Source organism: Mustelus asterias, chromosome 15, assembly GCF_964213995.1.
Source record: "Mustelus asterias chromosome 15, sMusAst1.hap1.1, whole genome shotgun sequence".
NCBI lineage: Eukaryota > Metazoa > Chordata > Chondrichthyes > Carcharhiniformes > Triakidae > Mustelus > Mustelus asterias.
In genome coordinates, this window is record NC_135815.1 from 79,970,965 (window position 1) to 80,043,053 (window position 72,089).

General features: G+C 42.4%; 2 protein-coding genes across 2 annotated transcripts in view; one reads left to right on the forward strand and one right to left on the reverse strand.

Annotated features, from left to right (window-relative positions):
- Window positions 1-706: 706 nt before the first annotated feature.
- On the forward strand, window positions 707-53,684 carry apmap (adipocyte plasma membrane associated protein). Its single transcript, XM_078230229.1, has 9 exons — window positions 707-925; window positions 15,469-15,585; window positions 18,309-18,424; window positions 28,395-28,487; window positions 28,872-28,988; window positions 31,165-31,339; window positions 34,139-34,273; window positions 41,801-41,993; window positions 51,816-53,684. The coding sequence occupies exons 1-9, from the start codon at window positions 834-836 to the stop codon at window positions 52,023-52,025; spliced, it is 1,248 nt and encodes a 415-aa protein (XP_078086355.1). The 5' UTR covers window positions 707-833; the 3' UTR covers window positions 52,026-53,684.
- A 5,194-nt stretch (window positions 53,685-58,878) lies between these two features.
- Window positions 58,879-72,089, reverse strand: part of LOC144504613 (cystatin-F-like) — an 18,792-nt gene continuing 5,581 nt past the window's right edge. Inside the window, exons 2-4 of the mRNA XM_078230231.1 lie at window positions 68,499-68,668; window positions 67,593-67,709; window positions 58,879-61,264 (exon numbers count right to left, since the gene is read on the reverse strand). Coding sequence (XP_078086357.1) covers window positions 61,187-61,264; window positions 67,593-67,709; window positions 68,499-68,668 — 365 coding nt within the window. The 3' untranslated portion in view covers window positions 58,879-61,186. The remainder of the gene's footprint in view (window positions 61,265-67,592; window positions 67,710-68,498; window positions 68,669-72,089) is intronic.

The following is a 72,089-nucleotide window of genomic DNA, read 5'->3' on the forward strand; positions in this document are numbered from 1 at the left end:
AGTTATAGGTGAACCCACAGGTAAACCGCTCATCAATATGAGTCACAGGTGAACCCACAGGTAAACGTTCCATTAATATGACAGTTACAGGTGAACCCACAGGTAAACTTTCCATTAATAAGACAGTCACAGGTGAACCCACAGGTAAACTGCTAATCAATGAGACAGATACAGATGAACTCACAGGTAAACTCCTCATCAATATGACAGTTCCAGGTGAACCCACAGGGAAACTGCTCATCAATATGACAGTTACAGGTGAACCCACAGGTAAACTTTCCATTAATAAGACAGTTACAGGTGAACCCACAAGTAAACTGCTCATCAATATGACAGTTACAGATGAACCCTCAGGTAAACTTTCCATTAATATGTCAGTTACAGGTGAACCCACAGGTAAACTGCACAGCAATATGACAGTGAAAGGTGAACCCACGGGTAAAGTCTGCATTAACAAGATAGTCACAGGTGAACCCACAGGTAAACTCTGCAGGTGACCCCTCCCCCACACACCTGTTCAAACGTGACCGGGATGTGTGCCCGATTCGGCCGTTACTCTGAGTCTCGCGCTGCGACGAGGACGCTGGCAGTGGCGCGCTTGCGCGGTTGGGCCAGCCGACAACCGGTGCGCGCACGCGCGGTTGGGCCAGCCGACAACCGGTGCGCGCACGCGCGGTTGGAAACAGCCGGCGCGCGCACGCACGGTTGGGCCAACCGGCAGCCGGCGCGCGCACGCACGGTTGGGCCAACCGGCAGCCGGCGCGCGCATGCACGGCTCCCAGACTGGGCCGTTGGTCTCGGGCGGCGGGTGTCCGGAGCGGCGCTAGAGCATCATGAAGGAGGCGGAAGGTCTGCGGCACCGCCGGCTGCAGCCGCCGCAGGTCATTTCGGACGAGTCACGGGATGTCGAGACCAAGCACGTGAGGTAATGGCTTGAGCTTGGGGTCCGGCATTGTCCGGACCATGGTCAGAGGGTGAGGGTCATGCTAACTGGACCTTGGACAGTGACCGTGCTAATGCGTTTTATGTCCTGTGTATATACAATTCGGGGGTTTAATGTTAATAGGGTGCATGCAATGGTGTGTTCTGTTTGGGGGGGTTAATAGGTTCAATACAAGAGAGACTTGTGTTTAGTGAATGTCAATGAGATACATGCAGTGGGCAGGTTAACGTGTATGTTCATGGGTATCACTCAGTCATGCATGTTGTGTTGGGGTGGTGGAGTAGGTAGTTATCCCTTCGTGAGATGTGGGCAAAGTCGATTAGGCCAACATTGGTTGCTCATCCTCAATTGATCTTGAGAAGATGGTGGTGAGCTGTTCCTTCTTGAGCCACTTGCATTCCACCTGGTGTGGATACACCCACGGAGCTGTTAAGGAGCTCCAGGATTGTGACCCAACCTCAGTGAAGGAATGGTAATTTATATCCCAAGCTGGGATGTTGGTGTTCACATGCATCTTCTGCCTTTGTCCTTCTGGGTGATAGGGGTCAGAGCTTTACAAAGGGGTTGTGGAAGAAGGTGTAGTGGGCTCCTGCAGTGCGTCTTGTAGATATGATACTCAATTTTGCACTATCTGCCAGTGATGGATGAAATACCAATCAAGCAAGCTGCTTTGTTCTGGATTGTGTTGAGTTTCTCAAACTTTTTTGGAGTTGCACTCAATCAGGCAAGCAGAGAATATTCCATAACAGTCCTGACTTATGCCTGGTAGATGATAAACTTTGGGAAGTCAAGAGGGTAAATTACTTGCTGTTAGCACTGCTGGCTCACAGTGCCAGGGATCTGGGTTCGATTCCCAGCTCGGGTCACTGTCTGTGCGGATTCTCCCTGTGTCTGTGTGGATTTCCTTCCACGGTCTCAAAAACGTGCAGGTTAGGTACATTGGCCATGCTAAATTCTCCCTCAGTGTACCCGAACAGGTGCCAGAGTGTGGCGACTAGGGGATTTTCACAGGAACTTCATTGCAGTGTTCATATAAGCCTACTTGTGACACTAATAAATAAAACTCTAAAAGAATTCCCAGCTTCTGACAAGCTGTTGTAGTCACTGTATTTATGTAGCTGGTACTTCCTGAGATGCGAATGATGGTTAATATGGTTCATGTTGTTTGGGAATTTGTTAATCGGTTGTATGCAATACTACCTTAAGATCCCTCTTTCAGCCACATAATAATACCTTGCTCAGTGTAGAAACTGCATGTAGTTGAAATATATTCTCCTAAAATGGGACCCAATTTCTATAACAGAAAAAATCCTGGAAATATTTAGTTTGTGCAATATCTGTGGAGTGAGAAATAGAATTAATGCTTCAAGTTAGTCAGTGACCTTTCATCAGAACTGCAAATGGTTACATGTAACTGTTTTTAAGCAGTATAGTGGTGAGGGAAGATCAAAATGGAAGGTCTATGATAGGTTGAAAGACAGATTGAATGGCAAAAGGGAGTGTTAATGGGACAAGTTAAGAAACGAGAGATGGAGCTGTAAATAGCAACAGCAGAATTATTACTTAGCAAGTGCTGCCTGAAAAAAAAGGTGTGGCTTTTGCTACCAAATAAACCTGTTGGACTTTAACCTGGTGTTGTTAAACTTCTTAGTGTGAAAAAAAAGGAGCAGTTACTCTCGAAATTGTTGCACTCTTTGAGACTGACAAGCTCCGAAGAACCTAATTTGAAAGGTGCATTCTCCAAGTTTACACTGAGCCTCTTGAGTGGGGAATTGAAATGATAGGTGTTGGGAAGCTCGGAGCCAGTTTTGCAAACTGAATGGAAGTCTGAATGGAAACATTCAACAAAGCAGTCACCCAATCTACATTTGTAAATCTACAATCTAAGGAACTATTGATAAGGCTGCAGGATAGGCATGTGCCTGTAAAAAGGAAAGATAGGAAAGGTAGGATTCGAGAGCCGTGGATAACCAGGGAAATTGAGGATCTGATTAAAATGAAAAGGGAGGCGTACGTTAAGTCCAGGCAACTGAAAACAGATGGAGCTCTGGAGGAATACAGAGAGAGTAGGAAAGATCTCAAACGGGGAGTTAGAAGGGCAAAAAGAGGGCACGAGATGTTCTTGGCAGGCAGGATTAAGGAGAATCCTAAGGCATTCTATTCATACATTAGGAACAAAAGAGTTGTCAGGGAGAAAATCGGACCTCTCAGGGACAAAGGAGGGGAATTATGCTTAGAACCCAAGGGAATAGGGGAGATCCTAAATGAATACTTTGCATCGGTATTCATGAAGGAGAGGGGCGTGTTAACCGGGAGTGTCTCGGAGGGAGGTGTTGACCCGTTAGAGAAAATCTCCATTACGAGAGAGGAAGTGTTAGGTTTTTTAGGGAACATTAAAACTGACAAAGCCCCAGGGCCTGATGGCATCTATCCTCGACTGCTCAGGGAGACGAGAGAGGAAATTGCTGGGCCTCTGACGGAAATCTTTGTCGCTTCTTTGGACACGGGTGAGGTCCCTGAGGATTGGAGGATAGCGAATGTGGTCCCGTTGTTTAAGAAGGGTAGCAGGGATAACCCAGGAAATTATAGGCCGGTGAGCTTGACGTCCGTGGTAGGGAAGTTGTTGGAGAGGATTCTTAGAGACAGGATGTATGTGCATTTAGAACGGAACAATCTCATTAGTGACAGACAGCATGGTTTTGTAAGAGGGAGGTCGTGCCTTACAAATTTGGTGGAGTTTTTTGAGGAAGTGACAAAAACGGTTGATGAAGGAAGGGCCGTGGATGTCGTCTATATGGATTTCAGTAAGGCATTTGACAAAGTCCCACATGGCAGGTTGGTTAAGAAGGTTAAGGCTCATGGGATACAAGGAGAAGTGGCTCGATGGGTGGAGAACTGGCTTGGCCATAGGAGACAGAGGGTAGTGGTCGAAGGGTCTTTTTCCGGCTGGAGGTCTGTGACCAGTGGTGTTCCGCAGGGCTCTGTACTGGGACCTCTGCTATTTGTGATATATATAAATGATTTGGAAGAAGGTGTAACTGGTGTAATCAGCAAGTTTGCGGATGACACAAAGATGGCTGGAATTGCGGATAGCGAAGAGCATTGTCGGGCAATACAGCAGGATATAGATAGGCTGGAAAATTGGGCGGAGAGGTGGCAGATGGAATTTAATCCGGATAAATGCGAAGTGATGCATTTTGGAAGAAATAATGTAGGGAGGAGTTATGCAATAAATGGCAGAGTCATCAGGAGTATAGAAACACAGAGGGACCTAGGTGTGCAAGTCCACAAATCCTTGAAGGTGGCAACACAGGTGGAGAAGGTGGTGAAGAAGGCATATAAGAACATAAGAACATAAGAAATAGGAGCAGGAGTAGGCCATCTAGCCCCTCGAGCCTGCCCCGCCATTCAATAAGATCATGGCTGATCTGACGTGGATCAGTACCACTTACCCGCCTGATCCCCATAACCCTTAATTCCCTTACCGATCAGGAATCCATCCATCCGCGCTTTAAACATATTCAGCGAGGTAGCCTCCACCACCTCAGTGGGCAGAGAATTCCAGAGATTCACCACCCTCTGGGAGAAGAAGTTCCTCCTCAACTCTGTCTTAAACCGACCCCCCTTTATTTTGAGGCTGTGTCCTCTAGTTTTAACTTCCTTACTAAGTGGAAAGAATCTCTCCGCCTCCACCCTATCCAGCCCCCGCATTATCTTATAAGTCTCCATAAGATCCCCCCTCATCCTTCTAAACTCCAACGAGTACAAACCCAATCTCCTCAGCCTCTCCTCATAATCCAAACCCCTCATCTCCGGTATCAACCTGGTGAACCTTCTCTGCACTCCCTCCAATGCCAATATATCCTTCCTCATATAAGGGGACCAATACTGCACACAGTATTCCAGCTGCGGCCTCACCAATGCCCTGTACAGGTGCATCAAGACATCCCTGCTTTTATATTCTATCCCCTTCGCAATATAGGCCAACATCCCATTTGCCTTCTTGATCACCTGTTGTACCTGCAGACTGGGCTTTTGCGTCTCATGCACAAGGACCCCCAGGTCCCTTTGCACGGTAGCATGTTTTAATTTGTTTCCATTGAGATAGTAATCCCATTTGTTATTATTTCCTCCAAAGTGTATAACCTCGCATTTCTCAACGTTATACTCCATTTGCCATATCCTCGCCCACTCACTCAGCCTGTCCAAATCTCTCTGCAGATCTTCTCCGTCCTCCACACGATTCACTTTTCCACTTATCTTTGTGTCGTCTGCAAACTTCGTTACCCTACACTCCGTCCCCTCCTCCAGATCATCTATATAAATGGTAAATAGTTGCGGCCCGAGTACCGATCCCTGCGGCACGCCACTAGTTACCTTCCTCCAACCGGAAAAACACCCATTTATTCCGACTCTTTGCTTCCTGTCGGATAGCCAGTCCCCAATCCACTTTAACACACTACCCCCAACTCCGTGTGCCCTAATCTTCTTCAGCAGCCTTTTATGGGGCACCTTATCAAACGCCTTTTGGAAATCCAAAAACACCGCATCCACCGGTTCTCCTCCATCAACCGCCCTAGTCACATCTTCATAAAAATCCAACATGTTCGTCCAGCACGACTTTCCCCTCATGAATCCATGCTGCGTCTGATTGATCGAACCATTTCTATCCAGATGCCCTGCTATCTCCTCTTTAATAATGGATTCCAGCATTTTCCCTACTACAGACGTTAAGCTGACCGGCCTATAGTTACCCGCCTTTTGTCTCCTTCCTTTTTTAAACAGCGGCGTAACATTAGCCGTTTTCCAATCAACCGGCACTACCCCAGAATGCAACGAGTTTTGATAAATAATCACTAACGCATCCACTATTACCTCTGACATTTCTTTCAATACCCTGGGATGCATTCCATCCGGACCCGGGGACTTATCCACCTTCAGTCCCATTAGTCTACCCAGCACTGCCTCTCTGGTAACATTAATTGTATTAAGTATTTCTCCTGCTGCCAACCCTCTATCGTTAATATTTGGCAAACTATTTGTGTCCTCCACCGTGAAGACCGACACAAAAAACTTATTTAAAGACTCAGCCATATCCTCATTTCCCACTATTAACTCCCCCCTCTCATCCTCCAAGGGTCCAACATTCACTCTAGCCACTCTATTCCTTTTTATATATTTATAAAAACTTTTACTATCATTTTTTACATTAATTGCTAGCCTAGCTTCATAGTCTATCCTTCCTTTCTTTATCGCTTTCTTAGTCTCTCTTTGTTGTTTCTTAAATTTTTCCCAATCACTTGTTTCTCCACTATTTTTGGCCACTCTGTACGCAGCTGTTTTTATTTTAATACTCTCCTTTATTTCCTTCGTTATCCACGGCTGGTTCTCCCTTTTCTTACAATCCTTGTTTTTTGCTGGAATATATTTTTGCTGAGAACTGAAAAGGATCTCCTTAAAAATCCTCCACTGTTCCTCAGCTATCCTACCTGCCAGCCTGCTCTCCCAGTCTACCTTAGCCAATTCATCCCTCATCCTATCATATTTCCCTCTGTTCAAACAGAGGACACTGGTTTGGGACCAAACTTTCTCCTCTTCCATCTGAATCAGAAATTCGACCATATTGTGGTCACTAGACCCAAGAGGGTCCTTCACAATAAGATCCTTAATTCTACCTACCTCGTTACACAATACCAGATCCAAAATAGCTCGTTCCCTCGTCGGTTCCATAACATGCTGTTCAAGGAAACTATCCCGACAGCATTCTAAGAACTCTTCCTCCATTCCACCCTTACCGACTTGAGTCTGCCAGTCAATGTGCATGTTGAAGTCCCCCATGATTGTTGCCGTTCCGTTTTTACACGCATCCCTTATCTGCTTGTTTATAGCCCTCCCTACCTCAACATTATTATTTGGGGGCCTATATACCACACCTACTAGTGTCTTTCTCCCTCTACTATTCCTCATCTCTACCCATAACGATTCCACGTTTTGTTCCTCAGAGCCTATGTCATCCCTCAGTACTACCCTGATATTATCTCTTATTAATAGCGCGACCCCACCACCTTTTCCTTCCTGTCTATTCTTCCTAAACGCCTGATACCCCTGGATATTCATCTCCCAGTCCTGGTCACCTTTCAGCCACGTTTCTGTAATGGCCACTAGATCGTACCCACTCGTGCTGATTTGCACCATCAACTCATTTACCTTGTTCCGAATGCTTCGTGCATTCAGGCAAAGTGTCCTTATTCCAGCTTTTATCTGGACCCGCTTTGATGAGTCGCGAACACCCTCTCCCTCTACTCCCTTATCTAAATTATCGCCTTCATTCACTTGCACCCTCTCCTCTACCATTAATTTTGTAATTCCCCTTACCCCTGCATCCTCCACCCCATCAATTAGTTCCTTGATCCTAGTCAACTCTTCTAGCTCCCCTCCCCCCAACCTATCTAGTTTAAATTCTCCCCAGTAACCTTAGCCAACCTACCGGCCAGGATATTGGTCCCCGTGTGATTCAAGTTCCACCCGTTTTTTGTATACAGATCACCCCTGCCCCTAAAGAGGTCCCAATGGTCCAGGAACCTGAATCCCTGCCCCCTGCACCAGTCCCTCAGCCACACATTCATCTTCCACCTCACTCCATTCCTGCCCTCACCTTCCCGTGGCACAGGCAGTAATCCTGAGATTACTACCTTTGCTTTCCTCTTTCTCAGCTGTCTCCCTAATTCCCTGTACTCCCTTTTCATGACCCCTTCTCCCTTCCTACCCACATCAGCGGTACCAATATGTACCGCTACCTCAGGCTCCTCTCCCTCCCACCTCAGGATTTCCGGGACGCGACTAGCGACATCCTGGATCCCGGCCCCAGGGAGGCAGACCACCATGCGAGAATCCCGCCTACCTCCGCAGAAACGCCTGTCTGTCCCCTTCACCATCGAGTCCCCGATTAATACCGCCTTCCTCCTCTTTTCCTTAGCCCTCTGAGTTACAGGGCTGTACTCCACTGCGGAGACACGGCCACTGCTGCTTCCCCCAGGCGGGCTGTCCCCCCCAGCAGTACTCAAGCAGGAGTACTTGTTGTGCAGGGGCAAATCCACTGGGGTGCTCTCAACCACCCTAGCCTTACCCTTCCTGGCCATCACCCACTTGGCCTCCTCCCGTTGCCCTGGTGTGACCACCTGATGATAGCTCTTGTCTATCACCTCCTCATTCTCCCTCATCAGCCTAAGATCCTCGAGCTGCAGTTCCAGCTCCCTAACACGGTCCCTCAGGAACCGCAGCTCGACACACCCCTCACAGATGTGGATGTCCGGGAGGCCAGATGCCTCCAGGACCTCCCACATCCTACACTGGGAACAACACACTGGTTTCACACTCATACTGGACACTTTATGTCAAGTAAGACAGTGAAAAGTTAATAAGAGTGTAAGGAAACAAAAAAATAAATAATTAATTAAAGTCAGAAAACCCACTCTCTTACCCTCAGCCTGCTCCTGGGAACAAATCCCTGATATTAACAACTGATATTAAACCCAAACAACTGAGATTAAACCCAAACAACTGAGATTAAACCCAGAACAACTGAGATTAAACCCAGAACAACTGAGATTAAACCCAGAACAACTGATATTAAACCCAGAACAACTGATATTAAACCCAAACAACTGAGATTAAACCCAAAACAACTGAGATTAAACCTAAACAACTGATATTAAACCCAAACAACTGAGATTAAACCCAGAACAACTGATATTAAACCCAAACAACTGAGATTAAACCCAAACAACTGAGATTAAACCCAAACAACTGAGATTAAACCCAAACAACTGAGATTAAACCCAAACAACTGAGATTAAACCCAAACAACTGAGATTAAACCCAAACAACTGAGATTAAACCCAAACAACTGAGATTAAACCCAAACAACTGAGATTAAATCCAAACAACTGAGATTAAATCCACAACAACTGAGATTAAACCCAAACAACTGAGATTAAACCCAAACAACTGATACTGAATCCAAACAACTGAGATTAAACCCAAACAACTGATATTAAACCCAGAACAACTGAGATTAAACCCAGAACAACTGATATTAAACCCAAACAACTGAGATTAAACCCAAAACAACTGAGATTAAACCCAAAACAACTGAGATTAAACCCAAACAACTGAGATTAAACCCAAAACAACTGAGATTAAACCCAGAACAACTGATATTAAACCCAAACAACTGATATTAAACCCAAACAACTGAGATTAAATCCAAACAACTGAGATTAAACCCAAACAACTGAGATTAAACCCAAACAACTGAGATTAAACCCAAACAACTGAGATTAAACCCAAACAACTGAGATTAAACCCAAACAACTGAGATTAAATCCACAACAACTGAGATTAAACCCAAACAACTGAGATTAAACCCAAACAACTGATACTGAATCCAAACAACTGAGATTAAACCCAAACAACTGAGATTAAACCCAAACAACTGAGATTAAACCCAAACAACTGAGATTAAACCCAAACAACTGAGATTAAACCCAGAACAACTGAGATTAAACCCAGAACAACTGATATTAAACCCAAACAACTGAGATTAAACCCAAAACAACTGAGATTAAACCTAAACAACTGATATTAAACCCAAACAACTGAGATTAAACCCAGAACAACTGATATTAAACCCAAACAACTGATATTAAACCCAAACAACTGAGATTAAATCCAAACAACTGATATTAAATCCAAACAACTGATATTAAATCCAAACAACTGAGATTAAACCCAAACAACTGAGATTAAACCCAAACAACTGAGATTAAACCCAAACAACTGAGATTAAACCCAAACAACTGAGATTAAACCCAAACAACTGAGATTAAACCTAAACAACTGAGATTAAATCCAAACAACTGAGATTAAATCCAAACAACTGATATTAAACCCAAACCACTGAGATTAAACCCAAATAACGGAGAGTAAACCCAAACAACTGAGATTAAATCCAAACAACTGAGATTAAACCCACAACAACTGGGTTTAAACCCAAACAACTGAGATTAAATCCAAACAACTGAGATTAAATCCAAACAACTGAGATTAAACCCACAACAACTGGGATTAAACCCAAACAACTGAGATTCAATCCAAACAACTGAGATTAAACCCACAACAACTGAGATTAAACCCAAACAACTGATATTAAACCCAAACAACTGATATTAAACCCAAACAACTGATATTAAACCCAAACAACTGAGATTAAATCCAAACAACTGACATTAAACCCAAACAACTGAGATTAAAACCAAACAACTGAGATTAAACCCAAACAACTGAGATTAAATCCAAACAACTGACATTAAACCCAAACAACTGAGATTAAACCCAAACAACTGAGATTAAAACCAAACAACTGAGATTAAATCCGAACAACTGAGATTAAACCCAAACAACTGAGATTAAATCCAAACAACTGAGATTAAATCCAAACAACTGAGATTAAACCCACAACAACTGGGATTAAACCCAAATATGGTATGCTTGCCTTTATAGGACGGGGTATAGAGTATAAAAGCTGGAGTCTGATGATGCAGCTGTATAGAACGCTGGTTAGGCCGCATTTGGAGTACTGCGTCCAGTTCTGGTCGCCGCACTACCAGAAGGACGTGGAGGCATTGGAGAGAGTGCAGAGAAGGTTTACCAGGATGTTGCCTGGTATGGAGGGTCTTAGCTATGAGGAGAGATTGGGTAGACTGGGGTTGTTCTCCTTGGAAAGACGGAGAATGAGGGGAGATCTAATAGAGGTATACAAGATTATGAAGGGTATAGATAGGGTGAACAGTGGGAAGCTTTTTCCCAGGTCGGAGGTGACGATCACGAGGGGTCACGGGCTCAAGCTGAGAGGGGCGAAGTATAACTCAGACATCAGAGGGACGTTTTTTACACAGAGGGTGGTGGGGGCCTGGAATGCGCTGCCAAGTAGGGTGGTGGAGGCAGGCACGCTGACATCGTTTAAGACTTACCTGGATAGTCACATGAGCAGCCTGGGAATGGAGGGATACAAACGATTGGTCTAGTTGGACCAAGGAGCGGCACAGGCTTGGAGGGCCGAAGGCCTGTTTCCTGTGCTGTACTGTTCTTTGTTCTTTGTTCTTTGAAGGGGGGGAGGTTTAACACAGATATCAGAAGGACATATTTCACACAGAGGGTCGTGGGGGCCTGGAATGTGTTGCCGGGCAAGGTGGTGGAGGCGGACACACTGGGAACGTTTAAGACTTATCTAGACAGCTATATGACCGGAGTGGGAATGGAGGGATACAAAAGAGTGGTCTAGTTTGGACCAGGGAGCGGCGCGGGCTAATTGTTCCTTGTTTCTCGTTTCAAGGCTTCATTCTATGATCATCTTGCTGGTGCCAGTACAGAGCGAGACTGCGGATAGTTGGGAACCTGTCTCGGGGGCAGGGAATTCATATGGTGTTCATGGAAGTGGAAATGACTAGGGTTGGGAAGCATTTTCCGATCAGGGCCATTGTGATCTCCTGGACTCGTTTCGATCGCCTCAGGGGGTCGGAGAGGAATTTCCCAGATTTTTTTTTCCCCATATTGGCCCTGGGGTTTTTCACTCTGGGTTTTCGCCTCTCCCTGGGGATCACATGGTCTGGAATAGGGGGGTGGGGGTGAGTTAATAGGTTGTAATGAACAAAGCATCGTAGCTGTGAGGGACAGCTCGGTGGATAGGATATTGGTATGTAGATAGGCTGGAAAATTGGGCGGGGATCCTGGATTCAGGATTCAATCCTGGACCGGGGAGCGGCGCGGGCTTGGAGGGCCGAAGGGCCTGTTCCTGTGCTGTATTGTTCTTTGTTCTTTGTTCTCCCCGGTGTAGAGACCGCATTGCAAGCACTGAATTCAATAAAAATTAAAGTAGTACAATTTTTGGGGCCCTGGATGATGGGAAAGAAGTGAAAGGACAGGTGTCTCATCTCCACTGCTTGCCTGGAAAGGTGCCATGGGAAGGGAGTTGCTGTTGGATAGTGATAGAATAGTGGAATGCTGAAAAGACATGAATAATATATAATATATCTAGCTTCATTTTGCTATTTATTGTGCAAAGCTTAATAAATGAAATGTTTGTAATGGTCTTTAATTTAAAAAAATGTAAGAAATAGGAGCAGGAGTAGTCTTATGGCCCTTCAAGTTTGCTCCAGCAATTAGTAAGATCGTTACTAATCTACTCCATGGTTCTGCACTATTCCCTTATCTCCTTAATATCCAAAAAAAATATTGATTTCTATTCTTGGTATGTTTGACGATTGAGCATCCACAGTACTCTGGTCAGAATTCCAAAGAAACTCACCCCTTGAGTGAAGAAATTTCTTTGGATCTTGGCCTGAAATATCCAAACTCCTTATTCTGAGACTGTGTCTCTTCGTTTTAGCCTAAGCACAGGAAATATCCCTTCAGCAGCCCCAAGGATATCTTTGTAGGAGTTCTTCAGGACATTCCTGGTCAACCATTTTCAGCTGCTTTACCAATAACTTTCCCTCCATCATCAGGTCAGGAATGCTGCTGTTGACTGATGATTGCAGTGTTCAGTTCTATTTGCAATTCCTCAGATAACGAAGCAGTCCCTGCCTGCATGCAGGAAGATCAGGACAATATTCAAGCATGGACTGATAAATGGCAAGTAACAACTCACCCCTATCTGGCAGCCAATATTAAATTGATTATTGGGGCAGGGAGATGGGACAGTGGATTGCTTAAGAAAAAAACAATTCGCGCCATGCAATGACCATCTTCAAGAAAGAATGTAACCATCTCTGCATGGCATTCAGTGGCATTTCCATTGCTGAATCCTCCATCACCATCATGACATTGAGGGATCACCGTTGACCAGAAAACTGAAAATGGCCTGCCAGTTCTCTTTTGTCTCATCCTCAACCCATGCTAATGTGTTACTCCCAAACCTATCAACCCTACTTTTGTATAATCTCTTGCGTAGAACCTTAAAATCTCCATTCATTGCTTTGCCCCATCCACCCTACAACTTGTAGCCTCAAAAAACCTTTGTCCAACACAATTTCTCTTTCATAAATCAGTGTTGACTCTGCCTAATCGTATAATGATTCTCTAAGTAATGTTACCACATCATGCTAATAATAGATTGTGGCATTTTACCAACTATTGTTGACAGCCTTACTGGCCTATAATTCCCTGAACAGTGGGGTGTGTTTGTTACCTCTGAATCCGTGGGAAGCAATCTAGAAGCTGGGGAATTCTGGAAGATCAAAACCAATGCATCCACAATCTCTATAACTACTCTTTTAATATCTTAGGATGCCATCAGATCTAGGGGATTTGTTGACTTAAGTCACATCAATATCTCCAGTACTATTTATTTGCTAATAACTATCTTTAGATTCTTCATTTCTTTAGACCCATGGTTCACCATTATGCCTTGGATATTTTCTGTGCTTCTACATTGAAGACAGATGCAAGATATCCATTTAATGTCTCCTTAACCCTCATAATTTCTCCTGTCTCTGCCTCTGAGGAAGCTACATTTGTATTCTCTAATTGCTCTTTCTTGCATATCTATAGAAGTTTTTACAGTCTATATTTATGTCTCTGAATAGTTTACGCTCATTCTCTTTTCATCCTTAATTGCTTAGCCAACTTTTCATGAATTCTACAACTGCCCCAGAGCTCAAGATTACTGCACATTTTGGCAATGTCTTAAGTCTTTAATTACATCTTTACCTTTTCTGGTTAGTCGCATTTGGGTCACTTTTCCCATGGGTTTTTAAAGAAATATGTATACTAGTTTTAAATTTTTTAAAATGGATTTCAAATTCTCAAATGGCTATGATTGGATTTTAATTCTGCATTACTACTCCTGTAACTAAACTACTATGCTATTTATTGTACATGTGCATGGGTACATTTAGATTGAATGAAACCGAAATGGAGGCATTGACTGTGTGCATTTAAAATTGAGATTTCTGAAAGTTGAGTGTACTGTTTTCTTTAACAAAAAGGAAGCTATGCGTTTATATATCATGGTAAGGAGTCTAACAACACCAGGTTAAAGTCCAACAGGTTTATTTGGTAGCAAACGCCACTAGCTTTCGGAGCGATCCTTCTATATATCATGACCATAGGACATCCCAAACTGCTTTACAGCCAATGAAGTACTTTTGAAGAGTACTCATTGTTATAATGTAGGAAACGTGCAAAGCAAGCTGTCACAAACTACAATGTGATAGTGAGTAGGTAATCTCTTGTGCAGTTATTGGGGAGTAAATATTGGCCTGGACCCCATCTTTTTGAATATTATCATGGATCTTTTACACCTGTGTGGGAGGCCAGACAGGCCTGTGTGTAATGTTTCACCTGAATGCATCCCTTGGTAGTCACTTTAAAAAATTTTTTACTCCATTCCAAGTTACAAAGCCAGTGCTCAGCGTAGACCAGGAGACCCAAGTCCATTCCTTGCTTGCTCCAAAAATCAAATTCCAATTGAATCCAATTAATGGTCCCAACAAGAGAGACAAACAAGATCCAAGCTAACACGATAAGGCATCGCACCCCATCTTGGGCTTGACCTGACGCTTGGTCTTAGCCAAAAGGCCAAGCAGCTTTGATTTTTGTGCTCGACCTGGATTGAACCCCCAAACATCTGACTTGAGGTGAGAGTGTTACCAACTGAGTCATAGCTAGCAGTAATGGTCAGTGTAATTATTGGTAATTTAAAAGTAAAGGATTAAGACTGATTGTGTTATTTGTGTTCCTTGTCATGTCTTAACCGAATGGCATATCCTGTGTTAACGTTCTACCTCAGTTGGCCACCCAATTATTTGCATTTTTAACATGGCTTCACAGGAGCCTTATCAGACAAGCTTTGCACCAAGCTACATGAGAAATTAGGACAGGTGACCAAAAGCGTGGTCAAAGTTAGATTTTAATGAACATCTTAAAAGAGAGTTTTGGGAGGGAATTCTGTAGTTTAGAGCCTCAATAGATGAATTCATGGTTATCAATAGAGGGGGCACAGGGAATTGGGAATGCTCAAGAGGCCAGTATTGGAAGAACGCCATGTTCCCTTGAGATATGGAGGAAGAGATTGCAGACAGTGTGTGGAATGGGGGCCAAGGAAGGAATTGGACACACAGATGAGAATTTTAAAGTTGAGACATTGTTACATTTTGAGCCAATTGAGCACATTGAGTACCACAGCAAGATATACTTCAGCCTCCCTGAAGCCTACATTTTGAAAAAAACATTAGGTCAATAGTTCTTTTCATCTATGCACAACTTTTTCCTCCTCCTGTAGGGCTTGACTGCATTTGACACATTTTCCCAATAGACTTCATGACTATTGGGTTATTTTGTACAGAGCACATTCTTTCTATAACTGTCACTGGAAAGTTACTTTGAAAAGATGATGCAAAACAATTCTTCCTTCCAATATGATCTACAATAACCATTGCAAGTTCCTGAATATGTTTCTTTTCTAGTGCATACAGTGGAAAAGTCTTCCGGATAACCTTGACAACACTAATTGTTACACTTCTAGCCCCATTGCTGGTGGCAACACTGCTGCTGCAGTCTCCAATAAACCCTGAACCTTTCAGGTAAGAATGTATTTGCTGTGGATCAAATACGGATGTTGTAACCATTGAGCTCCAATTGTACATGACCAGCTGGAACAGATAATGACATTTGCTTTGATTTATTATTGTCACATGTATTAAGACACAGTGAAAAGTCTTGTTCCTTGTGCACTATACAGACAAAGCATACCATTCATAGAAAAAGAAACAAGAGCGTGCAGAATGTAGTGTTACAGTCATAGCTAGGGTGTAGAGAAAGATCAACTTAATGCAAGGTAAGTCCATTCAAAAGTCTGACAGCAGCAGGGAAGAAGCTGTTCTTGAGTCAGTTGGTACGTGACCTCAGACTTCTGTGTCTTTTTCCCGAAGGAAGAAGGTGGAAAAGAGAATGTCAGGGGTGCGTGGGGTCCTTAATTATGCTGGCTGCTTTGCCGACGTAGCGGGAAGTGTAGACAGAGTCAGTGGATGGGAGGCTGGTTTGCGTGATGGATTGGGCTACATTATGACCTTTTGTAGTTCCTTGCGGTCTTGGGCAGAGCAGGAGCCATACCAAGCTGTGATACAACCAGAAAGAATGCTTTCTATGGTGCATCTGTAAAAGTTGGTGACATGCCAAATTTCTTTAGTCTTCTGAGAAAGTAGAGGCGTTGGTGGGCTTTCTTAACTATCGTGTCAGCATTGCTTATGTTTATGTTTCATTCTCATAAATGTGTTCAAAGTACATCCCTGGAGTTCCCCAGTGTTTTATTGATACTGAGTTTTAATTGCTAGAAATGGTAGAATGTAAGTTGTGTCAGTGTCCCACAACTATGGAGGGGATAGTATCATTTGGATCTTACAACTTATCACTGTTCATAGACAAAGAAAATTACAGCACAGGAACAGGCCCTTCGGCCCTCCAAGCCTGCACCGACCAGGCTGCCTGACTGAACTAAAACCCCCTACTCTTCCGGGGACCTTAACTAGAAAGTGAGTGCATCACTGGTGGATGCATGGTTTGCCTGAGTGTCCTATGTGGTAGAATAGTCTACCAAATTTTGCTGCTTGGACTTGAATATAGAGAAATGGTTGCAGTGAAGTGTTATTGGGGAGTTGCTGGTCAATGGAACCATGAAGCAGTTCCTTCAGGAGAGTAGGTCTAAGGAGGAGAAATAAGCAAAATAGCATGTTTCACCTGGAGAAAACATCCAAGTGCAGTGAGAAAGCAGGGTGCACGAAGGGAAGTGCTCAAATGAATTTGATTTGATTTAGTGTCACATGTATTAGTGTATAATGAAAAGTATTGTTTCTTGCGCGCAATACAGACAAAGCGTACTGTTCATTGAGAAGGAAAGGAGAGAGTGCAGAAGGTTGTGTTACAGTCATAGGTGGGATGTAGGAAAAGATCAACTTAGTGCGAGGTAGGTCCATTCAAAAGTCTGAAGACAGGGAAGAAGCTGTTCTTGATTCGGTTTGTAACTTTTTCTGGACGGAAGAAGGTGGAAGAGAGTATGTTTGGGGTGTGTGGGGTTCTTAATTATATTGGCTGCTTTTCCGAAGCAGCGGGAAGTGTAGATAGAGTCAACGGATGGAAGGCTGGTTTGCATGATGGACTGGGCTACATTCATGACTCTTTTAGTTTCTTGCGGTCTTGGGCAGAGCAGGAGCCATACCAAGCTATGATACAACCAGAAAGAGTGCTTTTTATGGTACATCTGTAAAAGTTGGTGAGAGTAGCAAATTAAGATTTGCAGGACGTTAGCTGGGCTTAAAAAGAAGTAGTTGTCATTTAGTGTATAAAACAGAACGCACATGGTATCAAAAGAGCACAATGTTTGATATATTGAAAAATAAGGTAGAGCGAAGTCCAGTAGCTGTTAACTAGCAGAGAGCATTAGTTGCAAAAGCAAATGGTGTTGAAGTAGTGTGATCTACAGTGTTGGAGATTTATAGATGAATGGGATCATCATTGAAGGCCTACTTGGTGAAAATCTACTTGCAGCATAAAATTGAGGTTGGAACAGAGTGGAGAGGCAGAAAAATGATTTTGAAATTTTTTAGAGAAAATTATATATCTTTTGATAAAAGGAGGAAGAATTGGTGTGTTTATGATCCAAGTTTTTCAATATTGAAGAGAGTCAATTTTGACTTTCGCTTATACAAACCCAGAATAGGAGAATGAGAGAAGCTGTTTAGAAGTTAAAGAAATTATGAATTTCATAGCTGCTTTACTCCTGTTTGTCAACCTGTCAGCAATAGAATAGGCCATTGCCTAGGAAAATGAAAAGGGTTGATACATTTAAGATGTTGAAAAAGATTGAAAGACAGAATTAGATAAAAAATAAAGTATTTCATCTGGTGGGAATTCTAGAATGAGAAGACATGACCTTAAAACTAAAGCTAAAACATTCAAAGGTGATGTGAATAAGCACATCACATAAAGAGTAGTGGAAATATGTGTAAAACGCCATTTCCACGACTGCTTAAGTTTCAGTAGCAACCTAAATTTACAAAGGTGAGTTTCTAGCAATTACTGTCACAAATACAGATCAATATGGCAATGCCACTAATGCAATTCATATTTAAGAGCATTTGCTATTTATATATTGCTGTTTCTAAGCTATACCCCTTTTTTAACAGTTCTTTCCTCTGAAGTTTAAATCTTTCTAGTTGATTCAGTAACACAGTTGCATCAAGTTTGTTTGTCCTGCAAGTAATCCCTCGACTTCAGGCTATTAACCTTTACGTTGCTTTTTTGTTTGCAGTTACAAGGAACCTCCCCTGCTGACTGGTCCTTTGGAGCCTAACCTTAAGCTGAGACAGGCTGAGCACTTGTTTAAAGACCAACTGATTGGACCAGAATCTATTGCACACCTTGGAGGTATGGACCTACCTTGCATATTTTTATATTAAAACTGGTTATCGGGAGGAAAAATGTTACGTTCAAGAAGTCAACTCTCTTCATTATTGCTCTTCAGGTCAATGTGGTCCTGATTATTATTAATTTATATGGCACTCGGAGGTCATTCAGTGCATCATGCTTCTGCCAATGCTTAGCAAGAATTCTCCAGTTTGTTCCATTACTCTGTTCTTTCCCCATTGCCTTGCAGCTGTTTCCTTTTCAAGTATAAATTGAACTTCTTTTGAACGTTACTCTTAAATCTGATTTTGTCATTCTTTCACGCAATGCTTTCTACATGATAACTTGCTGCCTAAAAAAGAAATCCCCACCCCCAACTAACCCTGGCCATCCTAGTTCATTTTCCAAAAATAAATCTGTCCTTTGCTAGTGACCCTACTGCCAGCGAAAGCAATTTTTCCCGATCAAAACTCTTTCTAATTTTGAACCCCTCTATTGAATCTTTCTTAAAATTCTCCTTCCTATGGAGAACAATTCCAGCTTCACTAGCCTCTCTACATAGGTGTTTCCCTTGTGCCATTCCAGTAAATCTCCTCTGTACTGTCTCCAAGTCCATGTTGGACAAGACAGACTCAGATAATTTATTCTTGAATTATTTCTCCTTAATGATTTCTGTTGAAGGAGTGATGACAGCAGGATAGGTCTTTGAGATGTGATATGGAGCATTAAGCAGAATTTCACAACTGCTCAAACTGAGGGGAAGTGTTTTGTGTATAACTTTGGACATTTGGACATTTTATGTGAAAATGTCTTGAACTTTACAATATAGTTACATATGGCAGCTATAGGCAGCATTATAGCTTTGGAGTCAGAAGGCTCTAGGTTCGAGACCAGTCCAGAGACTTGAGCACAATCTAGTTAACACGCCAATGTAGTACTTGAGCAAGTGCTGCACTTAGCATGGATGTACAGCAGATAATAAAGAAAGTGAATGGAATGTTGGCATTTATAGCAAAAGAAATATAAAGGTAAGGAAGTATCGTTGCAAGTATACAAGGCATTGGTGAGGCCACACCTGGAGTATCGTGCAGAGTTTTGGTCCCCTTATTTGATGAACGATGTAGGAGCATTGAAGGCAGTTCAGAGGAGGTTCACTAGATTTTTCCAGAGATGAGAGGTTTGTTGTATGAAGAAAGATTGAACAGTTTAGGCCTATACTCTCTGGAATTTAGAAGAATGAGGGAGATCAAATTGAGGTATACAAGATGATAGAAGGTATGGATAAAGTGGACATGGAGCGGATGGTTCCTCTTGTGGGGCGTTCTAGGACAAGAAGTCATAGTCTTAGGATAAGGGGTAGCAAATTTAAAACAGAGTTGAGGAAAAACTACCTCACCCAAAGGGTTGTGAATCTGTGGAATTCGCTACCCCAAAGTGCGGTGGATGCTGGGGCAGTGAGTAAATTTAAGGAGGAGTTGGACAGATTTTTAATTGGTATTGGGTTGAAGGGTTATGGGGAGAAGGCAGGAAAATGGGGAAGAGGAGCATATCAGCCATGATCGAATGGTGGAGTGGACTCGATGGGCCGAAAGGCCTAATTTTGCTTCTATATCTAATGAACTTATGAGTTTATGGGCACTCACACCAAGGTTCATCTCGGGTGGATATAAAATATATAATGGCTCTATTCAAAGATGAGGGGGTGGTTTCTCTCTGGTGTCTTAGCTAATGTTTATCCCTCAGCCAACCTCGCAAACTATATTATCTGGGAATTATCGCACTAAAGAATATAAATGTGTTGGAAGCGGTTTGGGGAAGGTTTACCAGACTCATAGCTGGAATGTGTGGGTTGTCTGATGAGGAAAGAGTGGACAGACTAGGCTTGTATCTGCTGTAGTTTAGAAGAATAACAGGCAACCTGATTTAAGCATATAAGGTCCTGAGGGGGTCTTGACAGGGTGGATATGGAAAGGATGTTTCCTGTTGTGGAAGAATCTGGAGCTAGGGGGCCACTGTTTAAAAATAAGGTTTCACTCATTTAAAATGGAAATGAGGTGAATTTCTCTGCAGTGGAAGCAGATTCGTTGTATATTTTTAAGGCAGAGGTGGATAGATTCTTGGTAAGCAAGGGGGTGCTAGGTTATCGGGTAGGTGAGATGTAGATTAAGGTTAAAATCAGATCAGGCATGATCTTATTAAATGTTGGAGCAGGCTCAAGGGGCTTGAATGGCCTTCTCCTGCTCCTTGTTTGTGTGCTCTTGGAGAATGTATTTTGTGAAAATTGGCTGTCATGCCTCCCTGCATTAGGACAGTGATATCACTTCAAAATTATTTGATTGACTGTAAAGTGCTTGGGGACATTCTGAGGTTGTGAAAGTCACTACATAAATGCAAGTTTTTTTTAGTCCAAAGTACTTCTGGAGATTAAAGTTGAGAAGGAGGTCATTCAGCCTATCAAACCCGTGTTGGCTCCCTGTCACATAAATAAAGCAAAACATGGAATAGCACAGATTAAGGAAACTAGTACTAGGCCAGAATGTGTTTTGGAAATAGAAGGTTTTTTCTGTGGTATTAGAGAAATGCTCCCCCTTCAATTTTCTTGTTTTTTGCTGCTTTTACCAGAGAATCTCTTCTGTCATCTATTTAGGAGAGAGGAATGGCTGAACTGATGCTACAACATGACTAGCAGCTGCTGAGACGGGAGTAGATCCATTGGTTTAGAGTTCCCTACTAATTCTTGTTTTCAAGACTTCACTAGTTATAAATTTTAAAATAAGTGCTGCCTTTCATAATCTAATCTTGCTATTTGCATAGCCTGGATTTTATAGATCATTCCCCATTATGTTTTTTGTTAAAGAAAGCTTGCTTCTCAAAGGTATTGTTCCCGTATAGCCCTAGCTGATTAACTGCTATAAACGACCAAATATAAGGATTGGAGCGATTATTCCATTCGTCTTGGGTGAATAAATATAAAATATAATGTACATAACTTATTTACTGTTTATCTAATTATTATGTATTTTACACATTTAATCAAAACATGCAAAAGCACTGATCATCATATTTCTCAACTGTAGGATGCTAAGCCTATTTTTTGCATATTTCATTGAATCAAACAACATAGAAGGATGCCATTTAACCCATCATGTTGGTGCTGTTCTCTCTCTGAAAGAGCAATTAATCAATTCGCCTCTTCTCACCCTGCATTTTCAAGTATACTTTTCAGCATAGATTTACAAATGGAAAATCATGCTTGACGAATCTATTGGAATTCTTTGAGGATGTAACTAGTAGAGTTGACTGAGGAGAACCAGTGGATGTGGTTTATTTAGACTTTCAGAAGGCTTTCGACAAAGTCTTACATAACAGACTACTATATAAAGTTAAAGCAAATGGGATTGCAGGTACAGGCAGTCCCCGGGTTACGAACGAGTTCCGTTTTTAAGTCTAAGTCGAATTTGTATGTAAGTTGGAACAGTTACGTACGGTTCACATCTAGCGTTAATTAGTCAAATGTTTGTCTTAGTATATAGTATATATTTTACCTAAAACATCTTAAATATAATAATACAGTAATAATAATAAATGGAAATGACACAACTTGGAAAACGCGCAGTGTTTTGAACGTCGCGCAATGTAGTCCGCCCGTTCGTTAGTACGAACCATTGTATGTAACTCGATTTTAAAAAAAAAATAGGCGTTACAGAGATCGGTACGTAAGTATGGGCGTTCGTAAGTCGGGCATTCGTAACCCAGGGACTGCCTGTAATGTCTTGAGATGGATAGAAAGCTGGTTGCAGATAGGAAGCAAAGAGTTGGCATAATGGGTCTTTTTCTGATTGGCAGTCAATGACTAGTGGGGTTCCGCAGGGAACTGTGCTCGGACCCCAATTGTTCACATTATATATTAATGATTTCGAAGAGGGAACTGCATGTATTATCTCCAAATTTGCAGATGATGCAAAGTTAGGTGGGAGGTTGAGCTTTGAGGAGGGTGCAGAGATGCTTCAGCGTGATTTGGGCAGGCTGAGTATGTGGGATTCTGCGTAGCAGATGCAGTATAATGTGGATAAATATGAGGTTATCCACGTTGGTAACAATAATTGAAATTCAGATTCTTTCTTGAATGGTGTAAATTGAGAGATGTGGATACTCAGCGAGATCTTGGAGTCTTCGTGCATCAGTCATTGAAAGAAAGCACGCAGGTACAGCAGGCAGTAAAGAAGGCAAATGGTATGTTGACCTTCATAGCGAGATGATTTGAGTATCAGTATAGGGATGTTTTACTGCAATTATATAGGGCATTGGTGAGGCCACACTTGAAGTATTGTGTGCTGTTTTGGTGTCCTTGTCTGAGGAAGGATGTCCTTGCTATAGAGGGAGTGCAGTGAAGGTTTACTGATTCCTAGGATGACAGGTCTGTCATCTGAGGAGAGACTAAATCGGTTAGGATTATATTCACTGGAGTTTAGAAGAGTGAGAGGGGTTCTCATAGAAACTTATAAAATTCTAACAGGGTTACTCAGGGTAGATTCAGAAAGAATGTTTCCAATGTTGGAGGAGTCCAGAACTAGAGATCATAGTTTGAGGATAAGGGGTAAACCTTTTAGGACTGAAAGCATTTATCATGAAAGCATTTAAACTTTGCAATCTAGGTTGTCATCACAATTCTTCCTTCCAGCTGTTACTCTGAGGATTATGACCTAAATGAGAAGAGAGGGAGATGGAAAGCTAATTGAGCCATTAATGTGCATATTTCAAAACTTGCCGATGATACGAAGATTGGAAACTTTGTCAATTGTGATGAGGATAATCTTGAACTCCTTCAAAAGGGCATTGATTTTAAAGGTTTAAAGTTTATTTATTATTGTCACAAGTAGGCTTACATTAACACTGCAATGAAGTTACTGTGAAAATCCCCTAGATGCTACATTCTGGCACGTGTTTGGGTACACTGAGGGAGAGTTTAGCATAGCCAATGCACCTAACCAGCACATCTTTCAGACTGAGAGGAGACCAGAGCACCTGGAGGAAACCCACCCAGACCCAGGGAGAATGTGCAGACTGCGCATAGGCAGTGACCCAAGCGGGAATCGAACCCGGGTCCCTGGTGCTGAGAGGCCACTGTGCACATTGGTAGATTGGGCAGACAAGTAGCAGATGAAGTTCAATGCAGTGAAGGGTGAGGTGATTCATTTTTGCAGGAGGAATATGGAGAAACAGTATAAAATATAGGAAGAAACTCTAAAGGAGGTGCAGGAATAGAGGGACTGTGATATAAATGTACATAAATCAGTGAAGCTGGCAGGACGTGTTGAACGAGTAGTTAATAAAACATATAACATCTTGGGCTTTATTAATAAAGGCTTTGAGTACAACAGTAGGCAGGTCGGGTTGAATTGGTGCAGCAGGCAGTAAAGAAAGCAAATGGTATGTTGGCCTTCATTGCGAGAGGCAGTATTTAAAATATAATTTAAATGCTAGCCCCGCCTCTCCACCAATTTCTGGTGCTGGGAGACGCTAGCGGGGCAGAAACTCTCGTGTGAATCCTGCGCATCCCCCCCCCCCACAATTCTCCTGGCCCACTGCGCTAACAAATTAGCACAGCAGATGGGAGAATTGTGACCTATCCTATTGCCCTTGAGAAGGTGCTGATGAGTTGCCGCCTTGAACTGCTGCTGTCCATGTGGTGTAGGTGCACCCACAGTGCTATTAAGGAGGGTGTTCCAGGTTTTTGACCCAGCAATAGTGATATAGTTCCAAATCAGGATGGTGTGTGGCTTGGAGGGGAACTTGCAGTGGTGTTCCCCTGCATACGCTGCCCTTGTCCTTCTTTGTGGTTAAGGTTGTGGGTTTGGAAGGTGCTGTTGAAGGATCTTTGCTGCAGTGCATGGTACGCTACTACCACATGTCAGTGGTGGAGGAAATGAATGTTTAAGGTGGCAGATTGGGTGACAACAAAGTGGACTGCTTTGTCCTGGATAGTGTCAAGCTTCTTGAGTGTTGTTGGAGCTGCACTCATCCAGGCAAATGGAGAGTATTCCATCACACTTACGACTTTTGTGCCTTGTAGATGGTGGACAGGTTTTCGGAAGTCATTGGTTGAGTTGCCTCTAGTGTTGCTGCTCCCCACAAATGGGAATATTGTTTCCAATGTTAATGCCTCTATTAGGTCTTCCATTAGTCTTTTCTTTTCAAGAGTTGAGAGACCCAGCCTGTTCATCCTTCATAACCTCACATTCTGATACTTTCCTTGTAAATCTTTTTTGCACTCTCTCCAGTGACTTGCTATTCTTTCATAATATTGCCACAGGAGTAGTAAGCACTATAATTTAACCATGGCTCGATACACATTTAGTATTACTGTTCTGCTCAATCCTATCCCTCAAATAATAAACTGCAATGTTTGGTCTTTTTTAATGGCCGTATTAACCTGCTTAGCCACTTTTAGTGATCTGTGTACTCCCTTATCTCTTTGCTGTTCTACTCAGTTTAGTTTCTGTTTTCTAAACAGTGCTGTTAATTGATACAATTAACGTTAAGTACATACAGATAGAGGGCATTGATCAGATGGTTACTTGAGCGCATCTCAAGATAAGAGTTGAATCAGACGATACTTGTCACGATTCACTCTTGTGAACAAATCCGTTCTGAGTAAATACTGGCTCTGGTTTCTCCCTTGACTAACTATCAAGAGTATAATAAATGTATGATCCTATTCTTCTCCAAAATATAATACCTCACACTCCCCTATGTTGACATTTATTTTCCAATTATATGCCCATTCTCCAAGGTATTGATTTGCAGTCCTCTGTATTGACCATCCTGTCAAAAATTGGTTTCATCTGCAAATTTAGAAAATTGTATTTTTGATCCCAAAGTCTAGACCATAAAGAAATTGTGAGCAACAATAATCCCAGTAGCAATCCTTGTGGGATGCCATTTCTACCTTCTGTTGCTCTTAATAGCTGTCCTTTATGCCTTTGCTTTATACCCTCTGCTTTATAACCTGCAGTAAGAAGTTTAACAACACCAGGTTAAAGCTTGTGTGGCTTTTGCTACCAAATAAACCTGTTGGACTTTAACCTGGTGTTGTTAAACTTCTTACTGTGTTTACCCCAGTCCAACGCCGGCATCTCCACATCATTATAACCTGCAGCCAGTGAGCTATCCATTCTGCTCTTGTCCCCTGACTCTTCTCTTCTGACTTTGAGTTTCTATGTGGCACCTTATTGACAGTCTTCTGGAAATCTAGATATATTATGTATTGCCATTGTCAACTCTCTCTCCTACCTCATCAAAGAAGTTGGTCAAACAAGACTTTGTTTTGAAATTTATGCTGAGTAATGATTATTATATTTTGGTATTCTGGATCTTTAAAAATTCTCTTCAGTATGGATGCCATTATTTTTCCCACCACCAATGTTAACTGTTTTGCAGTTCTCTGGAACGTTCTATCTCCCTTTTTAATTATACATATAAAGTTAGCCATATCCCATTTATCTAGCACAATTTTCTCTTTTCCAACAATTTATTTAATATTTTGTGTAATGCCTCTGCAATATCCTCAAAACTATTTTCAAAATGCGTGGGTGAAATCTGCCTGGACCAGGGCTTTTATGCTGTTTTAGTGTAACTAGTTAATATTTCTCTTTATTTTATATACAGTTATATCACTTCTAATCTCTTCTTCCTGTGTCCTGTCCCCTTAATTAGGCAAAACAATTCTTTAATGTTTCTGTTGTTTCACTGTCACTGCCTTTGTTTTATCCTGACAATCTCTCAGTAACCCCATATCCATCCTGACTTTCCTTTATTAATTTGTATGCCTGTAGAGATTTTACCATTTTGTTTTATATTCCTTGATGAATTGTATGTAGCAGACCCCCAGAAGCAGTTATGACCAGACAATCTGCTTTAGTATTGTTAGTTGAGGGTTGAATGTTGATCGGGACACAGTGAGCACTATTCTGCCTTTGTAAGAAGTGTTACAACACCAGGTTAAAGTCCAACAGGTTCATTTGGAATCACGAGCTTTCGGAGCCACTGCTCCTTCATCAGGTGACTCACCTGATGAAGGAGCAGTGCTCCAAAAGTTTGTGATTCCAAATAAACCTGTTGGACTTTAACCTGGTGTTGTGAGAATTCTTACTGTGCCCACTCCAATCCAACGCTGGCATCTCCACCTCATATTCTGCCTTTATTTGAAATAGTATTATGAGATCCTTTCTGTCCTCCTGAGAGGGCAGACAGGGCTTTGATTTAATATCTCATCCAAAAGACAGCGCCTGTGTCAATGCAGCACTCCATCAGTATTGTATTGAAGTGATTTTATATTCTCGTCTTCTGTCTTCGAGACAAGGGTTACTAACACTGAGCCATGACTGACACCAGAAGGGTAAAGTTCTCCACTGTGTTTAAGCACTGGATTTTTAATCCCTTCCAACCTTATTAGCAATTTTCTTTAATCTTGTGTTTGCTACATCAGGAATTATGATGGCACTTCGTACGACATTAACAATTAATGTTGATTCAGAGTCAGTTTAGTGATGTACAGTGTGCCTAACAGAAGCTAAACTTTCACTACTTAAACTTATTACGGGCAGCACGGCACAGTGGTTAGTACTGCTGCCTCACAGCGCCAGGGACCCGGGTTCAGTTTCCAGTTTGGGTCACTGTCTGTGTGGAGTCTGCACCTTCTCCCTGTGTCTGTGTGGGTTTTCTCTGGGTGCTCTGGTTTCCTCCCACAGTCTGCAAGATGTGCTGGTTAGGTGCATTGGCCTTGCTAAATTCTCCCTCAGTGTAACGGAACAGGCACCGGAGTGTGGCGACTAGGGGATTTTCACAGTAACTTCATTGCAGTGTTAATGTAAGCCTACCTGTGACACTAATAAATAAACTTTAAACTTTAAAAAACAACTTTAGGTATAGGATCTTTTCAACTGATGTTGAGGAAAGGAGTCTTCATCCCACTTAGATTAGCCATGCCTGAGTTAGCAGCACTCTTGCCTCCGAGGCAGACGGTCATGGGCTGAAGTTCCACCCCAAGCGCTTAAGCAGAAAATCCATGTTGACATTTCAGTGCAGTGAGCAAGTATTACAGTGTCAGTACAGTCTGTTCAAAGAAATGCAAAAGATTTTCCTAGTTGCCACGATCATTATCCCTCAACCAATGTCTGTAAATACATTACATTTGGAATACTGCGTCCAGTTCTGGTCGCCACACTACCAGAAGGACGTGGAGGCTTTGGAGGGAGTGCAGAAAAGGTTTACCAGGATGTTGCCTGGTACGGAGGGTATTAGCTATGAGGTGAGATTGAGTAAACTAGGGTTGTTCTCCCTGGAAAGACGGAGGTTGAGGGGCGACCTAATAGAAATTTATAAAATTATGAAGGACATAGGGTGAACAGTTGGAAGCTTTTTCCCAGCTCACAAATGACAAACACAAGGGGTCGCAAGTTCAAGGTAAGGGGGGTAAGGTTCAATACAGATATGTGGGGGACATATTTTACACAGAGGGTGGTGGGGGCCTGGAATGCACTACCAAGCAAGGTGGTTGAGGCAGACATGCTAGGGTCATTTAAGACTTATCTAGGTAGCCACATGAATAGAGGGATACAAACGGATGGTCTAGTTAGGAACACATGATCGGTGCAGGCTTGGGGGGCCGAAAGGCCTGTTCCTGTGCTGTTTTGTTCTTTGTTCTATTATCTGGTCATTATCACATTGCTTTCTTTGGGAGCTTGTGCTCTAATTGGCTGCTGTCTTTCCCTGCATTACAACAGTGATGTGTTTTTAAAAATGCATCATAGCCTGTGAAGAATTTTAGGACTTCTTGAGGCCATGAGCCTCAAATCCAAGTCTTTCTTTTATTTCTAATTAGAACTAAAGCTGAGGATTTGAGTGATTAGATTTCTAGTTTTGCTTTTTTCTAGGATGTTCCTGAGTGAAGCTTGTTTGTAACTGAATTCTGTATGTGGGATCTCTGCAGAGGTGATATTCACTGGTACGGCTGATGGACAGATTCTGAAAATAAGTGATGGGCAAATACACACCCTGGCAAGGATAGGCAAACTTCCTTGTGGTAAGTCGCATGTAATAATTAGTGCTTTTCTTAATCCTGTTTAGGAGTAGCTGTTACACCAAGTTGTGCTAAGTCAGGTGGTCATACAACAAGAGTCCCGGTGAATAAAACTGATTTATTCAAATAGCTTTATTTTCTGTTCTCTTTAACCTCAACTTCTACTGAGTAGTTCAATTGTACTTCAATTTAACACAGTACAAATTGGTTTATTCCTGGACAAAATCAATAAATGTTTATTTTAAAATTATGGATTTGATCAAAGTTAGACATTATGATTTGAGGATGTTTCATTCATTCTCTCTCTTCCTTCACCTTCTCGCTCCCCCTGACCCCACCATATCCTTCCCATTCTTGAGGTTACTGAAAACTTTTTCTTACACCCAGGAACAAGAGAAGATGAACCAACCTGCGGAAGACCTTTGGGTATCCGTGTTGGACCTAATGGGACTCTGTTTGTGGCTGATGCTTACTATGGACTGTTTGAAATTAATCCGGTAACAGGTAGAATACTTTAATTACCTGGAAAGTATTTGACCACTAAGAATGTGCAAGATTTATAACCATCTGAGGTATGTTACTAATGAGCACAAGCACCATTCAACGCCCTAAAAGTTAGGCTGTGCAACCTGATGCTCAAGCGAATGGAACAAGCTGTCTATCCTTAGACTACAGATCAAAGACATGAGTTTCTGGAATGGGATTTGAACCCACGAGTGTGGGTTGCAGCAACTGAGCCATGGCTGACACTTTGGCACTGTTTCTGAATCAAATGCAGTTCGGAACACCTCTGTCTCTGTGCTCTTATGGCAGGATACCAGGGCAATCTCACAGACTAATCTGTCTCCGTTTCCTCTTCTGTTCTTCTAAGGAGCACAGAGTGAAGTCCCTTCAGTTGCACTGATTCCAGTTAATTTAATTTTACTGTTACCCGCCACCCCCCCCTCCACCTCCCTTCTTCTCATTTGCTAAGGTACTGCCCATAACCAGGTTCGAAAGAGGAAGAGAAGTGGAAGTTGAAAAGTAGTAAAAAGAACTTGTAAGATGTGTGAGCTGCTTCTATTGAACTGCCTTCTACTTTCACCATGGAGCTAAGTAACCACTTCATTCAGGAATCAATTCAAACTCGTGCAAATAAGGCTGGAATGAAGGAAAATGGGATGTCATTTATCGCCATTTTATTGCTGCCTCTTTACCATGATGCTATGCTATCCATAACTGGATGGTATTCCTGCTGAATGTAAAGAAATGGACAGATGGTGAATCTAACTTTCTAGATTCTCACCTGGTTTCCTATTGCTGTCCACCTGATTTGCAGCACAACATTGGGTGCACAGTTTCCGTAAGGTCCAGGCAAAATATAAAAGAGCAAAAGAGGAAATTGGAAGTTCCATCAAAGACTCCACAGGTATATAAATAATACAGTAAAGATTGAAATCTTATTGACCAAATAAAAACCCCACTTGTCAATTGTAAGTCGGATGAAAATTAAAAGTCCAGTCAGGAGGCACAAGTTTTGGTGGACAAGAATTAAAGACTGACATTGAGGTCAGTTTAGGTCCATGAGATTTTAAATAATAAGTGCAGTTCAAAGCATTTAACCTTTTCTGTAGGGCAATGGGATGAAGGGATGAGGATGGAATGGGTCAGGTGTTTGAGATGGAGTAGAGACACGAGGGTAAAACCAAGAATTCTATCGCCTGATAATAGATTCAGATTTGACTAGTGAACCTGAGCTGTAGTATCTGCAATTCCATTGCAGAGAAGCAAAGAACCGAATCACTGTCACTAGATCGTGTTGAATAGAAACAAAAGAATTGCAACTTCCTCTCAGATATTTGCTGTCTGCTGAAAGGGTAGGTCCCTGCTGGGTAGAGCAGGGTGTACACCGTGACCATTGCTGTGCCAGTCACTCCATGTTGTTTTTATACTTGCAACGGTGAGCGGTTTCCAAATTGTAAACCATTGTCTCATTAATTGTACTGGTTTATACTGAATATGCTGCATCATAGAATCCCTACAGTACAGAAGGAGGCTATTCAGCCCATCGAGTCTGTACTGACCACAATCCCACCCAGGCCTATTCCCCTACCCCACACATTTACCCTGCTAATCCCCCAGACACTAGCGTCAATTTAGCATGGCCAATAACCTAACCCACACACCTTTTGGAGTGTGGGAGGAAACTGGAGCACCCGGAGGAAACCCATGCAAACACGGGGAGAAAGTAACCCGAGGCTGGAATTGAACCTGGGTTCCTGGTGCTGAGAGACAGCAGTGCTGATCACTCTGCCACCCTTCTGAACTGTACAGATTCAAACAATGAACAGCACAGATGGGTCATTCAGCCCAGCGTATCTATTCTGAAGAGGTTTCCATTCTATTTATCTTATGTCGACATATCCTTCCATTCCATTCGCCCTCATATACTTACCTTTTATTTTTTAAACTGTTAATTCATAAAAGCTCAATATTCTAAAATATTTTCTTAAAAATGTGGGTTCATTTCGCTATGGGAGCTTGATGAAAGTGCCTGCTGAAAAATAGATATTTCGAATTTAAACATCCACTAAGTGGAGGGTGCAATCCTCTCTCTGAAATCTTTGAAAAACAGGCCTGCTTATACTTCATAGTTCCAATTGCGGGCAACATTTACCTTCCCTATGGTTAATAATTTCAGGTGAAATGGAAATGCTGGTCTCCGCTCAGAAAATTATCCAAGGCAGGAGAATGGCGTTTGTGAATGACCTCAGCATCACACAAGATGGTAGAAAGATCTACTTCACAGACTCCAGCAGCAAGTGGCAGAGGAGAGATAATCGATACCTGGTGATGGAGGGCACAGCTGATGGTCGGTAAGGATTTTGGATACAAATTGCAGTTTTTATTTTAATGTATTATTAACAAGCGGCAGGTTTTCATTTTGCTTAACGTGTTTTCCTTTTAGACCTCCTTCCTGGATGCACTGACTTGTGTTGAGTACATTCAGCAGGTGTTGACAATCCTCTACTACCTAGCCAAATGTACTTGTCAACTTAGTGTGCTTTTATAAACTAGTATATTAGGGAGACATCATAGCCAAATCTGACCTTTACAGAAGTGTCCTTTCTAATAGAGATCACTGAATAGCCGGAAGCTCTGCTAACTTTTTCTCCATTGTCCGTCTTTCAGGAATAATCAGACATAGTTGAAATGCACAGTCCAATAATTGAAACTTGGAGCCTTCTTTGTCAGTATGATTCTGTGCCATAGAGGACACTACTTATCAGCTAACTTGGTCATTCTCAAATTTCTACTATCCTCTCGTTAAATATAAAACACATTCCTTTTTCCTTCAGTAAGTAAGACTTTTCACTTACCTGCATTGAATTTTTGTTGTACTTGTGCCCACATGCAAATAGAATCACAATCATTAAAGTACAGAAAGGCCATTTGGCCCACCATGTCTGAACTGGTTCCCTGACTGAGCAGTTCACCAAGTGCCATTCTCCCATAGCTATGCACATTCCTTCCTTTCCAGATAAGTCTAATTCCCTTTTGAATGCCTTGATTGAACCTGCCTCTACCCTATTCTCAGGCAGTGCAATCTAGACCATAACCAGGTGCTCTGTGAAAATGTTTCTCCTCATGTCTCTTTTTTACTACTTTTATTTTAAACCTATGCCTTCTCATTCTTGATCCTTTCATGAGTGGAAACAGTTCCTCACTATCTACTCTGTCCAGACCCTTCATGATTTTGAATTCCTTTATCAGATCTCCTCTTGGACTGCTTTAAAAAATCTCAGCTTCTCCAATCTATCTCTATAACTGAAGTTCCTCACTCCTGGAACCATTTTTGTGAATCTATTCCGCACACTCTCCCATGCCTTCACATCCTTCCTGAAGTGCAATGCCCAGCACAGAACACAATAGTCCAGCTGAGGCCAAACGAGTATCTTATACAAGTTCAACATAATTTCCTTGCTCTTGTGCTTTACGCCCCTTCAGTAAAGTCTAGGATACCTTATGCTTTATTAACCATGCTCTCAACTTGTCCTGCCATCTTCAAGGATCTGCTCCTACACCTCCTTTAGAGTTGTACCCTTTATTTTATATTGTATGTCCATATCCTTCCTTGTCTATTTCCTCAGACTATTGTCTATAACTCTTGTTGAGTTATTATCAGTGAGCTTTACCAGTTTGTATTGTATTTCTGAACTTTATTTAGATCGTAAGCAGGGCCCCAATATTTGTCTCTGGAGTACTCCATGCAGGCAAGTCTGATCTTTCTGCCTCTGCTTCCATGGCTATGCTCATTTTTAGATCCCCTTAGGTTTTCTAACCACCTTTTACCATTTTCTTGATGGCTTCTATAGCCTAAGTGTTTTCTCTTATCTTTCTCCTTTTAAGCCTCTCAGACTTGTTTTTCCATTACATCAATGTCTTATTAATCTTTTTTGAAACTAATTTGGTGAACTTTAAAATATGTTTTCGTTTTGTCAAGGTTTCAACTTTTTTAATTAAGGACTGAAATCCCATACCAATAGTACAAAAGAAGAAACACTAACCACATCAGGTTTCAGCGCAGCCTGGAGAGGGATTGGTGATTGTTTTGATGTGATGTATTTGCTTACCTATTGTCAATCACAGCTGCATTGGTGTACAGGTCCCATTTCCTATAACTGACACCTTGATGCAAAAGTGAGGGCAGCACTCTCATAGAATCATATCCCTACAGTGCAGAAGGAGGCCATTTGGCACATAAGACCATAAGACATAGGAGCGGAAGTAAGGCCATTCGGCCCATCGAGTCCACTCCACCATTCAATCATGGTTGATTTCAACTCCATTTACCCGCTCTCTCCCCATAGCCCTTAATTCCTCGAGAAATCAAGAATTTATCAATTTCTGTCTTGAAGACGCTCAACGTCTCGGCCTCCACAGCCCTCTGTGGCAATGAATTCCACAGACCTACCACATCAAGCCTGCATTGACAACAATCCCAACCAGGCCCTATCCCTGTAACCCCGTGTATTTGCCATGTTAATCCCCCTGACACTAAGGGCCAATTTAGCATGGCCAATCCACCTAACCTGCACATTTTTGGATTATGGAGGAAACCAGAAAGCCGGAGGAAACCCAAGCAAACTTTCCATATTGCACTATGTCATACGATTGTTCCTTCTGTGGAGTGAACTTTTGCCCAATTGTTTCCAGAGCAGTTTTATTTATGCGCTTAGTGCAAACTGTAACCTCATCAGTTTGAGGGGGTTAGAAAGGCCTGTGAAAACAAAAGGGAACATATGTTTCCTCTTAGATTCAGTGCACCTTGATGAGGTGTGAACTGAAGAGTAAACACAGCTCTTTCTGCCTGAAATAAACAGCTGGAGGTGTTACAACTGCTAAACTTGAAATTTTTCTTAAGAGATATGAATCTCTTAAGAAGGGTTATTGATTTTTAGCCAATATAAACATTTTAAGTAGCGGTGACTGCATTAGTTTGCAAATCTTTCTGCTCTTCTGTTCTCCCTGTCTAACTTCTGGTTTGTGATGTGGGAAGAACAAAAATGCCAATGGACTGAAATTTGTAATTTGATAGTTGTCAGGTGTGTTTTTTCTCACCATTTTTAATCTCGGTTAATGATCTAGTGTTTAATGAACACCTCTTATTGCAGATTAATGGAATATGACACAGTGACAAAACAAGTGGAAGTACTAATGGATGACCTAAGGTTTGCAAATGGAGTCCAGCTTTCTCCTGCTGAGGACTACATACTAGTTTCGGAGACCACCATGGCTAGAATTAGAAGGTGGGAATAAATTGCTGTGCCAGGAGAGTGTGCGTGCATGCGCGTGCGTGTACTAGCCCATTGATAGGTTAAAGGTACAATTACAACTTGGTATTATGAAAAGAAAATTTATCTTACTTGCTTAAAATATTCCCTGCACATTATCTGCAACCCTTATAAAGTACACTGTCTTGTGGAAGAACTGATTACTGATTTAAACTCTTTTGCATTTGCCAGTTGACCAAGATTGGCTTCTTGACCTAGTAAAGAAAAAAATCTATAAAAATTACAGAAGCGGTGTAGTGACTACAAGATGATAATCTGGATCATAGGAGCAAGAGAAGGACGTTTCGCCCCTTGAATCTGTTCAGCTATTCAGTGATATGGCTGATCTGTGATCTCACCCCATATTCCTTAATACCTTTGGCTCAGATTTAAACTTAACAATTGATTTATTATCAATTGCCGTTTACAGAAGAGTTATAAACTTGTATCATTTGTATAATATTTGTCTAGAAGTGTTTTCTAACTTCGCTCCCAAAGTTTATTCTATACTCTCTTATCCTAGACTCCCAAACAGTGGAAATAGTTTCGCTGTTTTTCTTATTTGTTCCCCTTAATATCTTGAAAACTTCAATCTACATTGCTTATATTGAAATTCGCATGAGATAATTTTACCCATTGTAATTTTATGCCTCCATCTATACTGCCTGGAATGCTACCTACCTTTGTGCCATTGGCAAATTTTGAATATCTGGCTTCTTATCCCATTAAGTTGTTGATAAATATGGTGAATAGTTGAGGCCCCAACACAGATCCCTGTGGGATGTCACTTAGTGCATCTTGCTAATTAGTGTACTGGTCCATGATCCCTACTCTGCTGTAGGGAACTTCTGCTGTTCCACTAATTTTGTAAACCGATTGATAATTTGCTTTTGGTTCTTTAGCTTCAACTTTAGTTAATGGTCACTTCTGAGGGACTTTGCCAAAGACCCGGAAATTCATAGACATTCCCCTGTCACCCCATCAAAAAAAAACTTAGGTTTATCAGGCCTGACCTCCTCCTCAGAGCTCCATGTTGGCCTCCTCGGATCAGCTGAAAGTTTTCACTATGTTCTGTCACTTATTCTTAATGATACTCCAGTAATTTTTTTGACAAAAGCTGATAGGTTAACTGGCCTTTCATCCCTTGGTCTCACCTCTCTCACCTTTCTAAAATTGCAGGGTGATGTGCACAATATCCCTATCTAGAGAAACGGTTCCTGAATCATGAGAACTTTGGAAGATTCTGATAAGAGCACCTGTAATGTTCTCAACTATTTCCTTTAAAACCCTTGGGATGGAAATAATCTGATCTTGGGGATTTGTCACTCTTTGCTAATATTTATTTGCTACTGTTATTTAGTTTGTTTTATTTTTTTCCCTACTCCTGTTTCAATCTTAGTTTCCTTGGTATGTCCACCATACTAATCTCTTCCTCTACTGCAAACACTGATACATGTCCACCATTTCTTTATTTTCGTTGACAGCATTACCGCTATCAGTTTAAGAAGCTTGTATTGCTCCAGATCACCACCTTTTCCTAATGTAATTATAAACAAATGTTGGTGTTGATTTTGATATGCCTTGCAAGTTTCCATAACTCTTACCACCTGCTTTGTCCCCTTTGTTATTAGAACCATAGAATCCATACAGTGCAGATGGAAGCCATATGGCCCATCGAATCTGCACCGACTCTTCGACAGAGCATCTTACCCACACCCACCCTCCCGCCCTATCCCCATAACCCCACGCATTTACCATGGCCAATCCACCTAACCCATGTATCTTTTGATACTAGGGGGCAATTTTGCACAGCCCCCATTCACTGGTCCCATTGACATGTACGTTACTCTAGTGCCAACTCTGCATAGTCCTTTGGGATAAATAACCTCATCCTGCACTTCAGTGTCATTTTGTTCTTTATTTGCCATAATTTGGTTCTCACAATTGCCCAACATAGGTTTATGTGAAGTGCTTGGTGTCTCTTCATTTTCTGTTCAGATTATGTAAATGTATAATCAGTGCCCATTTTTTTTTACATATATCACATTTCTAATTGAAATCTTTAAGTTTAATATAATAAATCATCCATTACACCCTGCATTCTTTAGTAGGATGTTTAGGGCGGCACGGTAGCACAGTGGTTAGCACTGCTGCTTCACAGCTCCAGGGTCCCGGGTTCGATTCCCGGCTCGGGTCACTGTCTGTGTGGATTTTGCACATTCTCCTCGTGTCTGCGTGGGTTTCCTCCGGGTGCTCCGGTTTCCTCCCACAGTCCAAAGATGTGCGGGTTAGGTTGATTGGCCAGGTTAAAAATTGCCCCTTAGAGTCCTAAGATGCGTAAGTGAGAGGGATTAGCGGGTAAATATGTGGGGGTAGGGCCTGGGTGGGATTGTGGTCGGTGCAGACTCGATGGGCCGAATGGCCTCCTTCTGCACTGTAGGGTTTCTATGACTTTCTTTCTATGACTTAACCTATGACAAGGAAAACTACTGAAGTAGTTTTAGAACAATTTCCCTTTTTTCCTTTAAACTCCTACCCCCTGATATTATTAATACTTTAACATTGTGATTAGGAATGATGGATCTTAAGGAGATACAATAATGATCCAATTGTGCAAACTGTAAATCTATAGTTTTTGCAAAAACAATTGCCTTATCGTGCTCCATATCTAATTTCATTTGAGCCTTTTTCATAGACAACTTACTCAACAATAAGGATATTTCACTAGCTGTTATATCTGTGCTGATGAAATGTTTTACCCAATCTATTTTGCATGGAATCACTACTTGAGTGATTTATTGAAGATTTTTCTGATTTTTGTATTCTGAACTGCAACGCTAAGGTGACTCAAGTCAGGAGTAAGGGATGCTTCTCCCCTTCCCTATGCATCATAGTGTTTCCAGTTTGCACTCCAGCTCAGTGACTGAGCTGTAGTTTGTGATGATCTTGAGATTATCCCAAGATCTCTTTGGGGAAGCTCATTCTCAGCAACAGCACATAAAGTGGGATAGTTAGGGAAATAACCTTTTTTTGTGCTTAATGTTACATTTGAAATTGACGGAAGAAAGGCTAAGTTAGCCCATCAAGCCCACCTCATAGCATGATGGCTGAAGTATGTTAACTTAATATTTCCTACTAAGCCTTGTAATCTTCTAGCAAAGGTAAATATCCAGAGAAAATGGACCAATGTGGGGCAAATTACTGTGGAAACTCTGCCACCCCCAGCAATCCAAACTATTGTAGATTAGGGAGAAATACAAATCCAGTCCTGTTCCCATAAATGAAATGTTTGAAATGAACAGAATAGTGTGACTGGGTGAGGAGAGAAAGGGGAGGTTACCCTGAAAAATGCTTGAATAGACAGATGGGTTTGATAACTTTGTGAAGCTTGATAAATCACATTGCCAGAATTTGCCATGTTTGCTATATCTAATCTCTCCCATTAATCTGTGACAAAGATACATTGACTGTTTATATTTTCATTAAGTGGAACTTGTTTTAAGCAAATTATACATCTGGTTAAGGATCGGCTCCTTCCAGTAGAGAGCAGTGTGACACCTCAATTGGCAATTGTTGATATTTCTTCTGCTGTTGGATGTCATTGTAATAAGTAGATTGCTGTGTGATATCCTACTCTTCCCCATCACAGGACAATTCAGAAAGCCATTTACTTAAGAAAAAGCTATTTATGAAAACAGCAGATACTGCCATTAAGCATACAAAATCAGTAATCCCCTAAAATCGCTTGAGGTAAAATTTTGTAAAGCTGCCACGAACCAGATATAAAATGGAGACCTAAACTGGAGCAAATATTGGGAACTGCAGTTTGCTGTGTTCTCAGCTCTAGAATTGCCCTGGCAGGACTGCCAGCCTGTTTAACCACAAGAATAATTAGATATTAATTTGGCAAGCTGTTGGTTGTAGACTTGCATCATTAGTGAGCAGGAATCATTTTAAATACATTACATGTTTACATAACACTAGCAGCACTCCTAAAGTGCTTGTGGGTTGATGTGTTTCCTTTGCTGTTTTCATAATTTACGTTACGGGAACCTTGCGTTGTGTTGGTATTGATTTCATCATACTTTATGACATGGATACCCGAAATGCGACAAACACATGCATATTGCAGTGTGCCCATTTGAATTGACAGCACAGAAACAGACCATTTGGCCCTACAGGTCTCTGATGTGTTGATGCTCCACACAACATTAACTTAATGTCTGAATGCTTCTTTCCATCTGCTGCAGAGTAATCTCAGGTCAAGTATAGCGCAAAGCCATATGGCGAGTACTTGACGCTTTCCTAATTATGTCTTCTCTTCAACTTGAGAATTTTTATGCAGTGTTTTTTTTTTAAGTATGTGATTCCAACAGTTCTCTCATACTTTTCATGAAGGCTCATTAATAACAATCCTGTCAAGACTCACTCCAGAAACTTTGAGCACATTAATTTGGTCAAAGTGCTGCAGTTCCTCTTGTATCCTGGTCAATATTTATCCAACATAATCCAGCATTACGAAATCAGCATATCTCGTCATTATCTTATTGCTTGTATATGAGACCTTGCTTTCATGCAAATTTGATTATTACATTTCTCTGTTACAGTAGTGGCTACAATTTAAAAAAAAAATGTAATTGACTATAAAGTGCTTTGGACTTGTTTAAAAAGAACATCCCGAGCGATATATAGGCCAGTCATTTTAAATTCAGTGGTGGGCAAGCTTCTAGAAACAATTATTCGGGATAGAATTAGTAGTCATGTGGAAAAATGTGGGTTGATGAGGAAGAGCCGGCATGGATTTCTAAAGGAGAAATCGTGTTTAACTAACCTGCTGGAGGATTTTGAGGAGGTAACAGAAAAGAGATCGATGAGGGTAATGCTGTTGTGGCATACATGGACGTTCAGAAGGCATTTGATACAGTGCTGCACAACAGACCTGAGAAAAGTTATAGCTCACAAAATAAAAGGGACAGTAGCAATGTGGATGCAAAATTGGCTGAATAATAGGAAGCAGAGAGCAATGGTCAGTGGATATTTTTTTGGCCAGGGAAGGTTTGTAGTGGAGTTCCCAGGGATCGGTATTGGAATCCTTGCTTCTCCTGTTATATATTAATGATCTCGATCTTGGTGTGCAGGGGACAATGTCAAAGTCTGTGTGACACAAAACCTGGAAGTGTAAACTGAGAAGAGGACAGTGGAGAACTTCAAAAGGACATAAACAAGGTGGTGCAGTGGGCAGATAAGTGGCATATGAAATTTAAATGCGGAGAAGTATGAGGTGCTGCATTTTGGTAGGAAGAAGATGGAGAGACAATATAAAATAAGGGGTAAAATTCTTAAAGGGGTGCAGGAGCAGAGGAACCTGGGTGATAGGGACATATAGTATAAGCGCAAGGAGGTTATGCTGAACTTGTATAAGACACTAGTTAGGAATATTGTGTACAGTTCCGGGCATCACTCTATAGGAAGGCTGTGTGTGCATTGGAGAGAGTATCAAAGAGGTTTACAAGAATGGTCCAAGGAATGAGAATCTTTAGTTATGAGGTTAGATTGGAGAGGTTGGGACTATTCCCCTTGGAGAGAAGAAGGCCAAGAGGAGATTAGATGGAGATGCTCAAAATCATGAGGAGGCTGGACAGCCCATTCCCAATCGTAAAAGGATTATGACCAAGGGAGAACAGATTTAAAGTGATTTGCAAAAGAAGCAAATGTGATGTGAGAAATAACTTTTTCACAGAATGAGTGGTTTGGGTCTGGAATGCACTACCTGCAAGTGTGGTGAAGGCAGGTTCATTTGAGTCATGTAAGAGGGCATTAGTGATAACTTGATTAGAAACAATGTGCAGGGCTACAGGGAAAAGGCAGAGGAATGGCACTAAGTTATGATGCTTGTTTGGAGAGCCGGTGCAGACTCGATGGGCCAAATGGCCGCCTTCTGTGCCATAATGATTCTGTGATTGTGAAAGATGCTATAGAATTGCAAAAGCAAAATACTGTGGATGTTGGAAATCTGAAATAAAAACAGGGGAAATGCTGGAAACACTCAGGAAATAGAAACAAAATTTACATGTCAGGTCAATGACCCTTCATCAGACCTGGAGAAAGTTAGAAATACAACAGGTTTTATGCAAATATAGAGACAGGAAAAGCGGAGAGGTGAGGAGAGAACAAAAGGGAAGGTTTGAGAGTGAAGGACAGGAGAGATTAGATGACAGAAGGGATGATGGTTCAAGGCAAAAGGAGATGGAAAGGGGACAAGTAAAACAAAAGATAGCTCTGGAGGAGGTGTAAATGGGGAAAAGCAGGGCCAACACCAAAAAAAAGGCTGAGCCATGATTATGACGGAAATTGTGAACTCAGTTGAGTCCAGTTGGCTGTGAAGTGTAAGACTGAAAGATGAGTTGCTGTTTCTCTGGCTTATGTTGAGCGTCATTGCGACAGCGTCGAAGGTCGAGCACAGAACATTAGAGTAGGAGTGATGCAGAGGATTAGAATGACTTGTCTGGAAGATTTGTTAGTTTCTCCTTGTGTATAGACTCAGTCATTGTTCTCTATATGTACATTATGAGCTGTTGCATCTCACCATAGCCGAGAACAGATAAATGTCCTCCAGACTCTTGAGAATGGTTAGGGTGGCAGACAGTGTTGGGACTCTTTGCAGATCACAGGCCATTATTGGAAATACTGAACTGGTCTCCGAACAATCAGTGAATGCCATTAATCCCTGAATAGGAACTGAAATTTGTTTGTGTCAGGAGCAAGTGCGGGGATGTATCTGTGTAAGAGAGAATTATTAGTTTGATTTAATGGGTAGTTAATATTAAATCACAAATGGGGAATAATAGAGTGACTGTAGACAGAAGGCAACAGATTGATTTAATAATGCTGCCAGACCTGCTGAGATTTTCCAGCATTTTCTCTTTTGGTTTCAGATTCCAGCATCGGCAGTAATTTGCTTCTAACAGATTGATTTAATCAGATGAAAAGACCCTTTAAAAAGGACCGAGATCCAGTAGAGAGGGAGTGACATTTATAAAGCACCTTTTTACAACCTCATTATACCCCAAAAAAGCTTTGCAGCTAATCAAAGTTCAGTACGTTTAAAATGTAGTCACTGTTGTAAGAACTGCAGCAAACGCTTTGTACACAGCAAAGTACTATTTGTTTTACTAATGTTGGTTGAGATTTGAATATTGGCAGGAAAATAATCTTCCTCTTCTTTGAAATGACGCTGTGTGGGATCTTTTACATCCACCCAATGTAGCAGACAGCACCTTGGCTTAACATTGTATTCGAAAGACAGGACCGCCGGCAGTGCAGAACTTCCTCGGTACTGCTCTGAAGCGTCAGCCTAGATCAGATGCTCAAGTTTCAGGATTGGCCTGAATCCGTGAACTGACTCAGGTGATAGTGCCACTGACTAAGCTGTAACTGATACAAGGTGGGCTGTACTGTTAGCTGCGGTATTGCTTCGTCACTTAAATTCTGTATCCTTTCCAGGTATCACATCTCTGGATTAAGAAAAGGAGGGCATGATATATTCTTTGACAATCTTCCTGGTTTACCTGACAATATCCGACCAAGTAGTTCAGGAGGCTATTGGGTAGGCATGGCAGTACTCCGTCCAAATCCCGGCTTTTCTATGGTGGATTTCCTAGCTCCAAGGCCTTGGCTTAAGAATTTGATTTTCAAGGTAGGAAATGTTTCCGTTTTAACTGTTCTGTATTACACATCAACAATGGACCAAGAGATCAACAATAAGGGTCCAGGGTTTCCAGATGTTACTACTTTGTTCAGGTGTGTTTGTCAAATCAGTGCAATGCTATGGAACATTTTAGCTGACCTAGTTCGAAATTTTGGTTCCCAACTCGACGGTCCTGTAAAGAGATATCCATAATTTTCTAAAATGCCAAAGCATTATTTTTCACTGCTCTGGCTCAATTACCTGTGCATCATCAAATTGCTGTTATTCTATGCTGCATCATCACTCTGTCATCCTGAGTAGTTTTGATACTTGCAGGTGGTCTTTTCTGTGAAATATAGTTAATCCAAACCAATTTGACTTTGGTTGAGACTATGGAGCTGTTTGGTGCACTCTTGGAATGGCTGCACATCACTTTTTAATCAATTCAGAAGATGTGGGCATCACTGACTAGGAGAGCATTTATTGCCCATCCCTAATTGCCCTTGAGAAGATGGTTGGAAGTTCCCTTCTTGAACAGCTGCAGCCTATGTGATGTAGGTGCACCCACAATGCTGTTTGGGAGGAAGTTTCAGGATTTGATCCAGTGATAGTGAAGGAATGGCGATATATTTCCAAGTGAGGATGGTGTGTGACTTGGAGAGACTCTTCCAGGCGGTGGTGTTCCCATGCACCTGCTGTCCTTGTCCTTCTTTGTGGTAGAGGTAGTGGGTTGTCAAAGGAGTCTTGCATCTTGTAGATGGTATGTATTGCCACCACTGTGAGTCGGAGGTGGAAGGAAGTGCATGGTTGCAGGTTGGGTGTCAGTCGAGTGCGTTGCTTTGTCCTGGATGGCGTCAAGCTTCTTGTGTTGTTGGAGCTACACTCTTCCAGGCAAGAGGAGATTATTCGTTACACTCCTTACTTGTGCCTTGTAGATGGTGTACAGCCTTCGGGGAATCAGAAGGTGAGTTACTTGCCACTAGATTCCTGGCCTCTGACTTGCTCTTATAGTAGCAGTATTTATGTTGCTTGTCCAGTTTAGACTCTGGTTAATGTTGATAGTGGGCGATTCAGCCATGATAATGTCATTGACTGTTATGGGGTGATGGTTAGATTCTATCTTGTTGAAGATGGTCATTGCCTGGCACTTGTATGGCATGCATGTTACTGTCTGCTTGTCAGCTTAAGCCTGGATATTGTTCAGGTCTTCTATGTTTGGACATGGACTGTTTCAGTATCTGCAGTTGCGAATGGTGCTGAACAATGTGCAATCATCAGTGAACACCCCTGTTTCGGACCTTATGATGGATGCAGCTGAAGATGGTTGGGCATTGAACACTATCCTGAGGAACTCCCTGCAGTGATGTCCTGGAACTGAGATTTTTGACCTCCAATACCACAACAATTTATCTTTGTGCCAGGTATGACTCCAACCAGTGGAGGGTTTCCCCCCTGATTCCCATTGGCTTCAGTTTAGTTAGGGCTCTTTGATGCCACGCAGAATCAAATGTTGCCTTGATATCAAGAGCAGTCACCCTCACCTCACCTCTGGGATTTTGCTTTTTTGTCCATGTTTGAACCAAAGCTGTAATGTGGTCAAGAGTTGAGTGATCCTGGCGGAACCCAACCTGGGTGTCAGTGAGCAGATTATTGCTGAGTAAGTGTTACTTGATAACACTGTTGATGACCTCTTCCATCACTTTGCTGATGATCAAGAGTAGATTTATGGGGTGATAATTGGCTGGTTTGCATTTTCTCTGCTTTTTATGGACAGGGCTACCTGGGCAATTTTCTACAATGCCGGATAGATGCCAGCATTGGAACAGTACTGGAACAGCTAGACTAGGGATGCAGCAAGTTCTGGAGCACGAGTCTTTAGTACTATTGCCGCAATAATGTCAGGGCCCATAGCCTTTGCAGTACCCAGTGCCTTCATAACTTGGAATTAATCAAAGTGGCTGAAGGCTGACATCTGTGATGCTGGGGACCTGGAAGAGGCCAAGATGGATCATCCACTCAGCACTTCTAGCTGAAGGTTGTTGTGAATGTTTTAGCTTTATCTTTTGTACAGCTATGCTGGGCTCCCCATCATTGAGGTTGGGGATATTTGTGTAGCCACGTCCTCCAGTGAATTGTTTAATTGTCCACCACCGTTCATGACTGGATGTGATGGGACTGCAGACGTTAAATCTGATTTGTTGGTTGTGGAATCGCTTAGCTTTATTGCATATTGCTTTTGCTGTTTGCTACATAGGTAGTCCTGAATTGTTGCTTTACCAGATAGACCCCTGATTTTTAGGCATGCTTGGTGCTACTCCTGGCATGCCCTCCTGCACACTTCATTGAAGAACTGAATAACTTTACTGTTGAATTCTGCTTTCGCCTGTGACTAAAGTTTCCAAGCCCCTCAATCCCCACACTGGTAAAGTCTGTTAAACAAATCTGAGGTTAGCCATTAGTAGTTATTGGATTTTGGCTACTTGTGAATTTGTGTCTGCAGCAGTTTTTTCTGATCTCTTGTTTCAAGCTTTTTCCAGACATTTTTTGTTTAACAATCAGCTCCCCTCCTCTTTTTCAGTGATATCCTTGATCCTGTCCTAACCTCAACTGCTTGGACACCTGTGGATATATAGATCATGTAAATGCCAAAACTTGCTTGACCCAGAACTAGACTAGACAATGAGCCTTATTTGATGGATTGCAATGGATCTATCCCTGCATTTATGCATCTTCCAATGTTAGCTTGGTTCTTTCTCCTTCCCTCTGTTTTTTCTGAAAAAGGGAAACGCTAACCAAGTTTCCAATGTTGGGTCCAACACCGATTTATGGTTACAAAATCCTCTGCTTCAGTATTGTTACGATGTGGAGATGCCGGCGTTGGACTGGGGTAAGCACAGTAAGAAGTCTCACAACACCAGGTTAAAGTCCAACAGGTTTATTTGGTAGCCCAAATTGGCTACCAAATAAACCTGTTGGACTTTAACCTGGTGTTGTGAGACTTCTTACTGTTCAGTACTGTTACCCCATGTTTGATGTGTTTTTGATTTTCAGATCATTAAGTTTTCAACAAAGCTTCTTTCCTTTGTGAACTTTGACTCAGCTGAAGAGATGGTCTGTCCAAAGCAGTCACTCTCAACTATGAGCATTGTCATTCAAATGTTGTGGCATAAGTGTTTTTTCAAGTTTTTAAGTTTTATTTATTGGTGTCACAAGTAGGCTTATGTTAACACTGCAATGTAGTTACTGTCAAAGTCCTCTAGTTGCCACACTCTGGTGCCTGTTCGGGTGCACTGAGGGAGAATCTAGCATGGCCAATGCACCTAACCAATGCGTCTTTTGGACTGAAGGAGGAAACCGGAGCATTCACGGGGAGAACGTGCAGACTCCGCACAAACAATGAACCAAGCTAGGAATCGAACTCGGGTCCCTAGCGCTGTGAGGCAGCGGTGCTAACCACTGTGCCACTGCTGTGTTTATACCTGTGTCCAGTAGTCCTACGTTATTGTGCATTTTCGATGCACACTGTAAATCAGTTCTGTAGATGTGAACGGTTGAGAGTTTGATTAAAAATAAATGAAAACTTAAGGATAGGATTGAATTCAATTTTTTAAAAATACTAGATACTTGATTTTTGTAAGCTCTTTCTGAAAAATTTCTTTGAGGAATAGAGAAACAAATGTGTTCCTAATTAGTAACAAAACTGTTGCAAATGGGCTGCTGGAAGATTTAAGATAGACTTTTGTCATAGTTAAAGAATCATCTCTAATTTGAGATTAAGTTTATGATGCCATAATTAGGAGCAGCTTGCTGTTCAGTTCAGCAATGGGGAATACAAGATTATTTTAACAATAGGCCTGATTTTAAATTGGCAACAGATCAATATGTGTTACCTGATTTTCATTAAATTTCTAATAATGCTTCAAGGTCCTGTCTTTTCCCCTTTTGAAGTCTGTCAACTGGATTGCAACTTAAATTGGGGAAATTTGACTCCATTGTGATCAAGCAATTCCTATGAGAATTGATTCTTGAATCGGTTTCCAGCAGATATTAACCTGTCACCTTACATAAATTGAGCTTTTCCAATACTCTGGTGCCCATATCCTGACATGAACCAAATCTTGTATGACTGAAGAGACATATTGGACTCAAAATGTTAACTCTGTTTCTCTCTCTACGGATGCTGCCAGACCTGCTGAGTTTTTGCAGCACTTTGTTTTTCATTCAGATTTTCATCATCTGTAGTATTTTGCTTTTGTTATAATGCACCAGATGTTTGGTTCAGATTTTAAAATTCTTTTCCCTGTTTTCAATGGCCATGGCTTTGCTTATCCCTAATTTTCCAACTTCCTCTACCTGCACAAATCTCTGAAATGGCTGTATTGCCAGACCTGCTGTGTTTTTCTTGTATTTTGTATTTGTATTTCAGATTTGCGGTATTTTGATTTAACCCAGTAAAGTCTACTTGCCCAAGCTTCTTGTCATCTATACTAATGCCTCAAGTGGCTTGGTGTCAGGTTTTGCTCTATAATGCTTCTGTGCAGCTCCTTGGGATACTTAACTACATTGAACATAGGACATTGGAGCAAGAATAGGCCATGTGGATCTCAAGCCTGCTCTGCTGCCATTCAGTAAGATCATGGCTGATCTGGTTATGGCCCACTTTCCTGTCTGCCCTGCCCCGGGCACCCATAACCCTTGACTCCCTTGTCAATCAAACTTTTGTCTTATTCAGCCTTTAATAAATTTAAAGATCCAGCTTCAACTACTTTCTAGTGAAGATGATTCCACAGACCAATGACTCTCTAAAGGAAATAAAATTATCCTCATCTTGATCTTATTTTTAAACTATGTCCCTTAGATTTAGTCTCCCTCACAAGAGAAAATATCCTCCAGACATCCATCCTTTCAAGTCCCCTCAAAATCTTATCAGTTTCAATAAGATCACCTCTAATTCTCCTAAACTCCAATGCCCTACCTGTTCAATGTTTCTTCTTAAAATAAACCCTTCATCCCTGGTATGAGTTGAGTGAACATTGTCTGAACTGTTTTTAAAGCAGTTATATATTTTCAAATAAAGGAACTAGAACAGTACCCCGTATTCCAGATGTGGTCACATCAAGGTCCTGTACAGCTGCAGTAAAACATCCCTACTCTTGTATTCCATTCCTCTTGCAATAAATGCTAACATTCCTTCCTCATCACTTGCTGTACCTGTATAATAACTTTGTGTTTCACATATGAGGGTACTCGGATCCTTCTGTACCAGCAAGTTCTGCAGTCTCTTTCTATTTGAATAGTATACTGCTTTTTTGTTGTTCTTACCAAAGTGGACCAGTTCACATTTTCCCATATTATACTCCATCTGCCAAATTTCTGCTCACTCACTTAACCTCTTTTTCTCCCTTTGCATACTCTACCTTCTCTTGACAACTTACCTTCTTACCTATCTTGGTGTTATCTAAAAATCTTTCTACCATACACTAAGTCCCTTCATCTCAAGTCAGTGATATAAAGTGTAAAAAGTGGAGGACCCAACACTGCGGCATTGCACTAGTTATAGCTTGCCAATCTGAAACAGACCCATGTATCCCTTCTCTGCTGCCTGTTAGCATACACATCTTTTATCCACTTCTAGCCACTTCTTTATACCCTGGGATGCAGGCTATTTGGTCCTGGGGACTTGTTAGCCTTTAAGTCGAATAGTATTCCTAACTTTTTTTTCCCTGACAATCATTGTTTTAAGTTCATCCTGCCCTACATATTAGTAAGTCGTTGCTCGGTTGGGGTAAATTGTAGACAGCAGCTGAGAGGACACATGAAAAGACTCTGTGGTTACCATTTTTAAAGAACACTTGATATTCAGAGTCCACTGCGTTATAATAAGGTTTTCTGTTCATTTTAAGTGTTTTTAAATTCTTTTTGATGAATTCTATACTTGTAGCTAATTAGAATCATAGAGGTTTACAGCATGGAAACAGGTCCTTTGGCCCAACTTGTCCATGCCGCCTTTATTTTTTTTAAAACCCCTAAGCTAATACCAATTGTCCGCGTTTGGCCCATATCCCTCTATACCCATCGTATCCATGTAACTATCTAAATGCTTTTTAAAAGACAAAATTGTATCCGCCTCTCCTACTACCTCTGGCAGCTTGTTCCAGACACTTACCACCCTCTGTGTGAAAGAATTGCCCCTCTGGACACTTTTGTATCTCTCCCCTCTCACCTTAAACCTACGCCTCTAGTTTTAGACTCCCCCACCTTTGGGAAAAGATATTGACTATCTAGCTGATCTGCGCCCCTCATTATTTTATGGACCTTTATAAGATCACCCCTCAGCCTCCTACGCTCCAGAGAAAAAAGTCCCAGTCTATCCAACCTCTCCTTATAACTCAATCCATCAAGTCCCGGCAGCATCCTAGTAAATCTTTTCTGCACTCTTTCTAGTTTAATAATATCCTTTCTATAATAGGGTGACCAGGATTGCACCCAGTATTCCAAGTGTGGCCGTACCAATATCTTGTACAACTTCAACAAGCCATTCCAACTCCTGTATTCAATGTTCTGACCGATGAAACCAAGCATGCCGAATGCCTTCTTCACCACTCTGTCCACCTGTGACTCCACTTTCAAGGAGCTATGAACATGTACCCCTAGATCTCTTTGTTCTGTAACTCTCCCCAATGCCCGACCATTAACTGAGTAAGGTTTGCCCTGGTTCAATCTACCAAAATGCATCACCCCGCATTTGTCTAAATTAAACTCCATCTGCCATTCATTAGCCCACTGGCCCAATTGATCAAGATCCCGTTGCAATTGGAGATAACTTTCTTCACTGTCCACTATGCCACCAATCTTAGTGTCATCTGCAAACTTACTAACCATGCCTCCTATATTCTCATCCAAATCATTAATATAAATGACAAATAACAGTGGACCCAGCACTGATCCTGGAGGCACACTGCTGGTCAATATAAAAGTTGGCATATGATGTTGCAGCTGTATAGAACGATGGTTAGGCCACATTTGGAATACTGCGTCCAGTTCTGGTCACCACACTACCAGAAGGACATGGAGGCTTTGGAGAGAGTACAGAGAAGGTTTACCAGGATGTTGCCTGGTATGGAGGGTCTTAGCTATGAGGAGAGATTGGGTAAACTGGGGTTGTTCTCCCTGGAATGACGGAGGATGAGGGGCGACCTAATAGAGGTGTATAAAATTATGAAGGGCATAGATAGAATGAACAGTGGGAAGCTTTTTCCCAGGTCGGAGGTGACGAACACAGGGGGTCACGGGTTCAAGGTGAGGGGGGGGGGCAGGGGGGCAAGGTTCAATACAGATGTCAGGGGGACGTATTTTACACGGAGAGTGGTGGGGGCCTGGAATGCACTGCCAAGCAAGGTGATTGAGGCGGACAGGCTGGGGTCATTTAAGACTTATCTAGATAACCACATGAACAGACTGGGAATAGAGGGATACAAAAGAATGGTCGAGTGGGCACATGAGTGGCGCAGGCTTGGAGGGCCGAAGGGCCTGTTCCTGTGCTGTATTGTTCTTTGTTCTTTTGTTCCCACAGACTCCCCCAATTAACTTTTGAAAGTTCCTGCCTGATACTATCAAAATTGGTTTTGCCCCAATTTAGAATTTTAATTTTTGGGCCAGACCTATCATTCTCCATAGCTATCTTAAAACCAATAGAATTATGGTCACTGGTCCCAAAGTGATATCTCACTAACACTTCTGTCACCTGCCCTTCCTTATTTCCCAAAAATCAATTTGTGATAGATTTTTTTTTGTCTAAGCATTTAACCTGCACGGGGACAGATTTCAATAAAGCTCGGCACAACATCGTGGGCCGAAGGGCCTGTTCTGTGCTGTACTGTTCTATTTGCTCATTCAGATCCAAGTGTTTAATGTGTAGGTCGTGGTTATTGGGTTGTTGCAAAGGTTTAAGCTTCTGAAATTCTCATATTCTCAGTTGGTGTCAATCTTTTGATGGGTATCTGGAGGAAAGTTTACTTTAGTTTTGGAATTTTTTGAAATAGATTCTCATTGTGGCTCTCTCTCGATAAAATGCCTTGATCATCCATTATATCAATTATATAACACCAGCTGTAAATAAAATTGAAAAAGGATTTGTATTCACAAGAATTGGTCATTTATTGTAAATTCATTGCATAGTGATCACTGTTTTCCTTTTGATCATGAAGCCTTCTATTAACTGTCTTTAATGTGTGACCTTCTGAGGTGTGAATATTCTTCAAAACAGTGCATTAACACCTTCAGGTTCCACTGATCCCCTTTAATTAAGCAGGCTGATTGGTACCTTCTCCATGCGATGAAATATTGGTCGACACGTGTGCTGTCCTTCAGGCCCATCATTGCTCTTGTCTAAATACAGTCAGTTTCTTTTTGCGCCTTCCCCTGCCCTCACTTTGCTTCCACACTTTTGTGTTTCCTTTTTGCCTGAAATGATCCTGGATAAACCTTCTGCTTCTCTCCTAATTCTAATATCATGTTGCTGTTTGAACACCAAACCCTGGGGGACTTTATTCAAAATATTTAGTTCCATTGGATCCTATTTCTGGCTACCAAAGGTCTAAACTTTTAGAGCAAATGCTAATTGTGAAAAATAATCTTCGATGTCAGCTTTTTTTTTGGAAGCGGTTGGTTGTAAATGTAACTGTTTCCTTCAGAAAACTTTTTCCCATTAATAAATCTTTAACTATAATAGAAACAGGAAATGCTGAAAATGGAGAGCAGGTCTTGCGGCATTTGTGGAGAGCAACTTGAGAACTAGTTTCAGGTTGGTGACCAGTTGTCAGAACGGGATAAAATGTACCTCTTGCAACGATGCAGAGCTATAAGAAAGAAAATAAACTTGCATTTATGTAATGCATATTTACAGCCTCAATGTTTGAGATTGAATATTCCTAATGCAGCCCAGTGGGTTGCTAACTCAGAACACAGAATTAATCAAAGCTAGAACCAGCCCAAGCTGTATAGAGGCGGTAATTGTGGATCACGATTTGAGGAGGATTTGAATAAACCTATTCTTAGACTCATACAGTGCAGAAAGAGGCCATTCGATCCATCGAGTCTGCACCGACCACAATCCCACCGAGGCCATATCCCCATAACCCCATGCATTTACCGTAGCTAGTCTCCCTAACACTAAGGGGCAATTTAGCATGGCCAATCCACCTAACACACACACCTTTGTATTGTGGGAAGAAACTGGACCACCTGGAGGAAACCCACGCAGATCCTTGATCCCGAGGCTCACCTTAAAGATACTGTTTGATATTCACAGGGATGGATTGGTAGGAAAATGTTTGAGTTCTAAAATTGGCTCTCGGTGGCACAGTGGTTAGCACTGCTGCCTCACAGTGCCGGGGTCTGGGTTCGATTCTTGCCTTGTGTCACTGTCTGTGTGAAGTCTGCACGTTCTCCCCGTATATGCGTGGGTTTCCTCTGGGTGCTCCGGTGTCCTCTCTGAAAGACATGCTGGTTAGGTGCATTGGCCATTCCCCCTCCGTGTACCCGAACAGGCGCTGGAGTGTGGCAACTAGGGGATTTTCATAGTAACCTCATTGCAGTGTTAATGTCAGCCCACTTGTGACACCAATTAATAAACTTTAAACTTGTATTTCTATTTTTGTACTGTCCCATGTTAATGTATCTAATTTATTCACTGGCCTCACCTACAACACAATTTTATTTACATGAAATCTGTTTATAGGAGGAAAGGCAATTATCTTCTATTTTTTCTCTCTTGCAAAATGCTTAACTGTGATTATAAAATTTCACCTAACGGTCTTTGTTCTTTTTTAGCTGTTCAGCCAGGAAATGACCATGAAGTTTGTCCCCAAGTATGGTCTTGTACTGGAGCTGAATGAGGATGGATCAGTCAGGAGAAGCTTCCATGATCCTCATGGAGTAGTGGTGCCTGCAGTTAGTGAGGCAGACGAGCATGATGGCTACCTGTACGTTGGTTCCTACTACTCGCCTTTCCTCAGCCGGCTGAATCTCAATGAGGTTTAACCTCCTGGTGTGGATTGAAGAGATTTCTGCTGAAGGTCATTCTACAAAAGCTAATTTAGAACATTCCGCCAACTGATATTTAAACAAAACGCATTTGGAAAGGTTGCCTTGCTTTGAAGATCATAAACATGAATGTTCAAAATTTAATTTTTCTTGTTTGTCCTTCGAAGATCAACAGGCTTCCGTGAAGGATTGTTAAACCTGACAGTGAGGAAGGATTTATTATTCTGTTAGTTATCGACCAGTTCATTGCTCTGAAGTTAGATAAGTTATTAAAAATTAATAGAATTAATACATTGCACTAAGCCTATAATTATACCTACTTTTGAAAGCGCAGCAATCATACAACCCAATTTGGTGAATTTACGTAATGTGACATAATGAATATTATGAACTTTAGAATTTACCAACAGTTTAAGCGCTGAACTGCAGTGTTTGTGGTTTTAGTAATTCTTCTGCTTAATAACGTGATGGGTTGAGGGCTCAGTTAAATTGAGCATTGGATTTAATTCAGTTTGGGATGATACACGTGGGCCACACTTCACGTTTTTTTAATTTAGGGAAAACAGCAGGAACTGGACCGTGGGGGAAAGCTAGAATTAATGATTTGCGTTCCAGATGGTGACGACGGTGTTTATGGGCAGATATTGGTAGATAACCTATCTGTTAGCCCTCCAGTACTTTTCTCCACCCTACAGTGTAGTTTCAGGGATTAGAGATTTAAAAAAAACTTTACCTCATTTTCCCACTCACCCAAAGCCACATGATTGTGAATATGTGAAATAGACAGCGAAGATAGATTATTCATAGCCAGTTGGTGTCTTTAAACCGTTTTGAGATGCTATCATACTAAACTGTTTTTTCCAGGACGATTTCATGTTTCCTAAAATGGGGATCAGCGGGTGTTGGGTGAGACCGAATTTCTATCATTCCAGCCAATTTGATGGACTAAATGGAATTTTCTCACCAAAATTTGCCTCTATGTACTGCTGTTTGATTGCAGCATTCAGGCTACCTCAGATCGATAAAGACGTACAGATTAACAGCCGCTCTCATTTCGGGTTCCTCAGAGTTTGACGTTCTAACATTTGCAAGTGGTGGCAGCTATTGCTGGTGAAGACAGTGATTGGTCAGAACTGGTGGCCATTTTCTATTCGGACACTATGGCTTGTCTTCTAGTTGCTAATTGGTTTTAAAATGAAGTTGAAAAATTCTTGAAACTGTTGTAAAACCTCTTGTCCCTCCAGTTCTGCTGGCCACGTGAGTTGAAGAATGAATGAAAAGTGAACTTGCTGATAACATTTTTCAATTGTATGAATGGGTGTAAGTCACAGTACGGTGTGTTGCTGCATTATAAATCCAATCTGAATGTGCTTTATTTATCTGCCAGAATATCTGTACTGAAGATGGATGGACTTGTAACTTATTGTCAATGTATAAATTACAGCCTGAAGCTGTTTAGGAAAGATCACTAACTGCATTCCCCAAATGATTAAAATTGAGTTCTCCAGTCTGTCTCTATAAGACTGTTGGTGGCACATTGCAGGATTGTATTTCTAATCATTAAGATGTTCCAGACATCTAGATTTATAAGACTGCAGCACATTTGTTTTACATTGCTCATTAAAAAGAATGACCATGCAGAAATGAGGAACTTTTAAAAAAAACTTGTGTTTTGTTTTACTGTTTAACGATGCAGCCCTAGTTGCTGTTTGGGGAATGCCTGGATGTGGATGCAACTAATGTAATTACAAGCCCACAATTCCTGGGGATATAATTTCAGGAGAGTAACAGAACCCATTTCTGTTAGATCTCCTTTTGGCATCACTCAAAATCCGACTAAGAAGCGGTTGGGGCATTTCTATGCCCTCCCACCTCCGGGCGTGACATCACTGTTTCCTGGTCTTCCTTACAAACCCCTGCATTCCTGTATGAACAGCAAGAAGTCTCACAACACCAGGTTAAAGTCCAACAGGTTTATTTGGAATTGTGATTTTTCAGAGCACCGCTCCTTCATCACGTGATTGACTTACCTGATGAAGGAGCAGCGCTCCGAAAGCTCGTGATTCCAAATAAACCTGTTGGACTTTAACTCTGGTGTTGTGAGACTTCTTACTGTGCCTACCTCAGTCGAATGCCAGCATCTCCACATCATTCAGGTATGAAGCAAGTGTCTGCCATAACTCAGTAATACTCTCACTTATCCTGAGTTAAAAGGTTGTGGGTTCAAGTCCCATTTCAGCCACTTGAATCCATTTAATCTAGGCTGATACTACAACACCAGGATTAGTCCCAAAAAAGCTGGAAATACTCTGGCAGTATGTGTGGCAATAAAATCAAAGTTAATGTTTCAAGCTGGTGACACTTTGTCTGAGATCTCAGATGTAGGTGGCAGAGACTAAACAAAGGGAAAATAAATAGTCCAGATCGGGAGAAATCAATTCTGTGGGGCAGGAGCAATCTGAAACAATAAGTTTACCAAGATAATCCTGTTTGAGGATCTTGGGAATCATGGTTGGGGGACAGAGTTTGGAGGCTGTGTAGGGAAGATCTCCAGAGGAGATATGATCAGTGATAATCTTGGAAATGATGGTCTGATATTTGATGGTGAACTTGTGATTCAGTGGGAAGAAGGAGGCCATGTCAGAGTTCTCCTCTGCGGCTTGGTGGTTGGTTTGCCAAACAACAGCACCCTTGTCAATGTAAGTATTGGAACTGAGAGAATCAAGTGCTGTAAATTCAGAGAGAATGAAAGGGAACAGAACAATTAAGACAGTGAATGTCAATGTCAGTTTTCAATGAAAAGATGTAGAAAAGAGGGTAAACAGAAGGGCCCATTTGGAAGGCAATGAAGGGTCTACTGTGCATGGTAAAGATTTATAGAGAGAGAGAAAGAGCGCGCCTCTACAGTGCAGAGGCCAGTCGGCCCATCGAGCCTGCACCACCAACAATCCCACTGAGGCCCTGTCCCCTTAACACCACACACTTACCCTGCTAATCCCCCTGACACTGAGGGACAATTCAACATGCTGCTAGATCTGCTGAGATTTTCCAGCATTTTCTCTTTTGGTTTCAGATTCCAGCATCCGCAGTAATTTGATTTTATACTGCTGTGTGCAATCTTGGAGAAAAATTCTTGGGATCTTAAAAACATTTAAAAAAATTTTCTTGAGAACATTTCTACTGGATACATAATTATTGAAAACAGAGGAAAAAAGGCAGCTGGGCTGACAGTCGAGCATCGTCTAACTGGTAATGAGCCTGTTTGCTTTTGTATTGGTGTAGGAAGATAGTGCGTCGGAAGGATCGATGTGTTGATTGACTAATGACTGGGACATTAGGGCAGGTTTTGTGATGAAACCTCCAGAAATACGTTTAATCACAGCTGGCAACCCTACCTGCGATTGTGCTTCCTTTGATACAAGTCTCAATAGGGTTCCATGAAGTTCTGATGCAGCCTCATTTGAGGTATTGTATATAGTTTTACTGCCCTGCACCCACCTCTAAATGCACATTCGGATTAGAGATGAACAACAAGAATGATCCTTCGTTTAAATAAGATATTTAGATAGGCCTTGAGCCTTAGGGCTTGAATTAATTGATAGGCATAGAGCTTGAAGAGATTTGATCATTAAAATTATGAACAGTACTGGAAACTTGCAAGTAAATACATTGCTAAAAAAATAAACTCTTTACATTGGAATTCTGGCAAACTGGATATTCATTGCCCATAGAATCCTTACATGCAGAAGGAGGCTATTTGGCCCAACAAGTTTGCAGTGACTCTCTGAAAAAGCATCTTACCCAGGTAATGTGTTTTTTGTTTATTCTGATTTCTGCCTTTATAAATGGTGGCATTTTCCCCAACCCTTAAATTTGGAAATGGTCCAAATCCTCTATTAATCATTTGCACAGCAAACATAAGGTAAGATGAAAATAAAAGGATTGTTTTTACGCACATGCGAGAGGGATTTCACAATTTACACTCAGACAATAAATGGGGGTTAAGGAAAAAGGAAGAGGGTTCAGGGCATGACCACAATAAAGTCTAAGTATGTGTTTCACATGTATCCACAATCCAGAATCCAAAGTCAACTGGAATGCTCTTCTGAGGGATTGTAGGATGCTCCCATCTTCCTACAGCGAGGGACGATGACACACAGAATGAGTTAGTCTGGCGACATGAGTTCCAGTAGTTAGCAGGTTCGATGAGGGTTAGAGTTCTTTCTGCTGCCACTAGCTTGATGGTAGACAGCACAGCCTGTTGCCTGGAGTTCTGTTCATTTTGGAAGTCGAACAGGAACTGCTCACAAATTTGATTGAATTCTTTGAGGAGGTAACTAAGTGTGTAGATGAAGGTAGAGCAGTTGATGTTGTATACATGGATTTTAGGAAGGTTTGATAAGGTTCCCCATGGTCGGCTCATGAAGAAAGTAAGGAGGTGTGGGATAGAGGGAAATTTGGCTGATTGGATAAGTAACTGGCTATCTCATAGAAGACAGAGGGTGATGGTGGATGGAAAATTTTCAGACTGGAGACCAGTTACCAGCGGTGTACCACAGGGATCAGTGCTGGGTCCTCTGCTATTTGTGATTTTTATCAATGACTTGGAGGAGGGGGCTGAAGGGTGGGTCAGTAAATTTGCTGATGACACCAAGATTGGTGGATGAGGTGGAGGGCTGTTGTAGGCTGCAAAGAGACATTGATAGGATGCAGAGCTAGGCTGAAAAATGGCAGATGGAGTTTAACCCTGATAAGTGCGAGGTGATTCATTTTGGTAGGACAAATTTGAATGCGGATTACAGGGTCAACGGCAGGTTGAGGGAGGGTTCTGAGGAATGTGGAGGAACAGAGATATCTTGGGGTTCATATCCACAGATCTCTGAAGGTTGCCACTCAAGTGGATAGAGCCGTGAAGAAGGCCTATAGTGTGTTAGCGTTTATTAACAGGGGGTTTGAGTTTAAGAGCCGTGGGGTTATGCTGCAACTGTACAGGACCTTGGTGAGACCACATTTGGAATATTGTGTGCAGTTCTGGTCACCTCACTATAAGAAGGATGTGGAAGCATTGGAGAGAGTGCAGAGGAGAGTTACCAGGATGCTGCCTGGTTTGGAGGGTAGGTCTTTTGAGGAAAGGTTGAGGGAGCTAGGGCTTTTCTCTTTAGAGCGGAGGAGGATGAGAGGCGACTTAATAGAGGTTTATAAGATGATGATGGGGATAGATAGAGTGGATGTTCAGAGACTATTTCCTTGGGTGGATGTAGCTGTTACTAGGGGGCATGACTATAAGGTTCATGGTGGGAGATATAGGAGGGATGTCTGAGGTAGGTTCTTTACTCAGAGAGTGGTTGGGATGTGGAATGGACTGCCTGTTGTGATAGTGGAGTTGGACACTTTAGGAACTTTCAAGCGGTTATTGGATAGGCACATGGAGCACACCAGAATGATAGGGAGTGGGATAGCTTGATCTTGGTTTCGGACTAAGCTCGACACAACATCGAGGGCCGAAGGGCCTGTACTGTTCTATGTTCTAAATGATATCACAGTGCAGCTTGAGGGAGGTCATGCTCAATGTTAGACACAGGGTGGCTGGAATCTTGAGGTTGAATTGGAGTCAGGATTTTTTTTGGTTTTGGAGACACTGGTGTCAGGTTAACTAATTGATGTTCTCTTTGTCAAAGTCGTCGTGTTAGGCCCGCTAATGTTTTAACCATTAGATCCATTATGAGAGAGTAAGACCTGTAAAGGTTTTCCTTAGTTTGAAATTAGCTGGAAGAGACTCACCATTTCTGTGGCCATTGTTACTTTGACACTGCTGCAAGGCACCAGGTAACTGGCTGAACCACTTGGATATTGTCCATTTTGGAAAAAAGCATGGAGAGTGCATGCATGTGTGTTCGAACATGACAAATGTATAATCACAATATGCAGTAGTACGCACCTTTGGAGAACCCTGCTGTATACCTACCAGCAATCTGTAAAAAAAATCATTCATCACTCCTGGTTTCTGTCACTCAGCCAACATTGTGTCCATGCTGGCACTGTTCCTTTTATTCCACAGGCAACTTTTTCAAATGCTTTTTTCCATAGAGACCACGTTTACCTCATTAACCCTTCCTGTTACCTGATCAAAAACTCAGTAAAATTTAGTTAAGCACAATTTGCTTTTAACAATCCAAATGATAATTTTGTCCTGAATTATAATCTCTAATAATCTTCTTGTTCATTGATATTAAACTGACTGGTATGTAGTTGCTGGGCATCTGCAATTTTCTAGTCCTCTGGCACCACCCCTGCATCCACCCTTACTTCCCTCTGTATCCTTAAGTGCATCCCATCTAATTCTGGTGACATGTCAACTTTAACTATAGCCAATACCTCCATTTGGTCAATTTTTAGCCCATCCATTGTCTCACCAGCCTCCTCTTTCACTATGACTTTGGCGGCAGCATCATCATCTTTGGTAATGTACACATTTCAAACTTGAGCCATGCCCTTTGCCTCCATGTGTCTAATTCAATGCAAATTGTTCATGCTGGGAAGAGGCCGCTCTCTTTCCTACAAGAACCTTCACCTATGTAACCTGTTGGACTAAGAAGAGTGATGAGTGCTTGAGGGAATGGCTGTTGGGTTATAATTTAATGCAAACAATCATGTTTTTGTTCAACTTTAAGGAGGTTGAGGATCATGAGCTTGGGGGGGCTGTTGGTGGCGGGGGCTATGATCTCCAAAGACAGATTCCCTGCAAGTACAGCGTTGCAATCATTTAAAAAATTCACTGGATACAGACTTATTTCTGCCTCAGCAATACAAAGCTCAGTTTGCTGCTTAATAATTCTATTCAAACGACACTGCAGTCAATCAGCCTTTAATTAAAGTTATTCAATTATAGTGGTAAAGCACACAATGAACTCGTTGGATATTCTTGCACTTGTTCGGAAGAAACAACATCTCAGTTCTTGGAAGAAAATGAGAAAATCTCTTGAAAGCCCTAAGCCAGCAGTTCTTCAGGAGAGAAACGTTCAACTAAAAAAGCTAATTCCAACGTTAATCATAAAGTAAGAGCTTGAATTTACAGTGTGTTTCACAACCTCAGTATGTCCCAAAGTGCTTTACAGCCACTGAAGTGTAGTCACTGTTATATTGCAGGAAACCCAATTTGCGCACAGCAAGGTTCCACTAACAGCAACGTGATGAACGGATAATCTGTTCTTGTGGGGTGTTGATTGAGGGAAAAATTCTTGCAAGGCATCAGGAAGAGTTCTGCTCCTCCTCTTCAAAATATTACCACTGGGTCTTTATAATCCACTGGCATGGGCGGGATGATGGCACAGTGGTTAGCACGGCTGCCTCAGTGCCAGGGACCCAGGTTCAATTCTGACCTCCGGTGACTGTGTGGAGTTTGCACATTCTCCCCATGTCTGCATGGTTTCTTCCAGGTGCTCAGTTTCCTCCCACAGACCAAAGATGTGCAAGTTGGGTGCATTGGCCATTCTAAATTGCCCCACAGTGGCAGGGGACTAGCTGGTAAATGCAAATGGGATTAGTAAATGCACGGGGTTATGGGGATAGGGTCTGGGTGGGATTTGTGGTTGGTGCAGACTCGATGGGCCGAATGGCCGCCTCCTGCTCTGTAGGGATTCTATGAAACATTCTACCCAAAAGGACAGACAAACCTCAGTTTAATTTTTCACCTGTGGTCCCTCTGACCAGCCCTCAATCCACAACCAGAGGCAAGAGAGTGCTATTACTGAGCCATGACTGACACATTATGGACAACCCTGTGAACCTTTGTAACTTTCACATAAACGGAGTTTTCAAAGCTTCAAGTAAGGGAAAGGCAACCCATTCTCCAGGTATGTTCCTGTCCCTTTAAAGATCTTGACTGAATTGTGGATCTCCAGCATTTTCTGGGGTAGAAATTCCTCTTGGGTGGTGGCACAAAGCGTGCAACATTGATGTTACCACTGGATCATATAAACAGCCCCACTTGCATATCTTTTGTTGACCGTTACTTGTGGCTTACTGGGCGACACTTCTTTCGCAGAGACGGATGGTTGTGGGAACAACTCCCACTGCAGGAATTTGCGAACATAATCCAGGTTGATTCTCCCAACGCAGTACTGAGTGCTGCACTGTTGGAGCTGCTGACTTTTGGAATGAGATATTAAACCGAGGCCGCCTCTGAGCTTGATGTAAAAGATTGTTTATCCATAAACAGGCAAGCAGATTATTTAATCATTTTCATGGTGGCACAGTGGTTAACACTGCTGTCTCGCAGCACCAGGGACCTGGGTTCAATTCTGGCTTCGGGTCACTGTGTGGAGTTTGCACGTTCTCCGTGTCTGCGAGGGTTTCCTCTGCATGCCCCGGTTTCCTCCCACAATCCAAAGATGTGCAGGTTAGGTGGATTGGACATGCTAAATCCCACCCAGGTCCTATCCCCGGAACCCCACATATTTAGTCTGCTAATCCTTCTACGCATCCTGGAACACTAAGGGGCAATTTTAGCATAGCCAATCAATCTAACCCACACATCTTGGGAAACCGGAGAACCCGGAGGAAACCCACTCGGACACAGGGAAAATGTGCAAACTCCACACAGACAGTGACCCAAGCCGGGAATCGAACCCAGGTCCCTGGAGCTGTGAGGCAGCAGTGCTAACCACCGTGCCACCCAAAATTGTTGTCAGTGCAGGCTCAATGGGCTACCTGGTCTGCTTCTGCACTGTAGAGATTCTGTGATTCTATACATTGCTATATTTTATATTGCTGTCTAGGAGACCTTGCATAAATTGATTGCCACAATTTTGATATTGCAACAGTGGCTCTATTTTAAAAAACGTACTTCGTTGCATGTAAAACCCTTTGGGATATTCTGAGCTGATGAAATAAGTGCAATTATTTTTTTTATTTAACAGTGCGATTAACGCATTTGAAATAAGGTGATTCATATCTTTAAAGCAAGGAGCTCTATTGCAAAAACTGAGTGCACTGCTTCCAATACCAGCAGACGTATTCTCCAGAGTCTAGATGAGGAGGAGTTCTTCACAGATTGTGTTGGAAACTGGATTCAACACCAGACAGCAAACAGGAAGTGTGAAATAGGAAGGAGACTCTGCCACCCTCGACAGGGGAGAGTGGAAACAATCTTGTAGGCTTCACAGGCAATTTAGAGCAATCACTTTCCAAATCCGTTTCCAAGAAGCAATCCAGACTTTAAAACGACAAGTCAATCTCTTTTTAAATAAAAAAGTACAAGGTTAGTGGGAGAGAGTACAAGAATAAGTTGGAATGAAATTACAAAGCATTTATTTTATGGAATTTTGCAGTATGTAGAATTGTACAACATGGAAGATGACAATTTGACCTATCATTTCAGTTTTAGCTTTATGGAGGAGCTTTCCAATTTGTCTCACTCCTAGGTACTCAGTAGCAAATGCGAGATGGCACTGGAGCAAGGTGACTTCTCACGAGCTGTCCCCCAGCGTACCTCTAATTCTATAGAGTCATTGAGGTTTACAGCATGGAAACAGGCCCTTCAACCCGACTTATCCATGCCGCCCTTTTTTTTAACCACTAAGCTAGTCCTTAGTTTGGCCCATGTGTCTCTATACCCATCTTACCCATGTAACTGTCTAAATGCTTTGTAAAGGACAAAATTGTACCTGCCTCCACTACTGCCTCTGACAGTTTGTTCCAGACACTCACCACCCTCTGTGTGAAAAAATTGCCCCTCTGGACCCTTTTGTATCTCTGTCCACTTGTTCTATGCTTTTAAAACTTAACTCTAACTCTTTTAAACACTCTGATCTCTGCTGCCATGAGACTTTTGAATGGACCTGCCATATATTAAGTTGATCTTTCTCTACACCTTAGTTATGACTGTAACACTACATTCTGTACCCTCTCCTTTCCTTCTCCCCTGTGTACTCTCTGAACTGTATGCTTTGTCTGCATAGTGCACAAGAAACAAGACTTTTCACTGTATACTAATATATGCGAGATTAATAAATTAAATCAATTAACACGGTGAAAGTTGCCATGGTGGTGACAGTTCCTGCTGCCATATTGCACTGTGCAGGAGGGGTGACTTTAAACAGCGAACACCAGACATGGAAAAATGTTCATTCAGCCATCAACAGCAACAAAACCCAGAGTGAAATGGGGTAGTGTGGCCCCTTTGGGGGGGGGGGGGGGGTGATTTGTGAGGGCCACATGATCGGGCTGGACCCTATGGAGTGACAGCAAGGGAAGCCAAGCCAATCAGGTGCAAGGGCATCCTGGGTCAGCGAGGATAGTAAGAAGTCTCACAACACCAGGTTAAAGACCAAGTTGTGAGACTTCTTACTGTGCTTACCCCAGTCCAACGCCGGCATCTCCACATCAGCGAGGATATGCAGTTGGAGCCAGGGATGCATGCGTGTATTCAGTTCTGTCAGACTCGTTTGTAAATATCTATTGTTAGTAATAAACCCTTTTATAATTGCAAGCCACAGTGAGTCATCTTCAAAGTCATTACAAGCAAGATGCAGAATGCCTTCATCAGTCAAATTCAACCATTAGGGCTGAAAAACACTGAGGAGCTGGAACTACAAGTAAAGGAGTTTAATATCATTGTATTTCCTTCATTTTGTATTTCAATGATAGCTATCTGAATGTTGGTTTTGTTTGTATCAGAGGTGGCGATATACCTCAGTTGCAGTGTATAATTTCTGTGAAGTACTGTCCACTAAACTTTTGAAACCCTGTAAATTAAGCATGAAATGTAGAGGATGAAACATGCTTGTTTATTTGTGCAAAAGGCTAAGGAAGTGGTTGGTGCTAACACGGAAATGAAATCCACAAATACCACTAATATAAAGCTTGTAGTCTCATCCTACTCACTGGCACAGAAAATTGATTGAAAAAGTAGCATATGATTGGTGAGTTGATAATGCCACGTGCCCTCAAAATTGTAAGGGAAATGCTCGGAGAGCAAAAGGCAGACCAGGCAACTGGACAAATTAACCATGTCAAATGGTCCTGTGAACGGGTAGTTTTGCAGTGCATTAACTGCGTGACAATGACTTTGTACAACTTGATAAATCCACATGACGCATTTCCAAAACCTATTTACTCACCTATGTTTAGTATTTGTGGACTAAATAAATCAAACAAGATTTTTGGCTTCATTGAGCTCTTTGTGAAACAAAATGACATTTACAAGTCGTTGGATGATTTCATAAATTCAGTGATGCTCAACAATGTCCCCATGAATGAATGAAAAAAAACCTGGACAAATTGCTTACTCAAGACAGAATGTTTGTCTATGTTTTTCCCTTCAGGGAAGAGGTGCACTCTTTCTTAGCCGATAAGAAACCTGAACTTGCCAAAGAGATGGAAGAATGAGCTGAGGTCTACTAAACTTGGTTAGCTCACAGACATGTTCCATTAAACAACACTGCTGAATAAAACTTCCAGAACTTCCAACAGAACAATTTTTTTTTATTCATTCAGGGGACATGGACGTTGCTGGCTGGCCAGCATTTATTGCCCATGGAGGGCGGTTGAGAGTCAACTACATTGCTGTGGATCTGGAGTCAAATGTAGGCCGGATTTCCTTCCTTAAAGGACGTTAGTGAACCAGATGGGTTTTTTCAACAATCGACAATGGTCTTGTGGCCATCAATAGATCCTTAATTCCAGATTTTAAAAAAAAATCAAATTCCACCATCTACCGTGGTGGGATTTGAACCTGGGTCCCCAGAACATTAGCTGAGTTTCTGGAATAATAGTTGAGCGATAATACCACTAGGCCACCCTCCCCTCAAATTGTGCACTCCTGTGGGTTACAAACCCCCTTCAGTGAGGATAATGATGGTAAATTGTCACCCTCTGTCTCATCAAAGTAATTTGAAGTCTTCATTGATAGTTTATTAGCTCTCTCAGAAATTCAGTGAAATACTGCTGGTGACATTTTTATGGGGAGCCGGTGGCCGAGTGGTATTGTCACTGGGCTAGTAATCCAGTAAACAGTGGTAGTGCTCTGGGGTCTTGGGTTCAAATTCCACCATGGCATCACATCGAATGATGTCCATTAAACCATTGTTGATTGTCGTAAAAACCCATTTGGTTCACTAATGTCCTTTAGGAAAGGAAATCTGCCGTCCTTACCTGGTCTAGCCATAAGCAATGTGGTTGGCTCTTAAATCCAACTAAAATGGCCTAGCAAGCCACTCGGTTCTTTCAAACCAGTTATATTAAACTGCGACAAAGCTTCCAAAAAAGGGATAAAACCAGACTGACCCCCGGCATCGACCTAGGCTCTGGAAACGTCAACAGCAAATTCAGCCTTGTCGACCCTGCAAAGTCCTCCTTACTGCCATCTGGGGGCTTTGCCAAAATTGGGAGAGCTGCCTCACAGACTAGTCAAGCAACAGCTTGACATACTCATACTCACAGAACCATACCTTACAGATAATGTCCCAGACACTACTATCACCATCCCTGGGCATGTCCTGTCCCACTGGCAGGTACTGTCACAAAGCCAGCTGATGTTATTTGTGAGGGTGTCCCAACCTGGAACACTGGTTCATGGTGGCGTATAATTTTGTTTACAGGAATGGTGTGAGAAGTCATGTTGCAAGATCTAGTGAGAACACTAACCAGCCCAGTCGTGGTATAATACTTACTAAAAACTATTTATCACAATAAAGAAGACACATATACACAAGCAGGACAATATAATCTAAGACAGGCTGTTTGGTGGAATCTGCTTCCCTGCTTCCACGAGAGAGTGGGCACCTCTGCAAGACGTGCCGGATCATTGACACGGATGCCATCATCTCACGTGAGAACACCATCTACCAGGTACACGGTACCTACTCTTGCAACTCGGCCAACATTGTCTACCTGATGCGCTGCAGGAAAGGATGTCCCGAGGCATGGTACATTGGGGAAACCATGCAGATGCTATGACAATGGACGAATGAACACCGCTCGACAATCAGCAGGCAAGACTGTTCTCTTCCTGTGGGGGAGCACTTCAGCAGTCACGGGCATTCAGCCTTGGATCTTCAGGTAAGCATTCTCCAAGGCGGCCTTCACGACACACGACAGCGCAGAGTCGCTGAGCAGAAACTGATAGCCAAGTTCCGCACACATGAGGACGGCCTAAACCGGGATGTTGGATTTATGTCACATTATCAGTAACCCCCACAGCTTGCCTCCTGGGCTTGCAGAATTTCACTAGCTGTTCTGTCTGGAGACAATACACATCTCTTTAACCTGTGTTTAATGTTCCCTCCACCCACATTGTCTGTACCTTTAAGACCTGGCTGGCTGTAGGGATTTGCATTCTAATCAGTATTCTGTAACTTGATTTTGTGTCTGTTTGCACTGTTTGAGAGCACATTTCCACTCCATCTGACGAAGGGGCAGCGCTCCGAAAGCTTATGGTATTTGCTACCAAATAAACCTGTTGGACTTGAACCTGGTGTTGTGAGACTTCTTACCGTGTTCACCCCAGCCCAACGCTGGCATCTCCACATCCACGAGAGTTGGCAGTTATACTATTTTTCCCTATAATGGTTCTGTCTGTGTATTTGCTGTCTGTCCTGTCAGCTTCTGTAGTTCTAAAAGATTAACATTATGCTTCCCCTGAATGGTGGAATCATCTAACCAAGGTGTTTCCTATCAGCAGGACGATGTATTCTTCTGGTCTGTCTACAATTGCTAATTATGGCATTACCACCGTGCTAAATGGGATAGATTAAGCATCCATGAGGTGCTGTGGGCCATCAACAGCAGCAGAATTTTACTCAACTCCAATCCGTAACCTCATAGAATCCCTACACTGCAGAAGGTGGCCATTCAGCCCATCGAGTCTGCACCGACCACAATCCCACCCAGGCCCTATCCCCTTAACCCCACGTACTTACCCTGCTAGACCCCTGACACTATGACCCCACATTTCCCCCACTCTGCCATTACCACCAAGCCAGGGGATCAACCCTGGTTCAATGAAGAGTGCAGGAGGGCATGCCAAGAGCAAAACCAGGCATACATAAAAATGAGGTGTCAACTTGGTGAAGCTACAACACGGGACTACTTGCGGACCAAGCAACATAATCAGAAAGCAATAGACAGAGCTAAGGGATCTCACAACCAACAGATCAGATCTAAGCTCTGCAGTCCTGCTCATCCAGCCGTGAATGGTGGTGGACAATTAAACAATTCACTGGAGGAGGAGGCTCCACAAATATCGCCATCCTCAATGATGGAGGAACCCAGCACATCAATGCAAATGATAAGGCTGAGGCATTTGCTATAATCTTCAGCCAGAAATGCCAAGTGGATGAACTATCTCGGCCTCCTCCAGAGATCCCCTGCTTAGCAGATGCCAGTCTTCAGCCAATTCGATTCACTCCATGTGTATCATGTCTGATTTGGAGAGTTAAATCATAACATCACAACAGTGCAGAAGGAGGCCATTCGACTCATTGAGCCTGCACCAACTACCATCCCATGTCTTTACCCTACTAGTCCACCTGACACTCAGTGGTAATTTAGCATAGCGAATCCACCTATCCCACACATCTTTGGAGTGTGGGAGAGAACTGGAGCACTTGGTGGAAACCCACGCAGACACAGGGAGAACGTGCAAACTCCACTCAGATAGTCAATCGAGGCCAGAATTGAACCCTGGTCCCTGGCGCTGTGAGGCAGCAGTGCTAACCACTGTTCCACCATACCGCCCATGCCATTCCAACATTGGGTAGCTTAAAATGTGGAAAGATACTTCACTTTTCAGTGTAGTGATCCCTCACTTGACAAGGGCCAGATTTACTGGGAATATAAAAGACATGCTGTTGTAGCTTATTATTGGGCCTTTCTCTGATCCTCAAAGGTTTGTGTTTTTTTTACATGCGTAGATTTATTCAGGAGAAGGATTATCGTTAAAGATTGGAAACTTAGTTTATTCCCTTTTGCATATTCACAGGTAGCTTTCCAAACTCAAAATTAAAATCAAAACACTGCTGGATGCTGGAGATTTGAAATAAAAACATGAGGTGCTGGAAAAACTCAGCAGATTTGGGAGAGAGTAAGAGAGGTAACATTTTGAGTCTGATCTAAGACATAGTATCCCTACAGTGCAGAAGGAGGCCTTTTGGCCCATCAAGTCTGCACCGACCGCAATCCCACCCAGCCCCTACCCCTGTAACCCCATGTATTTACCCTGCTAGTCCCCCTGACACTAAGGGACAATTTAGCATGGTCAATCAACCTAACCTGCACATCTTTGGACTGTGGAGGAAACCGGAGCACCTGGAGGAAACCCACACAGACATGAGGAGAATGTGCAAACTCCACATAGACAGTGACCCAAGCCAGGAATTGAACCCAGGTCCCTGGCACTGTGAGGTAGCAGTGCTAACCACTATGCCACTGTGCTGCCCTGTCATATTGGACTCGAAATGTTAACTCTTATTTTTCTCTCTCCACAGAAGCTGCCAGACCTGTTGAGTTTTTCCAGCACTTTCTGTCTTTATTGAGGTTCAACTAACAAGGAGGGAATTATTTTACCTTATTGAATGGCGGGTGTGTTTGAAATGAGCAGGCCTTGAAGTTATATGGTTTTCCTTTACGACACACTGTTCTTCCAATATCAACATACAGAAAATATTCCAGTCCAGCAATAACCTTTAAAAGAAAATAGATCAAGTTTTAAGAGTCATAAAGTTTCACACACAAAAAGAGGCCCTTTGGCCCACCATCAAGCACCCATTCTAATCCCATTTTTATATCTCCTTGGAATACAGCCACTCAAACTGTATGGACTGTGCTAACCACTGTGCCACCACATTAAGAGTTATCCACGTTGCTGTGGATCTGGAGTCATACATAGGCCAGGTCAGGTAAAGACGGCAGATTTCCTTCCCTAAAGGACATTAGTGAACGAGATGGGTTTTTACAACAATCAAAAATGGTTTTATGGTCATCATGAGAGATTTTTTTGCACATCACCAGACAATTTATGTCCAAGGTCATATTAGATTTATCATTGGACTTTTAATTCCAGATTGTTTTAAATTTAATTCAGATTTCGTGGTGGGATTCAAACCCAGGTGCCTAGGGCAGTACTCTGAGTCTCCAGATTACTAGCCCAGTGACAATCCCACTACACCACTGCCTTCAGATTCAATCAAGGCATTCAAGAGGGCATTGATGATTGCTTAAATAGAAATGATATGCAGGGGTCTGGGGGAAAAAGCAGGGCAATGGCACAAAGTCATGATTGAGTCATTTGGAGAGCGAGTACAGATATGATGGGCCAAATGGCCTCCTTCTGCAAAGCAACAATTCTGTGATTGTGGCAATGTAGAGTAGTTGTGAATCTGTGCATTCTGGAACGTGGACTGTTGGTCAGTTTAAGGATGGAGGAATCGAAGGTTGCTCTCCCTTCTGGCACTCAAGCATGGTCCTTCTTACCTGTACCTGGGCTTTAAGTATTGTATGAACTTTAAACAGGAAGATGTCATTCGATTGATTGTTGTAGTTGTAGATTGCAATGAGGGTGGCATTTTGAACGCCAGAGTCAGTCGTGTTAATATCTCTGGGAGCTCCTGGACCAACGGGAGTCTTTCCTGTTTCACCAACACCTGGAACGTTACAAGAAACAATAGCCATGAAGGAAGTGGGGAAGGGGCAATGCAACAAAATGACTTGTGCTGGATTGTCACTGCATCAGGTCAATGAAGTTGGATACTTCACAAAATCACTGGTTCTTTTGCCATTCCTCTGACCACTCTGAAGCTGCGCAGGTTAGGTTGATTGGTTTGTTAAATTGACCCTTGGCGTCAGGGGGATTAGTAGGGAAGGGGTTACAGGGATAGGGCTTGGATGGGATGGTGTCGGTGCAGGCTCAATGGGTCGAATGGCCTACTTCTGCACTGCAGGGATTCTATGTTTCTATTTTATTCTAATATTTTTAAAGCAGGCCTTTGAGAGAATGGAGAGGAGATATACCATACTGGTACCAGGGATGTAGGACTTCAGTTACGCAGAGAATGTAGAGCATCTGGGATTATTCTTTTAAAGTCAAAGCAGGGAGATTAAGAAAAAGATAATCAAAATTATGAGAGGTTTTGATAAGAGTTGATAATGAGAAACTGTTCCCACTGGCAGGATGGTCTCTGACCAGAGAACTCAGATTTTAATGGTTGGCAAAAGAGATGAGGTAAGGAGGCCACAAATCATAAGTGCCGATGGCCAAACCCTCCTCACAATATGCACTCTCGTTTCTCAAGGCTGTATGCCAGACACCCTGACACGTAACAGTAACCCAGCGGGGTGTGTGGTGGACTCAAACCTATGAGGATTTAAGGAGCTGAAGTTCCACTCCTGTGCAGCAGAGGGTGCAAACACTAGCAGTGCTCCAGATGGCAGGCTTCCAACAGCGTTCATCCAGGTGAATGGCCCTGCTGCAACAGGTATTCCAGTGAGCTGTACACCTTTAAAAAGGGAAGAAAAATACATTCCTGTAGACGCACGCCAACCAGAAGTTTTAAAACAACCACATCTGAACTTTGGCAAGATCAGTCTGAGTTGTAAAGGGGACTAATATTTACCGACACGGCTCGGCAATTCTGCTCAGGTGAACTGCTGGAGGTTTCGGTCTCAAGAGTTCCCCCGCTCCCTACACTCCCACAGTTGGTCTAGTCTTCAGAAGCACAGCTCTCCCACGTTCGATTGGAAAGGGAACAAAACAGACCCTTGTCGTCCAATTGAGTTAACCTCGAAGGTTCATCAAAACCACCTCACCCCCAACCCAGTCTCCAAATACTTTTATGACAGGTAAAGTACGGCACGGTGGCACAGTGGTTGGTGCTGCTGCCTCATAGCACCAGGGACCTGGGTTCAATCCTGGTTTCGGGTGACCGTCTGTGTGGAGTTTGCATATTGTCTGTGTGGGTTTCCTCCCGCAGTCCCAAGTATTGCATGTTAGGTTGATTGGCCATGCTAAATTGCCCCTTAGTGTCAGGGGGGCTAGCAGGGTAAACATGTGGGGTTAGGGCCTGGGTGGGATTGTTGTCAGTGCAGGCTTGATGGGCTGAATGGCCTCCTTCTGCACTGTAGGGATTCTATGGAAATGTTCAAAGAAAGCAATGTACTGTAATGTTGATATGATTTTTCTCAGTAAGAAGTTTAACAACACCAGGTTAAAGTCCAGGTTGGACTTTAACCTGGTGTTGTTAAACTTCTTACTGTGTTTACCCCAGTCCAACGCCGGCATCTCCACATCATGATTTTTCTCCTCAGGTTACTCGCAGCAGTGAACTGGAGATGAATAGAAACATAGAAAAACTACAGCACAAACAGGCCCTTCGGCCCACAAGTTGTGCCGAACACATCCCTACCTTCTAGACCTACCTGTAACCCTCCATCCTATTACGCTCCATGTACTCATGCAGGAGTCTCTTAAAAGACCCTATTGAGTTCGCCTCCACCACCACTGACGGCAGCCCATTCCACTCACCCACCACCCTCTGTGTGAAAAACTTACCCCTAACATCTCCCCTGTACCTACCCCCCAGCACCCTAAACCTGTGTCCTCTCGTAGCAGACATTTCCACCCTGGGAAAAAGCCTCTGAGAGTCCACCCAATCTATGCCTCTCAACATCTTATACACCTCTATTAGGTCTCCTCTCATCCTTCGTCTCTCCAAGGAGGAAAGACCGAGCTCCCTCAGCCTATCCTCATAAGGCATGCCACTCAATCCAGGCAACATCCTTGTAAATCTCCTCTGCACCCTTTCAATCTTTTCCACATCCTTCCTATAGTGAGGCGACCAGAACTGAGCACAGTACTCCAAGTGGGGTCTGACGAGGGTCTTATATAGCTGCATCATTAACCCCAGACTCCTAAACTCAATCCCTCGATTGATAAAGGCCAGCACACCATACGCCTTCTTAACCACCTCCTCCACCTGCGGGGCCGATTTCAGAGTCCTATGGACCCGGACCCCAAGGCCCTTCTGATCCTCTACAGTACTAAGAGTCTTTCCCTTTATATTGTACTCCTTTATCCCATTTGACCTACCAAAATGGACCACGACGCATTTATCTGGGTTGAAGTCCATCTGCCACTTGTCCGTCCAGTCTTGCATCCTATCTATGTCCCTCTGTAACTTCTGACATCCCTCCAGACTATCCACAACCCCGCCAACCTTTGTGTCATCGGCAAACTTACCAACCCATCCCTCCGCTTCCTCATCCAGGTCATTTATGAAAATGACAAACAGCAAGGGTCCCAGAACAGATCCCTGGGGCACACCACTGGTGACCGACCTCCATTTAGAAAAAGACCCATCTGACGAGGGTCTTATATAGCTGCATCATTAACCCCAGACTCCTAAACTCAATCCCTCGATTGATAAAGGCCAGCACCCACTCTCTGCCTCCTTTGGGCAAGCCAGTTCTGGATCCACCGGGCAGCAGCCCCTTGGATCCCATGCCCTCTCACTTTTTCGAGAAGCCTTGCATGGGGGACCTTATCGAACGCCTTGCTAAAATCCATATAAACCACATCTACCGCCTTCCCTTCGTCAATGTGTTTAGTCACATTTTCGAAGAACTCCACCAGGCTCATAAGGCACGATCTGCCCTTGACAAAGCCATGCTGAGTATTCTTGAGCACACTAAACCTCTCTAAATGCTCATATATCCTGTCCCTCAGGATCTTCTCCATCAGTTTACCAACCACTGAGGTTAGACTCACCGGTCGGTAATTACCTGGGCTATCCCTATTCCCCTTCTTGAAAATAGGAACCACATCCGCAATCCTCCAATTCTTCGGCACCTCTCCCGTCTCCATCGACGACGCAAAGATCATCGCCAGAGGCTCTGCAATCTCTTCCCTCGCCTCCCACAGTAACCTGGGGTACATCCCATCTGGACCCGGCGACTTATCTATCTTGATGCCATTCAAAGATTCCAGCACAACCTCTTTCTTAAAGTCCACATACTCAATCCTTTCAGTCCACCGCACGCCCGCAGTACATCCACCCAGGTCCTTCTCCT

What these genes read in the sequence shown, in the direction of transcription:
- apmap (XM_078230229.1), top strand. Translation starts at nt 834, where the DNA reads ATGAAGGAGGCGGAAGGTCTGCGGCACCGCCGGCTGCAGCCGCCGCAG. An exon ending in GTCGAGACCAAGCACGTGAG is followed by an intron (nt 926 to 15,468) that starts GTAATGGCTTGA and finishes TTTCTTTTCTAG; the next exon opens with TGCATACAGTGGAAAAGTCT. An exon ending in ACCATGGCTAGAATTAGAAG is followed by an intron (nt 34,274 to 41,800) that starts GTGGGAATAAAT and finishes TATCCTTTCCAG; the next exon opens with GTATCACATCTCTGGATTAA.